Below are 70,554 nucleotides of genomic sequence, written 5' to 3' on the forward strand. Positions count from 1 at the left end.
TGGGAAAATGATTTCTTGGTCTACTCCTTGGGACTCCTCTTCCAAGCTTTAGTTTTTACTTTCTAGTATAGAATTTGACTCTTCTAGCAGCTTGTATGTTACTTATTCAACCAAATTTTAGTGGTCTTCCCATGATTTAAGTTACACTATAAATCTCTTCTCCAAAAAAAAAAAAAAAAAAACTTGCTATTGGATTTATTTTCTTAATAAACGTGACAAATTTTGTATTAATTGAATATTTATCCTTTGAGTCATAGATTCATGTTTTTTGTATAATTTAAAAATATAAAAAATTTATATTTAAATAATAATTGATCTCGGAACATTTTTGATATGATGCAAATATAACAAAGTACCAATGTAATCTAATGACAAATTTGTCAAAAAATTTAGTCAGGGGAAAGTTATTAAAAACGTGCAATATTAACAAAGTACCCAAATATAAATTAAACCTAACCCAATATAATATAATAATAAATGGTTCTAGCTTATGCTCCTTTGACCTAAATTGTAGGATACCTCTAGACGTTATTGTTGCTTGCACCATTCAAACAATGACCAGCTAAACAGAGTAGTTAGTTGGTTTTATCCAAATCTAACACAATTGTTAGGATTTGCCTATGCTCCTCCCCTTTCTTCAGGGGTTGACAAATGGGTGAATTTTGGTGGATTTCAATAGGTAGTTCATAAAGTTGAAAAAAAAAATTTGAAAGTGAGGATTTGAATTTTGGATTTCTTCGATTGGAAACATCAAGAAATAATAGTTAAACAACACAACTCTTAACAATAGATTGAGTTTTTCATTAACCCATTTACAAAATAATTAATATCCATATCCAATCCAACTCATGTATGTTGAAAAGGACTTAACCAATTTATTTAACCAATTATGTATTTAAACATGTGATTTCCCACATATATACACACCCAAAAAATCCATAAAACTGAAAACAAACTTTTAACAATTGAGTTTAATACAATTTTATTAAGGATAATTTAATATATATACTCATCCAATCCAAAAGGAGAGCTTAATATATAAAATAACTAAATTAAAAAAAAATTACAAAGTTAGATCGAATACAAATTAAACTTCTTATTTTTTCCAAATTAACCAATTTGGCAATCACTCTCACTAATAGACTGGTGTGAGAAACGAAACTCTGGAGTTAGAGCATCTCCAACATATGATATGAGGCTTATTTATCCACTTTTTCATCTAGTCTATCTACTTTTTCTTAAATACACTTTCCAACAAATTTTATATCCTTTCTCTATCCAATTTAAGTATCACCTATTTATTCTTTTTTTAATTTTCCTTTTTATTATTTTTAATCATTATGTGCGAAAAAGAGAGAGAAAGAGTAAAGAGAAACTATATTTTAACTCTTTTGTTCATCTATGATGGCTCTCTTGACCAATAGGGTCGCTATTCATTAACAAAAAAAGTTTTTCATTTTTAGAAAGATCATTGGAGGTGCATTTTATGGTTTTTTTTTTTTTCTTCTAAATTATAAATGACTTTGTGGATAGAGCATTGGTTGGAGATGCACTAATAGGGAGAAAAATTACTATTGAGAGATTTTTTTTTTTTTTTTTTTTTTGAGTTTGTTTGTGGTGGTCTATAAATTAACATTCTGAAATTTGTTTTTTAACTCTTAAAAAAAAGAAAAAAAAAAAAAACTAACTGACTGAACTAACTAACTAACTAACTAAATGCTATATTAAACTTGTCTTCAATTAACATGCATTCTCATCACGCTAAATATAAAAAAAAAAACATGTGGAAAAACAAATGGAGAGCATTCACATTGGTTTTCTATTCTTTTGGTTCATATTCTAAATTGGTCTAGACACATTCGTCTCTCTAAAATAGGGGAATACGCCAATTTTAGGAAATGAACCAAAAAAATAGAAAACCCAAATTGGCTTTCCAAACACATAGCCTAAATTAGGGAAATTATTGTGTACTATTAGAGTACTATAAATGTGTATTCTCTCATCTCACATAAATGATGGGTTCTACTAATTAAATTTATTGTGAAACCTACCATTTATGTGAGAAAAATGACTACACATTTATGATACGTCAAAAGTAGCTAATAATTTTCCCCTAAAATAACATCTTGCTATTCATTGCCCTAAACACCCATTTTTATTCCCTTTTTTTTTCTTGGTAACCAAAATAATTTTTTTTTAAATTAATGTTTTGAAAAGTAGAAAAATTAACAATAAAAAAATAACCAAAGAAATAATGTTTTAATGAAACAAAGTATAGGATAAAGAAACAAATATTTATGTTTTGGAAAGTGATTAATTAAAATAGAAATTAATAAAAAAAAAAAAAATCAAAAGGGACCTGAAGCACCGGATGCCCTTTTTCACAAAGTACAATTAATTTATTTTGTCGTGTATCAAGTAAAAAATTACCCCCTGGCAGTTGGCAAAACGTCGTCACTTTACAGCAGTGCAAAGTGTGCAACTATGGGCGCCGCCTGGTTAAGCTTCACTCGCCTTCAGTGACACGCGCCAATGATACGAAGCGATTTCGCAACAAAACAATCAGGAAGGCGCGTGGGCTTTGTTTTTCATAATTTTTTTTCCCCATTTTTTTAGTGTAATAAAGTGCAAATGATTGCGTTACTCGTGAGTGTGTGTAAGCCAGAATTGCGGCTAAGACTCCGTTTGGCCAAAATTTCTCGTGAGGGGAAAAAAAAAGTGGGTTTGTTTTTGTTTGTTTTTAAAATTAGGGTTCCAAAACGCGTTTTTTAAAAAAGTGGGTCTTCATTTTTCAAATTTTTAAATCATGGGAATTTATGTCATTTTAGTTTTACTACTTACTAAAAGATCTAAGTCCAAATCTTCTGTATTACTTTTTATGTTCTATCAATATGTTTTCATTTTACTTTCTCTATAAAATAATTGAAATTTAAAATGGAAAATAATCATACACATGGTAAGTAGTAATTGGTGAAATATAGAGTGGTACACAAAAAATGGTATAGAAGATTTGAACTCGAGAGATCTCCTCCTTCTAGAAATAGTAGAAAAGTTCGTTTCCTTAAAAAATAAAGGTGTTTCAATCATTATTTTTAGAGAGTTGTATCGAATTTTTTTGGAGATATGCACTTTAGTGTCTGAAAATTTGTGATCTACTTACCAAACATAATCTTAGCACATTAAAGTTCTTAATTCTCATCATGCCATGCCCATAGGAAGGTTTGGAACAACATGATCAAGTGGCTTAACCCTTTTAAAAAAAAAAAAAATGGCTTAACCTTTTTTAGACAATAGGTTTTAAATCATTTCTATTAATTTTGTGTTATTGTATTGCCAAAATGATTGCAAGAAAAAAGATTCTTGACAATTTATACCCTACCAAGTCACTTTTTTTTTTTTTTTGGGTATAACTGTCATGAATTTTTCATAAAGAGAAAACTATAATACCAAGTCACTCTCTTTTTTAACAAAGAAAGAGAATTTTAAATCCTAATTTTCTTCATAAAAGAGAACAAATAATGTCATTGAATTATATGATTTTTTCTTAAAAAATAGAATTATACTATTTAAAAATAAATAAATAACTCAATTACAAGGCTCTTTAAACTACCAAGCCACTCTTTTTTTTCTTTTATAAATAAAATAATAGACCATTAAGTCAGTCTTACATTAACTGTTATTATGAGAAAAAGGCTTGTATCTTGCACTTTAAAGTTCTATGGTAGTATTTCCCTATTCAAAAAAAAGTTCTGTGGTAGTATGAAAATCTCAATAGAAAAAAAAAAATATATATATATATATATATATATTTAAAACAATCATTAATAAGAGATATTAAGAATATTTCTCTAGATTCATATAAAAAATCATACAGTGAAATAATTATACCTCACTAACTACTAATTCTTCTTTACCTTATTTTGGCCCATACTTAAAATGAATGATTAAGATCATGAATTCCCCCTTTTTTTTCCTGTACTTTTAATTAACCACATGAGAGCCATATTTGTGGTGAATATATATATATATATTTTTTAATAATGTGGGAGGTAGCGACAAAATTAGCTCAAAAAAACATAAAAACTTACCCGTTTTTTAAGCCACTTACTAAAAGCACACCTCACATGATTCAATGGATACACACCCACATGATTACCCTGAACATTAGTACACCTGATTGCCACACCCCCCAACACATACACAGAGACCCCAACTGGAGCCAATCAGTGAACAAGCTGTCAAACCCATATGACTCTACTGTGTACAGTACTAATCCCCATAGTTTTTTTTTTTTTTTTTTTTTAATTTATTTATTTTTATTTCAAACCCAAAGCTGGCCCCTTTGTTCTTCTTCTACTTCTCTAGACTGTAACCACCACTCCTCTTCACACCCCCCTGTCCCACCTCTCCTTCTCTACACTCTTCCCCACAAAAGTCTTCTGAAAAATTATTAAATTCCTAAATCCTAACCATAAATTAGTACAATAATCTATCATATCTTTCTTAAGAAATTATCTCTAATTCCTTATTCATCATTATTATGTGTATTTTATTAATATCCATATATTGCTAAATTATAGGGTCGGAATTTCTTATTAGTATCTTAAAGTAACTTTTAAAAGATTTTTTTTCATAATAATTCAATGTACGTGAAATGAGAGACTAAATACCTTGTTTGTTAAAAAATATATATATGAGTTAATTATTTTTTAAAATATTTTTATTATGAATAAGTTACTTTTTTTTAATATTTGGAAAAAATTATTTAAAAATTAGTACTAAAAAAAAAAAAAAAAAAAAAAACACAGCTGGAGAAGACCAGGTGTGGAGTAACTATAAGAGCATAAACTCCTACTTCCACCCTCCCTCTCTTTTCCTCCTTTTGCTTCTCTCTCCTCTCTCTCTCTTTCTCTCTATACCCAACAACTCTCCAAATGGACCCACCACCACCCCCAATATCGGTAGCTCCGCCGCTCTCCACCACGCCAACACCCAGTACAACCACCGTACAATCCCACCTAGGCTACGCAGACTCCGTAGACTCGTCCCCTCGCTCACGCAACACCGACTCATGGGACGAGCCTATTCCGCCAAACACAAACACAGCCCCCATGAGCACTAAGCTTCGTCTCATGTGCAGCTACGGCGGCCACATAGTCCCGCGCCCGCACGACAAGTCGCTCTGCTACGTCGGCGGCGACACCCGAATCGTCGTCGTGGACCGCCAATCCTCACTTTCCGACCTCCACTCGCGGCTGTCCAAAACTCTCCTGAACGACCGGCCGTTCACCCTCAAGTACCAGCTTCCGAACGAGGACCTCGATTCTCTTATCTCCGTCACCACCGACGAAGACCTTGACAACATGATCGACGAGTACGACAGGACTTCGTCGAACTCCGTTAAGCCCTCGAGGCTCCGAATCTTTCTGTTCCCTCTGAAACCCGATTCATCTCAATCAATCGGGCCGATTCTTGACAACTCGGCCAAGTCCGAGGACTGGTTTTTGAACGCGCTGAACGGGTCGGGTTTGATGAACAACAGAGGGTATTCGGTCCCAACCTCGGTGGATTGCTTGCTGGGTTTGGACGATGATGGTGTCGTAGGCGGCGTGAACAACTTGGATTCTTCGAATAGTGGCGGAGGAGCGAGAGAGCTGGAGGCGGGTCAACCCGGAAAGAATGCGAAGTCGGGTCAGGATGTTCACTCGGTGCCCGATTCGCCGATGCTGGAAACGACGTCGTCGTTTGGGTCCACTTCTTCTTCGCCTTCGCTTGCGAATTTGCGGCCGATTCGGGTTCATGTAGAGGAGGGAGGCGGTGTTGGCGTTGGTGTTGGTGTTGGTAGCGGTGGCGGTAGCGGTGGCGGTGGGGCTAGAGTGGCGGATCAGAAACTTGGGATTGAGGAGCAATTCGCTCAGATGGGTCTTGGTTCTGCCGGGCACAACAACAACAAGCAAGACGAGGGCTTTGTTGTGATTTCTTCGCCGCCTCCGTTGCCGGTCACTTTACCGGTTGTACAGCCCGTTCCGGTGAGTTCTGCGGCGGCCGGGGAGTACCAGAATAGGGTCTTTTCCGATGACGAAAGATCAGATCACGGCATGCCTGTTGGCTATCGGAGAGTACAACCGGTTGCTCAGCCACAGCCACAGCCACAGCCACAGCTACTGCCACAGCCACTGCCACAGTCACAGAATCAACAAAAGACTAGTGGCGGGCATGATTTGCATTCACCAGATTCAGTTTCAAGGTACCCATTTTCTGATTTGTTTCAGTTTTATTGTGAATAGTTTAATTAGATTGTTGGAATTATCAAATTCTGAATTGGGTTTTTTGTTTTTGTTTTGTGTGTGTTTGTTTTAATTCCGCAGTGAAAGTAGTCTTACAAATCCATTGTCTCGCACAAAACCTGCATATCAAGACCCAGTTGTTCAAAACCCAATCCCATCTGTAAGGGTTGCTAGTAACCCTGTTGATCAAAAACTTAATAATATCTCTGATCCAAACACCCGGGTCCAGTTGCAACAACAGTTTCAGGATTCTAGTTATGTATTACAATCCCAATTCGAACAACAGCAGCAACAGCAACAATTACAACAACAATTACAACAACAACATCATCAGCAGCAACAATTGCAGCAACAACATCAGCAGCAACAACATCAGCAGCAACAATTACACCAACACCAACAACATCAGCAACAATTACAACAACAACAACAACAACCACAACCACAACAGCAACAACAACAACCGCAATTCGTACATGGCACACATTATCTCCAGCATACCCCCTCTGGGCCAGTGCCAATCTCGGCCTACTACCCTGTGCAACAGCAGTACCATCCACAACATCAACTTGACCAGCAGTACCCAGTGTACTATATGCCCACGAGGCAGGCCCAAGCTTACAACTTGTCTGTGCAGCAATCTAATATCAGTGAAACTGCAACTGGTATTCCTCCTAGCCGCACCCAAACGCCTCCCGGTCCTACAATGGTCCCTTCTCCTGCAGCTTATAACCCCATAAGGAATGCTACCAAGCCCGAAATGGCTGCAGGTGTGTACAGAACAGCAACCACAGGTGCTCCACAACTAGTTCAAGTCTCTTCTGGTCAACATCAGCAACAATATGTTGGTTACTCTCAGATGCCTCACCCATCTCAGTCAATGGCACCTAATTCAGCTGCTCCTGCTAATTATGCTTATGACTTTTCTGATCCTGCTCATGCCCCCCAGATATACTACACTCAGCCTCTGGCACCCTCAATGACTTCTCAATACCAGACCATGACAACAGCTGCTGCTGTAGGGTTGCCGGAAGCTTCTGCTCAGCTTCCCACTGACAACATGAAGCAGCAGATCAGAAGTTCACAGCCAATATAAATCAGTTACAGAGAAAAGAAACAATTTTGAAGGAATTGGGTTTGGTTTGTCTCTCAAGTTTATGTTTTAGAGTCTGTCTTGTTATTGGTTTGTGTGATATGTATTTTGTGATAGATAATAAGGAACTAAGACTTGTCTTATATCTTTCTCATATGTCATATTGTTGTTTATTGTCATAGGAAATGAAAGTGGTCTGAGACAATACTGTAAAAGCTCAAACTCATATATGGTGTTGTGTGCAGTTCATATATCGGTTACAGAAATAAATGGTATATAAGTCAGAAGAACTTTAATTTTATGCCGTTTCATGTTTGTCATTCAGGTCTTAAGAGTTATGATATGCAGGGCCAACGTTTTTGCTTGGATAAAAAACAGAAATAGAACCAAAAGAGGGGATTTTTGTTAGTGAATGACCTTTGTTTATTTTAAGGTTTGTTAGGCCGCAGTAGTTCCGTTTGCAATATGATTTTATGAAGGACCACAGTTTGACTCTCAGTTATTTCCGCACATGATTCACATTTTTCAACTCTAACAACTGAAATTTGGAGAGTTGTAATTGTTAGTGCAACTCTTAATTGTTGCCGATTCACCCTTGAGAGAGGAAAGTATTGAAGCAACAACTTGGAGAGAAAATAACATCCCCTTTTTCTCAAGTCTCAATCATGTCAGGAAATAGAGAACTCTTCCCATGAAAAATGTGGTAAATCAAGGAAGAAACAATTTTTAGGAGTTCAAATAATACTCATCAAGCAGTCATTTTCGACCTTGTGCTTGTTGCTACGGTAGAAATTAAATGTCATTGATAATTGATGTGGCTTTCAATGCATTACCAGACAAAGATGTGTCCACCAGCTCCCACTCATATTGTCCTTGATGCGTGCTGCATCTAAATTCTTATGAATAGATGAAGAACTTACTCCATTCTTTTTTTCAAATTTTTTTTTTTTTTTTTTGGGTTAATGACTTCTTACTCCATTGATTGTTGTTTTCCTACGTAATCATATCTGACTCCAGATTCTTGCATTTCTTTTAAGCTTTGAACGGTATTGCATTTCTTAAAATTTTGTTTTCTTCATAGGTTGCATTATAAGATGTGATTCATGAACTTACTTGGCGTCCTTAGTTTCATAGCATAGTTTCTGTTAAGTACTTATTATTTTTATAATATGTGACATCATTACTTGCACAATTTTGTGTATAGGCAACATGATTCTTTCTTTCTGGTCATGGTGGTACAAACTTCATGATCTTGTGAAACACACTTTTTTTAAAAATCTTTTTTATTTGTTTATTATGTATTGTGAAACACACTTTGACAACAAGAATAATGCTGATTCTAAACGTGTACTGCATCATCATCTACAGTTTTATGATTTCATCTCTTACATCAACTCTCGTATATATCTTCACAATAATCCTTTTAAGATAACCTTGAACCATATGATACTCTTCCACTTGTATTTTTCTCTAAGCCTAAAATGCTGTTTTCTCTGTGATTCTCACTTTCATTTTGTCCAACTACCATCATCCTTTTTCCTGTCCTGATTTTCCAATTTGTCTTTGTCGCTGAATCACGCCTTTTATGGCCATCCTCATCAGCCACTTTATGAGAAATTATGAAGCAGTGGTCCAAAATCTAATACATCTGCATAGTCAAGACTTGAGAGCCTCTTTAGTCTCTACATGGTACGATGAATGAGAATTTTTTCTTTCTTTCTGAAAGAGAATCAATGGATGAGGAATTGATTCGTGCATATAGGATTAATCAGAAAAAGAAACATATTATTACAATATTTGAAAGCACCGTTAAGGTAATCAGATCAAATATTGGCCGATAGCTAGAGAAATTCCATACTGACCAATGACCATGAATAAATTAAACAGCATACTACAAATGGGTTCACTCAATTTCATGTGACTCTTTATTGACTGACAGTACTCTTAGATTCTCTGATTTAAAATCTAAGAATTCATTAATTACTTGTTAAATAATGCATAAACAAATGTACGAGGTTTGTGTTTGGTTTTGGGGATGTGAGAGAGTGAGAACTGTTTGTGAATTTGTGTGTGATTCGGCAGCACGTGTTTTAGCATTTTGGCAGTAGCAACTTCTTTCATTTTTTTAGCTGCTGCGCACTAAAAGCTGCTGCCTCTAATCCAAGGAATCGTCTTTGTCTTATAAATTTGGAGTAGCTCGAGGTAGAGAATAGAGATGTTGATGCTGACTCTGATCCACGCGAGTCCTTGTGAGGACAGACATGTCATGATTTGTGACTAGCAACCCCACGCTTGACTAAATAATTGACATTTAGTTACGTGTTTCACAGGTCAGAAAATTTAGTGGTAAAATCTGCTCTGTGACAACGTGTGGGGCTCGAACTCATACACAAAAGTTGGTATTCCCCCTTCGATACATGTAATGCTATCAAACACTTTTGATGATGCGCACGATCGTAAATAAATTAATCATTTCAAACTTGTCACTATGTCAATCATTCCAAATTCACATGTGAGAAGATGTGAAAAATAAAATACTTATGATGTGCAGGATTGTTAATAAATTAATCATTCCAAACTTGTCAGTAAGTCAATCATTCTAAACTCGCATGTTAGAAGATGTGAAGAATAAAATACTTATGGAGTGCACTGGTGTGGTACTAGTCAAAGGCCCTCTGATAGTTGAATCAAAAACTCACAATGATCTCTAAGAACTCTAAAAGTATGAAGATTAAGAAATTGTGTACACATACCCTTGAATGAAGGTGCCTTGGTGCTTATATAGTGGTCTAGGATGATCACGTTTCGTGGAATTTAGGCACTAGCATAATGGAGGTAATAAGGTCAGTGGCACCAAAATATTCGAGTTTAACTTCCCATACTTAATGGATACGGAATTTTAGAAGGACCCTCTGGCAAGGTGCATAAGAGTTTCCATATGTAGAAAGTATAGAATGGAGCACTTCCATTACTTCGGGGAGCTAAGTATCTTCATTCGTGTGGGTGTCGAACAAATAACTTTAGCAAGATGACTCATATCCACAATTTAAGCTTGTGGTGGTTTAATCAGCTACTCAATCAAAGGTGTCAAACGAGTGATGACTGTCAAACAAAATATCCATGTCGGACACAGCTCTAATAGAAATATTCCTCATCACACTTCATATAAAAAGAAAATGCTATCAACACAATCATTTTTCACAAATTATTGTGATTGGAATAATGTCATTTAATTAATGTAATTAAGTCTACTAGCATCCCACTTATATGTCAGAAAAATATTGTTTGAGCAGCTATGACTGTCAAAATTGCATGGCGTGGCAGGTGCCCGCTACCGATTCTAGAAATTGACCTTTCATGATTTGTCATACTGATTCTCTTGCAATAATGCATTTGTTTAAACAAACAACGAAAAGAAAAACCAAAAAGATTAAACACCAATATTCAAGTATGGAAGACGAGCTTTTGTTGGCGCCGTAGCTTTAGTCTACTTCAGCCATGATTTCTCAAAGCGGTGGGCTGTCCCATATGCTCTGGTATTAATTAGGGAGTGGTGCTTGAACATGGTCAATGTATTGAACTTTGAATTTTCAAGCCGTGCTAAATCTCAATCATGAGTCAAAATCTAGATGATAGCCGGTGTCAGAGGTTTGAACTTTGAAGAAGGAAGGCTGCTCTTCTTATATAGAATTATAGATCAATGAGAAGTGAAAAAGAATTTTAGTAAGAAGTTGAAGTTGAAGTTGAAAAAAGTCTAGGCCGTAAGATAGAGCTTGTTTACAACGCAAGTAACAATTGACGATTAATGGGGTCCATCATGGAAATCTAACAAGCGGTCTCACAGTCCCATAATTTAAACAAGGTCTAGAACAAGCATATTTCCATTAGAAAGAATTTAAGTAATTATAATCAGCCATCAAAATAGGGATTAGCAAAATTATGTATATAGATACAAATACTAATTTTCCGCGTAATCAACATTTACCTCAAACACCCTAACACAATTATCAGCACCACAAGAAGCAAGCTGTATGTTCTTGCAATTTTCACTCTTCTTGGGGCCTTTCCATGCTAAACGGTTTACTGCAGAGACATGGCACATGAAGGGATCAAGTTTTACTGCAACAGCAACAGCTACACCTGCTGCTGAACCGCTGCCATCATCGGCTCTGTTGACAGACAGACTCCAAAGTTCAATGAGTCCACTTTCCATTCCAACTGCTAGGAAGCCATCGTTTTTCTGGTGACCAAGACCAACCCAAGATAATGCTGTGACGCTGCTATTGAATTGTGGCAAAGTCAGAAGCAGCTTAACAGAAGATCCCTTATCAACAGCCCAGATCTTCACTGTTTTGTCCCGTGAACCCGTTGCAAATTCATGACCATATGGATTCCAAGAGCATGACCAGATAATTCTTTTGTGTGCCTCCTGCCTTGCTAGGAGCTGGTAACTGATTTCATCTGTGCCTAAACAGACATATCACAGAAACTATGTAATTACAATTTACTGTAAAATTCCACAAAAATTCCAAATTGGAAAGGGCAGCCCTGACTGATTCAAAATCAACAACGCCATTTTAATTCCACTCCCATTGAATGTTCCATCTGTCCCCTTATTGTTTAATGATGAGTCAAAGAAAAAAAATGTGACTAAATATTTATGGGTGCTAGGAAAATAAGAGATGATGTAAGGGTATTACACAAACAACAGAAGAAATGGTGGTGTTTACTGAAAAGTTTTCATTCTTTTTTTTACGCATTTCTGTAGATCTTTGTGTTAAACAAAGGAATATGAAACGAAACCTAAAAGTTTTCTCTAACTGAATCTAATCCACAAGAAGAGAGAACGTGCTATCCAAGCCTTCCTGTTTTATCTTATCTTGCTATGCTGAAATTTTTCAGCAATTAAAAGAGAGAATTTCATTGTTTACCTCGCAAAGTCCTTCAAATGAGAAAATGCAAACCCCCAATGTGCTAAATGTAAAGAGATGACCAAATAGAAAGCAACCAAATAGAAAGCAACAAACATACTTTTTTTTTTGGTAAGTAGAAAGCCGCAAACATACTATAAGGGATGTTGAAATAATCTCACTTGAAATGGTGAGGGGCTTCGAGTACCTGTTCTTTTGATTGTGAAAACGGAGAATTGGCGATCCCTTGAAACAGCCAAAAGCATGCTGTCATCATGAGAGAACTCAATCTGTGTCACGGTTAAGCTATGAGACTGCAACTGACCAACTGCCTTCCATGAACCCACTTGCCATAGCCAAATTTCGGCTGCTGTTGCTGATTGGGCCTGCAAACGCAAGTATATTAGCAATAATGTACAACCCACCTATAGCACTCACACAGCCTAGCTCTGTGTTGAAATTCACTCTCAAAAGTATGTAATTATAACAGCAGAACAGCTAAATGACACCATATACCTTGCATGATGAAGCGACAAGCTTCCCCTCATGGTCACAGCATAAAGAAAACAATTCATTCCCATGACCATAAAGTTTGTGTGATTCTGGCCACAGTGTATGCCATGCCAGTTGATCTTCAATTGGAGGTTCAGTCAACACAGTTGGAACAGCATCAGGAATAGTTTCAAGGGTGTCAAGGCCCTCATTCCCATTTCGGTCCAGGGTATCATGCGTGGCTGCATATAAATGGCCCATTAAATCAGTTCTACCTTACCAACTTATCTGCACTGATTCATTAAAAAAAAAAAAAAAAAAAAACCTTTATCTGCACCGACTAATAATAAATTGAAAACTTAGATTTTCACATTGACAAGGAAGCTTGAGAGCTTTTTTTTTTTTGGATACGTAATAAAAATCCATTAAAGAAAAAGCTCAAAGGGGCACAACCAGGAAGCTTGAGAGCTTCACCACTAAAAAGAACATACTTATAAAAATGATACGGTTAATTTATCTTTTTACAATATAAAAGGTAGAAAAAGAAAAAGATAATGTCCTTGAATTTATTTAAGATTCTTTTATTGTTACCTTTAGGATGGTCTTAAAGGTGTTTTGACCACTAAGCCATGCATCATAACAAAACAGGGTTAAAGAGTCTATAAATCATAATGATAAACAGAAGGTCAATATATATCTAGATAATATAAGTGAGAGAAATGCCAAGAGCTTTATATATATATATATAAGGTGATTTACAGTAACAGCCATCAAGCTCTTAAAATTGGGTGGAAAGAGCCAAAATTATAACAACTACAAAAATGGTGTCGATGGATATATTAGTATCTTCATAATCCATATATCATGCATGAGATTTTGATTGAGAGAAGAAAGAGAGAAACTCACCCTGAACATAGATGGGTTTCTGTGATAGCCCAAGAGCAGACATATTTGCACCCAAAACCTGAACATCTGCTTGGAGATCTTCAGGTAAACTAATATTCTGTGAGGTGGCATGGTTCAATGTCTTCAAAAAAGACAAAGTAGCTTCAAAAACTCTGGCCACTTTCTCATCAGCTCCACTGACAAATCGATGGTTCCCCTTTCCTTGGACAATGGTCACACAATTAATATCATGACCATGAACCTGGGGACGTGCAATTTCATGCCAAGAGTCCCCATCACTAAGAGAAGCTTCATTTTGCCATGAAGCATATATTCGAGTTGTCTGCATATTTTAAAAATCATGAAATCAATAGCATCTTTAATAAAAGAATAATACAAACGAATGCATGCAAAATAATGTTAACATCTACCTCTTAAATTATAGAGAAATAAATAAATAAATAAAATACTAGCTAAGCAATCTGCCTACTTAACTAAAATTTGTAGGATTTTCAGTAACTTTTTTCATCTATCAGCCATATTGAAGATCTCATATCAATATGAAAAATTAATCAGAGAAAAAAGTAACAATTTACTTCCAGAAATATCATTTTAAGAAAATAAAATTGTCCTTTCATTTCAAAGAAAAAAACTAGAAATTTCACCATTTCTCTGACTTATCAATTTTGCAGTAAAAGAACATCTCCTATGTTCAAAGATTGTTTGAGTAGTAATCTCACTAACTTAGAATGTGAATTTCATTACCAAGTGCTAAGATGGCTTGTGTTCTGATGCAGGAAGGGCTACACTGGTATCATTTTCCTAAATCTTTTTTCAGAGGTCAAAACGGGCTTATTGAGCGGTACACAAGAAGAAACTTCTTTGGGATGTGAATCTACAATAAAATTTATATCAGAGCATACTTATCCGTGCCTTCAATGTCTCGATCATCAAACTTCCATGATAGTTCCATGTCATTTTCCCAAAATTAAAAACATTCTAGAAGTTCAATCCAAACTCTTGCTTACATAAGCACAAATCCCAGTTGTTGAGATAAAAACTGTGTCAATAAGAGAAGCATCATTTGATTGATTTTCAGTTGATTTACTCAGAATTAAATCCAATCCCAAGACTTTACTATTTACAACATAAATCTTTGGTAAGTTACCCATATCACGTACCAGGTCGGACATCAACATATTTCTTAAAAAATAAAAGATAAAAGGTCATTACTTAGGCTGGTCACACTAAAGTGGGGTCCTGGAAGGGATAACTTGGATATGGTACTCCCTTTCAGCATTTTGTTTGTGTTAAGCACTGGCTATCAAAACTTAAGCCTATGCACTTGCACTTGACAACCCAAGACTTTTATCATTGCTAAAAACATACAAATGTACTGTTTAAATCACTTGTGGTGTCCACTTGCTGTTTATGATTTGCATTGTTAGTCACAGACCACTTGAAGACAATTTCAGTACAATGCAATGCAATACTTACTAGACTATTAAATGCCATACAGTCCACTTTTCTAAGTTGAAACTGTATCAGTTTCTTAAATCATATTTTACTCACTTGTCATCAGCATGGTATAACTTTCCAAACACTCGCCACATCTACAACAAATTTACAAGTTTCATGCAAGAAATATAGGAAAACTAATTGAAACACCAAGTCATAAATTCTCTAAAAAAGCCAACCCATAACTGCAATCAGAACATTTTTAAGAAATAACAAATTCAATAAAGTTCTTTAGTACGATGGCTAATATATTACCTGGTCATGGCTAACTGACAGTATGTATTCACCAGATCTTGCCCACACAATATCTGTCACTCCTGCAAAGTGCCCAGAGGGAACTTTTTGAGGTTGCCAATTATCCAGGTCCACACCAACATTTTTCCAGACATGGAAAGATCCACCATATCCATGTGCTAAAATTGAATCCCCACTTGGGCTCCAATGGCCACCGTAAAACCCCAAAGCACAATGACTTAATTCTCCAACAGTGACAACATTCATCCAGATACCAGAATTCTTTTCAGGTTGCCAGATCATCATTGTCTTGTCCATAGATGCAGATAAGATGCTTTGAGGTTGATAGTAACCAATCCCTTCTACAGATTCAGTTGAAGGGGGTTGCCACTCGACTGAATATACCCAATCTTCATGTCCAATTAGAAGAGATTCCAAAGATATTTGATAAGAGGATGAACCAGCTACAAGCACAGGGCCTTCAATATAAGATGCAAGACTCATTTCTTCTTTCCTGTATGCACTCTGAGTGCTGCAAAGAGAACTCCTTAGAGCCATCTTCCATATGCGTATGCCTTTGTCCTGAGACGAACTTACAAGTAGAATACTATTTGGTTCACCATTGGTGCATATAGGTAATGAGAAGTCCAGACTTCGGATCCAATCCGTATGCCCTTTTAATTCACAAGCACGAAGAAACTGAGGGCATATGCCAAAAAACCAAAAATAAGAAGGAAAGGAGCCAAAATAAGTTACTGCCACAATGAAGACAAGGAACTTCAATGGAGCCAATCCAAAAAAAAAAGGAACTTCAATGTAAGATTGACAAGTAGGATGCAAGATACCTTTCCTGTCCTCTCCCCACAGTAAAGATGAATCTTGTTATCCAATCCTCCCATTGCTAGAACTAAATGACCGGTATTTCCAGGCAATTCTGCTAATGAAAGTGCCACCATAGGTTTCGAACCAACAAAGAGAGTTTCCAGACATTGCAATTTACAATCACCTAAAACAACCAAGAAAAGGTTTTTATTAAAGTTTTAAAACAAAATGTCTGCAAATAAGCTTATTAGAATAAACTTAGTACTCAAACTAGATCAATTCAGATGCAAATTAACATCAAACAACAAGACATTTTGAAAACCATCTTGAATATAACCACATTTAAACAATTCTTCAGAATGGCGACTATGACTTTTTAGGCTCAAAACCATGACATAAAGTAAAGAGATATGAGAGTTATAAGGAATTTGATGTAAGATAAATATTTTTAACTAAGAGACAAACCATATATGTGAATCAAATTAAGAAAAAGAGGCAAAATAAGACCCGTCACTTTTTAAACAAGGCAGGCGTTATTATTCCAGTAGCTAACCACATCCTAAAATAAGCCTGGATAGACATCAATTCTTTAATTCTGAACAATATGGATAAGAAAAAATAAATTCAAAACATGTCTTTTTGAATCACATTTTTTAAAATAAGGTTATTCGGCAAATAAAAATCTGCATTTACAAAAAACGTTAAATAAAAGTCTGCCCCAATTAATCTAGTCAGAAGGAAGCTCTGAGTGGTTGCCATGCCTCTCATCCTCACACAAAGTCTCTTTTGCCATATTCTCACTCTGCAACATAACACTAGCCCTAACTTTGAAATCATGCAATCATAGAAACCATTTTTTTAACTATTGTGCTAAACCTAGTGAGCAGCAATCGTTTAGAAAACGAATAGACATGCTCCCAAACAACCCTATAGGCTTTGGACTTTGATGACTGCTTGAAGGATGTGAGAGGGCTTAGTTGTTACTTCATTCATATGGCCTTTCTTTCCCTTTTCATTTGTTGGCTAGAGAGCATGGCTATTCTTCTTCCAGGGAGGCAAGGTTGACCATCTACTAATCAAACCCTTTTTCTTTAGCATCAATCTAGTAGAGCTTCTATTTGTTTGCAGATATATATGTTTATGAAGTCCCATTTAACTATGTGCTACTCAACAATATATAAAGAAATAAAATATGATTACTTCTTTAATATCAAACACGTGTTATTAGGGTATGAAGCCTCATCATGGGGATTACTGCAGACATTAAAAAGCATGCTGTCATAGTGTCATACAAATCAAGTATCTTGTTGAGACTACCAAGATTATTAGTGTCAAATAATTAATATGTCACTTAGCTTCCAGGCCCACCAGAGCTCTTAAGTTTATTACACAAGCAATCTTTGTGCTAGCAAACACATCTGCACTCATATTAAAAAATCTTGATATGGTACTATTGAACTATCAATAAATTTTTCACACCAGATGGATCAAGTCTAAGAGAAATTTAACAAGTTGGAACAATCACTCTAAATCACAGAACAACTTTCAAAGTCAGAGAATCCAAACATGGTCCATTTATTTGAGTTTCATTGTTCTGCAAACCAACAAGTGTCCAGCAATGGCCATTCTATACATAACATGAACCTAAAGCCAATGCTTTGCACTTTTAGCTCATGCCCTATGAAGTTAATAGCATAACATTCCTGAAGTATTGTTAACCTGATGGATATTCACTTGACTTTTGCCACAGAAATCCTATTTATATACAATCGATTTCAACAAGAAGCAAAAAATTGTCTGCATAGTCTGGGATTCCTTCAATTCCCATAAAGTATAGAACTACATGAGAAGCTCAACAAACTTTAGCACCTAAAAAAACTACTACTAAAGAACTAAAATAAGTGTTTGATAGAGAGACTACCATCATAACAAATAAAGCATACAAAGCACAATCATGTTCTTATATTTTTTCTAGCAAATGGAAGTGACATACATACTACGTACAAGTGCACCATCAGCATGCATGACAGTTTGACAGTTTTAATTTATTTCAGGAATATATGACTAACCTCCAGTAGTAGATGGGAACAACACTTCCCATACATGGACTTTACCATCTGAAGAAGTTGAGGCAACAATTGCCTCAGTTTCAGTAACCATAATTCCAGTAATGCATGTGACACCCTTCTTGTGTGATTGTGGTGCTTGTAACACATACCTCCACTGTTAAAAAAATAATTTAAATAACTAGTTGGTTTTAATTTTTTTTTTTTAATGGTAATAATGTTTAAATTAGAAATCAATCATCTAAAGCATATTAGGAAAAAAACATTGCACTTGAGGATTCGCAAAGTGCTCATTAGGAATATGTTCAATTAGCTAGTAAATGAAAGAGTGATATTGCCAAGAAACTAAAAATGAAAGGAATTGACTAATTGGTCAGGTACACAAGCAGTTACCTTTCTTTCAAGAAGAGAAAATTCCCACAGAATAATGGCACCATCAGCATCTCCAGAGAGAAGGTAGTGCTTCTCTAACTCTTTAGCTGAAAACAATTAATAAAGCTCAATTAACAAACCCAGAAAGAGATCAACTATGATTATACTTCTAAAATCCATAACTTTTTAAAAGGAAAAAAAAGAAGTCACCTATTCTAGTTCAGAAATTTAAAATGCGGTAGCTTTGAGAAGTCAGCTAGTCTAGTACACAAGCAATTACCTTTCGTAAGTTTGTCTGAAAACAACACAAACTTAAAATATGGTAGCTTTGAGAAGTCCTTTTGGTTTCCCAGAAAATTTATAAACGGTTATAACTCACATTAGGAAAACAAAGAAGTTTATTGAGTATAACACTGAAGTAAAGGGCATTCTTTTCTCCCCAAAATTTCAAACTTGTACTTTCTTTTGTTTTCCTATCAATTCATAAAACCACCCAAAAGACCCGTTAACTAGTCTAGTTCAGAAATTCAATTATACCAAACCAAAACTAAAGCAAGGACTTTTAATAAAAACCCAATTAAAAAATATACCTTTAAATGCAAATTTGTTACTTGGAAGCCATTGGGTGCAATTCACAGAGGCTTTGTGACCCGGTAGAGTTGTCAGAATCTGTGCAGTCTGCAAAAAAAAAAATTTGAAAAACAACCCAAAAAACAAAAGAAAGAAAGAAGTCAGTTTGATGATATATAAGAAGATGGGTATATATAGAATGAAAACTAGAAGACAGAGAGAAGAACCTTGGGGGAGAATATAGCAACGGCGTTTTGGGCACCAAAGGCTACCAAATCACAAGCTCCCCATGAAACATTGTTCACAACCCTGTTGCACCCTGCTCCTATAAACACTTTCTTCACCTCCATTCCTCCATTTATTGACATGGTCATATATAAATATATTACAACAGAGAGAGAGACAACCAAGAAGAGAACACAGAGAGGTTGTAACTTGTATCAGATTCAGAGGGCGGCCAAGCCTAACCGAGAAAGCTTCAGGCTTCAGCCAACAGCGAACAAAGAAAAGAGTGAAGGTGTGTGCTGGTTGGGCCGCTCGGCCCAGCTAATGGGTGCTCCACCAAATGTAATATTTTACACATATTTAGTTATTAAATATAAAATTCTAAGATTAACATTTAAAATAAATAAATAAATGTTGAACTATATTTTCTGTATTATGTTTCATAAAAATAATTCAATTTTTTTTTTTTTTTAAAGATAGATTTCAACTTTACTAAACTATAATACTTTTATTATAGGTGATATGATTGTTTATTTTGCCAATGTGTGTTATGATACATGACAATAAGATTATTATTAAAATCAATATTTTTAGTTTTATGTTTTACTATAATTTAGATAATTGGATATTAATGTCACATGAAACTGGCTTGAGTTCAGTATATCTATGTATTGGACACGTTAAAATGTGGACACATAACAAGTATTTGACACATATCCGCATCTCAAAAAATTCAATGCACAAGAACAGTTGATTTGGTCATTGCTCAATATCACATAATAAGTAAGTATTTATGTTTGATTTTAAACAATATATTATTTTGGTATTGAAAATCTATCAAATTTTTGTTTTTCATCCCTAAATTTTAAAAAATTCATTTTTTATTTCCTAAACTATTGAAAACTTTTATTTTGTCCATAAACTATTAAAAATGCTTCATTTTCTATCCTTCAATTAAAAAAAAAAAATGTTCCTTCTCAAAAACAAAATATATATATATATATATATATATATATTATCTCTAAACTATTGAAAAATGTTCTTTTCTCATCACATGTGATCCATAAAAATTCAGGAATGAGGCTTGTGAATCGCCATTTCAAGAAGAAGACGTGCTGATAAGGGTTCCTACTCGCAGGTGGTCTTTAATGGTGATTCGCCGTCAAACTTCTTGATGAACTCTGTTGCGCATGCATGGCCATGTTGTGATCATAACAACATGGCCATGCATTATCTAGAGAAAATAAATGTTGTGTTGTTAAATTTGGAATCAAACACATAAAGTGGCATCATGCACATTAGATATCAGGTTAGATTCTCATACATAATTAGAACAATTGCTAGAGAAGCTAGAATCAAACGTGGAATCATAAGTAATTATAGTTTACAGGATTTTTTATTTTTATTTTAAATTTATGCATTTGATTCGAGAGAGTCAATTTCATACCGGAGGCCAGTGGCGGAGCTAGGATTTTAGTTTAGGAGGGGCAAGATCAAAAGACAATAAATAAATAAATAAACCTAAAATTATTAATTGATATTAATAATAAAATTTTAAACAAACAATAATTGTCATACAAAGCCTATTAAAATTAAACAATTGTAGAATAAGTAAACAATTGTAAAACATCTAATCCATAGTTATTAATTGACAATCAATCATCAAAGTAAGAGATTAATTTATATACATAAAGTTTAGTGATCTAATTTGATTCCTCAAAATAAATTGAGAAAATAAATTTTAACTTTTCTCAATTTTTTTAAATATTTAAAATTTTGAATTTATCGTAGAGACTCAAATTTTGAAACTATGAAAATGGAAGAGATGAAGGATAAAAAAGTAATGGGCATATTTTAATGCTTTAGTACCATACAACTATACAATACATTATTATGTGTAATTAGAGCTCCACGGGCTGAACTTCAAATGAAAAGAAGGAAATTTAGATAAGTGAAAAAAGAAAAAGATAGAAAGAGTTAATATGGTCAAAAGTGTAAACAGTTTTAACAAGTTTAGTTTGATGGCATTTATTTTGTGACAGATTGTTTAAAGTGGGAGGAATTGTTTTAGTAACACCATAAAATTTCACAATATTTTTTCAATAAATTGAAGTGTTAGTACATCATTGGTCAGAATAAAATAAAATAAATTATTCTGAGATTCATTTCAACTAAAAACAAGAGTATTGTGAAAATATTGTGAGATTTTATAGTATCTCTAGACTTTCTCAATTGGAAGATTTGTTATTTTATTATTTATTTCATGTAATGTACAGTTTGTTTAGTGAAAGTCTTTCTTTGTTTTTCTATTCTATGTCAGGGGCTAAATCAACTTTACATAAGCATGTATGGTAGACTTTTTAGGGGGGGGGGGGGGGGGGGGTGGCGCTCACCCCCCCTTAGCTCCACCCCTGTCGGATGTTGTATCGGTTTGGTTAGCGGAACGATATATTTCAGTATCAGTGTACCATTTCAGGTTTACCACTATTTTATATATATAATAAAAATAAAAGTTTAGCATAAAACATTACCTTAATTCAGAAAAAATTATTCACGATTTTAGTCTTTAGCATCAACTAAAAGAAAAAGAAAGAAAGAAAAAAAACACAATATAAAAAACAGAAAACTTAATTGTTCATTGCATACTAAGAAAAAAAAATACAAATAAGTTACCATTCTGCCTTTACAAACATTCGAAAAATAACAAAACTAGAAGAAAAAAAAGGTTTTTTCTGTACCGACCGGTACAGCCAGCATTTAAACCGGTACGAAATAGTTGCATTTTGATACTAGTGCAAGTATCGGAATGGTAAATACCGATTGTATTGGCTGGTACGGTACGATATTGATCACCTTGATTTGATTATATGCATGTGTTTAAGCTTAAAAGCTTGATATTAAACTTGAGCTCAAAATCCAAACTTAGGTTTTTGGAACTAACATTGCTTGTTGACTTACTTAGAGTTTTGGCCAAGTTTGAACATTTTATTTTTATTATTATTAAGTTGACCATTCACTACTTAACTCAACTTGGATGTACTTGATTACAACATGAATAGAGAGGAATTAGGCAATTTCACAAAATTACAAAAATTTTGAAATACCCAAACAAAACACAAAATTAAACTAAAAACTCAAACTCTATTCAAAACACCACATTGTTCTTCGCACCACTGCAAACTATTCGCTAATAAAATTTTACAAAACCGTTAAAAGAACTTATTGTACAAAGACGAGATTAGTCAACCAAAAAAAAAAAAAAAATCCAATTCAATATCGGTGGTGCATCAAAAGGCATGTCAGTCGTTCTTCACACCACTGCAACCAATTTCGTATTATTGTCATTCTGTCACTTCCTTGCTCCCTTGATCTCTCGCTCTTAGTTATATAGGGTTTTGGTGGGTTAGGAGTTTAAATTTTATATATATAGGTACTACGACATCGTTTCACAATTTCTAGTGTAAGGACAGGGTTTTTTGCACCAAAGCCCAAAAAGTAGACGAACAAGGGCTCAAAGAGTCCAATACAATGAATTTATAAAGGGTGGGCTTGAAACTAGACTTCAATGAGTGGGACAACAATCACAGCAGGTTAAATATGGCTAGAAAATAAAAATGAACAAGTTTTATGCAAAGGAAATCCTCCTCGGCGAAGTCCAAGGAAAGTAGTTCTTATATATTTCTGTTGAACTTAAACACAATTACAATTCTTGAGGCTACCATGTTTTTTTCCTAGATTCTTTGATCTCCCCCTCATAATGAGGTCTTTTTTCTTTATATTCCCCTACTTTACTTCATCTCAGCCTTCCATGTGTAGGTCAACCTATTGGCTCTAATTCTTATCCCATCCGCACCCTTTTGAAGTTTTTGGGGGTAGCTGTAAGGCTTAATATTACTATTCTATCACCTCCACATTAATGCGGTCAGGAAATTAGCTGCAAAGCATTTAATGCAGTGATAGCAGCTTTCTCCTAGATAATTTTTAACTTCCCCTTATCCAATTCTCTCTTGATGCTTATCCTTACTAATAAAATTGTCTGGTGTGTTGTTCTTAATGGTAGGTCAAACTTTTGACCTCTACTCTGCTTAATCGAGGAGGCATTTCTCCTCAGACTACTTTCCCAAACATTTATGACCAGAATCATTTCATAATTTACTGATTTGTTCGTCTTCGTTAATGTCTAACTATCCTCGGATAGCTAAATGTCATCGGACAAGACCTACGACTCAATATACATTCCTAAGCCTTTCACCCCTACATCTAGGTTTTTCATTTTTAATTTTGAAATAATAATTTTATTTATTAAATATTCTAAAATTATCAAAACAACGCTGTGCTAGTTGACATTTAAATAAGTTTAATAGAGGTTAAGAGAAGGCTTTGATTGAATAATTTTGAAACATAGAAAACTCAATTGAATTAAAAAAAAAAAAAAAATTAGGCCTTATGTGGTTGTGTGGTTCAAACACACATTTTCATATTTTAAACAACTTTACACATATTTCAACACATTTTTTTACTCACACATATATCAAAAACACTAGAAAACATTATTCAAACTCCTCTACTACGGGCCCTTAGAATCTTAAAATGAATTTTAATGAAATTTTGTATTTTTGCCAAAAAAAAAAAAATTTAACTCATAATAAATAAATGACAACCACTTATTGATATTCTACACGTAAAGAGTAAAGACATTACAGTTTTCAGTTTACACAACCGAACCGACCATCAGAAATTAGGCAAAATTATTAAGGTGTGAAAAATGTTGGGTTAATGAGATTCATTCACACACGTTTCACAATTGGATTTATCGTTAGATTTGGAACATCATTGCTGTCCCAATTCCACGTTGGCACCAACGCAATCAATCCAGAGACCAAAGCAAAAGCAAAAGCAAAAGCACCGAAACGAAGCGAAGAAGAAAGTAACAACAACAAAAAATGGCAACGACGATTCAATCCGATATTCGCTCGGCTCTGCACGTAGCCACGTCGACCATCCTCTCACGCGGCGGCGGCGGCGGCGGCGGCGGTGGAACCCGTCGAGCAGTGGCTGTTTGTTCGTTTCCCATTAGGAGAACTAAGTCGTCGTTGAGGCTGAGAGCTTTCTTCTCCTCCTCCTCCTCCTCGAACGACGCCGTTTTGAAGAGTCAGGAAAAACCGCCGATATGTACGGCGGACGAGCTCCACTATGTCCCCGTGTCAAACTCCGATTGGAAGCTCGCCCTCTGGCGCTACCGTCCTTCCCCTCAGGTCTCTTAAAAACTTTTTAACTTTTTAAAATTATCAAAAATATTTACTTTTATTTAATTAACGCTGTTTATTAGGAGTACTAAATAGTAAATAGTAAATACTAATAAATATGAAAAAAATTTATGTAGGCTCCTCCGAGGAATCATCCGCTGTTACTGTTGTCTGGAGTGGGAACTAATGCTATTGGATACGATCTCTCTCCTGAGGTAATTTTTTTTTTTTTTTTTTTTTTTTAAGCTTATGATGTTTTATATATATAATGTGTGTTTAAAGACAATGATGTCTTAATCTTATAATGGTTTCAAGTTAAATTTGACAATTTGAGAGAGAGAGAGAGAGAGAGAGCAATATGAAGGATATTACAAAAAATTGTGTGGGGCCCCAGAATTATCTTGTTTTGGATTCTATTTTTGTTTTGTTTGTTTGATACTATGTCTATGACTATTTCTTTTTTGGCAAATAAGTATGTTCAGTGCGGAAATGACAAAGTGGGTGACAAAGAATATATGTGTGTATTAGTTCATGAGAATCCATAATGCTCACCTTAGTTTCATTAGGATTAAGGTTGAGTTGAATTGAGAGTGTGCTTGTAAATTTGTGGAGTAAACAAGGAAAAGTATGCTTTACAATTTTCTAGAATGTTTTTGAGGTATGTAGGACACTACAGCTTTAAAAATATATGAATATTTATTGTAGTAAATCTGAAGTCAGGCTAGGGAATGGTAAAGCTTGACTGCCTGGAAAGTGGGGATACATAAATCGATTATTTGTGATGTATTTTGATCATTTGTGAGGAAGGAGCGAATAAGAACGTCACTGCATATCAAGTCGTGGTGGAATATGAAGTATGGAACTGCAATTGGATTATTGTATCTTTGTTGGAAATGTAAGAAAAAAGCTGTATAAAAATGACAGTATAATGTTAGTAGTGGATCACCCAACTCACTAAAGCTGCAATTCTAGTTGTAGTCAGAATATGCATCCTTTAGCATTTAGCTCCATTGAGAACCTCCTGTCCTCTGTGTTATGTCAAAGGAAATCAAGAATATTCTCACCACCCATATTGAAAAACTTTTAGGCTTTGTTTTTCTGGTAACATGATTATGAAGTTAATCCTCTGCATGGTGCATCTATACTATGAACTTGGTTGAATCATTTTGGGAATTTTCACTAATTTTATCATCAACCTGTCTGACCTGAATGTACTTATCAATGCATTTACTTGTATTTTTACTCATCCAAACTTCTTTTTTATGTTATATGTTTCTCAATTTTTGGTCTCTAGAGTATAGTTCACCCTGCACATCATTTGTTTGGTTCCCTTAAGTATCTTTTGTTATGCCATTTGTTGCTCAATCCTGTGAGTTTGCCTGATAATGGTATTAAATGTGACTCTGATATCATGTAATTATTAAAAACTTATGCAGGTTAAGAAGAATTTAATGATTCTTTACACTTGGGTGTTTTTTTTTTTTTTTTTCTTTTTGGTCTCCTACATTTCCCACATTTCTATACCACACTATAGTGGCCTACTAACGTATGTGGTATCTTTTTCAGTCTTCATTTGCTCGGTACATGTCTGGCCAAGGGTTTGACACATGGATCCTTGAAGTTCGAGGCGCTGGGTTGAGTGTGCAGGGATCGAACACCAAAGAAATTAAGCAGTCTGCCAATGAAAGATCGAGGCAGATGGAAGCTGCTTCCAAGAGTATGACCAATAGTGCTTTTCCCGTGAAACCACAGTCAACTAATAGCACTATAGTTTTTGCAGAATCTGAGACTTTTGCTGTCAAAGAAAAAGAATCTGAGAGCATGGCTGTCAAAGGAGACACAACGGGAATGGCAACAGTGTGGGATGAATCAAGACTGGTAATGAAATTGACAGAAACCTTTATGCGTTTGTCCGAAAGACTCTCTGGCTTTCTCAGTGAAGGTCAATCCAAGATCATGTCTGCTAAATTATTTGATCAGATTTCAAGACTTTTGGTGGATTCTCAGTTATCCGGTCGATTTAATGATATAAGAGACAAGCTATTAGGTTTGTTGGAAACAAGGCAAAATTCCAGTATTGCTAGCCAAATCAGGGATCTGAGCCAAAGGATTGTAAATATCATTGATGAGGGCCAAATATCTGTTTCCCCTCCATTGTTTGACTTGCAAGAGCGTTTTGTTTCAACAATAGAAGATTTCCAGAAGCAACTTGACTTGATAGTGAAATATGACTGGGACTTTGATCATTACTTGGAAGAGGATGTTCCAGCTGCGGTGAGGTGACTTTTGTCCGGCTGGAAAGCTATAATATATAAACTAAGCATGCCTACCCTTTACATGATGAACTAACATTGTTCAATTTTGTTAATATAGATTGAATATGTAACAGCAGAAAGCAAACCAAAGGATGGTAAATTGCTTGCCATTGGACACTCCATGGGTGGTATCTTGCTTTATTCAACCCTTTCACGATGTGGTACAATTCCATCCTTTGTAGTGTGTCATGTTACAATTACATTTACCCACTGATAGCATTGATTTTTGTAAATGCATTCTGTAAGCTTTTTGTTGTATCTCATGGCTTGACCTTATACTGTGTTGGATCGAAGGCTTGGTGCTATCTACAATATTTCTTTTAGTTCTAGTTTGTCATAATCATAACCAATTATGTCATATAGGCTAACTGACCTTTTCTCCTGTACTATAGAAAATGATAACTGACTTATTAATGTAATATGGCCCTTCACTAATGTTGTGTGGTCTGAATATTAATTTTATGGGTATAATAGAAAATGGTCAGCCGTTATTATGATAGTTTCAGGTTTTATACTATTTTAATCTAAGTTTTCATGTCATTTAGAATGTGTTTTTTTGTTTTTTTTTATAAAAAAAATCAGTTTTTAAAATGTTATGTTAGTTTGTTTCAGGTTTTATACTATGTTTGTTTTTCTTCTTTCCATTTATTCTGTGAAGAAAGAAGAATCCTATTGATGCATTCATTAATTTTATCTTATAAGCTTTTGAAGGAAGAGACTCGAGATTTGCAGCTATTGTTACTTTGGCATCATCCCTTGACTACACATCTTCAAAATCATCACTCAAATTGCTCTTACCACTTGTAAGTGGATGTAAAATTTCATCATTTTATCATCTCCATGTTAGATTCAATGACTATCTTCTCAAAACGTTTGGAAGAATACGCTTTGTTGAGAAACTAATATCAAGGCACTTGTCATACAGGCGGATCCTGCGCAGGCTCTCAGTGTACCTGTCGTTCCTTTGGGAACATTATTGGCAGCAGCTTATCCTCTCTCATCTCGACCTCCTTATGTCTTGTCTTGGCTTAATAATCTTATTTCAGCAGAGGACATGATGCACCCTGAGTTGTTAAAAAAGCTTGTCTTAAACAACTTCTGTAAGTTTCTGGTCAATCTACATTGCATTATTAATTGAATGGTTCCACTATATGCATGATATCATACCTTGAATCACCACTAACTACTAATAAATGTAACCTCCAATTACAACTGGCAGGTACTATACCTGCTAAACTTCTCTTGCAGCTTACAACGGCTTTTCGAGAGGGTGGGTTATGTGACAGGAGTGGTACCCTTTCTTACAAGGATCATGTACATAAAGGCAATGTCCCTATCTTAGCACTAGCTGGTGACCAGGATCTCATATGCCCACCTGAAGCTGTAGAGGGTATGCTTAAATTCCAGATGATTTATATATCTACCTTGTTTGAGATTAATAGCCTATGCTTATTTCTTATGATGATTTGGATGGACCAGCAACTGTTAAACTCATACCTGAGCAACTGGTTACCTATAAAGTATTTGGAGAGCCTGGAGGTCCACATTATGCCCACTATGATTTGGTGGGAGGACGATTGGTACGGATTTTTTTTTTTGGGGGGGGGGGGGTGGTGGTGTGGGGCGGGGATGATGGCATAATATTACACCTCATTTAATTTATTTATCTGCACAGCTATTTGTCTAAAGCTTTAAAATGCAGGCTGTGGAGCAGGTGTATCCATGTATAACCCAATTCCTTACTCAGCATGACTCAGCGTGATTACCTAGGCAATGAAACTTCATGCTACGGATTGAATTTGGTTTCCAAGCAGGCATGAAATATCTCTCTTATGATTTTGATTATTACACATCCCTATAGGATCTTTGGTTTCTTGGAACATGCTTGGTACTTTATGCCACTTGCACTTAATGTAATTATTTGCCTTATTCATTGATGATGTAGGGAGGATGTACAGATAAAGCATTCCATTCCTGGAGGACCTTAAAGATTTTTAGCAGAATTTACATTGATTTTACTATCTTGTAAATTATCAATATAATTGGTGTTAGGAGAATCAAAGTCAAGCAAGAAGGAGCAAGGAAAGCATTCTTTCCATCATACAGTGCCTGGATCTCTGGTCAATTGTGTAATAAGAATTTTGTTCAAAATATATTATTTCTTGCTTGTCTAACGCTATAACCTGCCCATGCCAACACCTTTAAAAGTGTCCTGTGATATCTGATTCTGAGGTATAATTTGCTCTAATACACCTTTTGTTTATTTATCATTTTAGATTATAAGATTGCTGGCAAAAATCTTGGGTCAAAACAAAGTGTTGTAAAGGGTTGTAATTTAGTCAAATTTGAGCTGTGTTAATAGGATTGTGTTAGGGTTGAGTGTGGATCATAATTTCTTCAAAGATGAGGTTTTGGTCTGTTCAAAGGAGATGAGTTGCCAATCTTTTGGTCATATCTTTTACACATTAGGGTGTTTGTTGAGGTTATAAAAAAGAGGATTTTACTAATGTGTGCCCTAAGGGCACACATTAATTTCCATTTTTGGAAAAAATTTTCTTGAGAATTGAAAAAGTAATGATAGCTTTTTCAATTTCGAGAAAATGTTTCCAAAAACAGAAAGCTTAATGTGTGCCCTAAGGGCACACATTAACCGGACCCTAAAAAAGAATCCATCTCTATTTCTCAATCTTTGTGTGCGCGCTCTTTGATGAGTTGTGGTTTAAAATCAATACGATTTCATTGTCTACATCTTATCTTATCCAAATAATGCTATTATTATTTGATGAGATGGGACTATAATTTCCATCATTTTATAATGTATATGCAAATATGAAATTCAAAGGAATAAAAAGAATAATATTATAATATTCTTTCATTTTTTTGTTTGGGAGTTTTAATGGAAAAAATGAAAATCTATTCTCTTATTTGAGTGGATAGATACTCATTTCTCTTTATTTCTTCAAAACCTTAAATTTTCATTCCCTAAAAATTGGGAGAAATTGAAGGAAATAGAATTAGATTTAATGAATTTTTTTACTAAAACTTCTAAAATACCCTTATATATTTTGCCATTTATTTTAAAGCAAGGGTCTAATATTAATATTGTTATAAAATGATTCTATTAATTTCCCTCTATTGTTATAATTCATTCATTTCCATTCCTTTATTTTAAAACATCTATATTAGAATACTTAATTTCATTTTATTTTATTTTTTTTTTTCCATTCATTTCTGTTACTTAAATATTTTTCATTCTTTTATGGTCATTCATACTCATTCCCTTATGAACTCTTAAACAAAACCTAAGGTTATAACAAAAATAAAGGCACGTTATTGGAAGAAAGAATATTAAAAAGAGAAATGTTAATAGGTGTTTTAAGAACATTAGTTTAGAAGTTATCTTAAAAAAAAAAATTTATAAGAAAGAAATAATTATTTTAACAATTTTTTTTGTATTTCTCATGAAATATAAAAAATTTTAAAAAATAATTTATTCACATTTGTCCTACGAGTCAGTTAATAAGACCCTATTTAAAATTAGTGTTTTGGCAGATAAAATGATTTTCTCATCAATTTCAAGATCATCCCTTGATTCAGGAAGTGAAAGCTGAATAAAGGTAAAAGTCGTTGCGCATGAAATTCTGTAGCTATGATTCAGAGCCGTTTTTATGCATTAAGGTCTAGGAAGTAGGACTGCCGTAGTTTGACAAACATTTACTGCACACAGTGTGAACTCTGCTCAGTAAGGTCTAGGTGTAGGAAGTTAAAAGTGAGAAACATTTACTGTAACCTAGTGAACCGAGTAGCATGAACTTCACTGGACTCATCTCAGACTTGTCTCAATTAGAAATCTGTGCCTTATATAAAAATATATTGAAACTCAAGCCCATTTACATTTAGGTCTGATCTTGCAGCCCCATTCTGGGGCCGAGCCTCTTTTTGGGATTGGACTGCTGTCTTCCCATTAATCATGTTTGTTGACCCAAAAGTTAACAAGTCATTCATTTTTAAGGCAGGATTGCTTTGACACTTCTGGCATGGTGAATCATGCTGGCTGGTTTTATATTGTTACTATCACTTGGGTTATAGTAAATACATATGCAAGGAATATGAGTATTTCTATGTTAATCGAATAAAATAAGTATGTGTTATGCGGGTATGTACTAATTCTTACATTTGAATTGTACTACGTAAATAATTAGAGGGTATTCAATTATAATTTTACTAATTTTTTTGAGATATGACGCATATGTGACTAGTAATGCCTGTCAACATAACTTGGGGAAACTTAAGTGGAAGAGATGACGATACTAGTTAAGAAGTTAGAGAGATCACAATAGTAACACAATGACATTGTAGAAAACCAAAATGCCAACTAGGCCACACTAAGAAAGAAGTAATAGTATAAACTAAACTGGAGTCCAATTATAGTTTGAATAAACCAACTTTGATGAGCATTAAATTCAGGCCACCAGTGGTACCATTGTCCATATTGTACACTCACAGCACACATGAAGCAACATGTAGCAAAATTAGTGGCAATTTTAGGTTTCAATTCTTTAACATGTACTGCACTTGTCACAATACATGCATTACTTATTGTTTATTAACATGTTGGTCCAAGAAGTACAAACTCGTTATCAGTCATTGGAAATTGCTCCTAGTCACCCTGGGATACCATACCAACCTGAGAAGTCTGAAACTTTTGTAGCAATGTTAGGTAGCAGAATCCGAAACTACTTTTTTTAAGATAACTTTGGCCATCCCTTGTTCTTGTGGTGTTTTCAACTATTTTGTGTACTAGGCTACTTGCATGTTGATAGTAGCAGAAAAAGATAAGCATCATTCAATAATAGATAATGGAGTACGCTTTCTTGTCTTCAATTTGTACTTTAACTGGCCCCCACAATCTGTTTGCTTTTCTGCTTCACATGTTGAGTTGTTTTTGGCTCCAACATGCTATAAATTGGTACCTCCATTGGATGCAAATCGGCATAACATAGTAGCTACCGACAACTTACTGCGTAAAACTAAAAGTTGTTTTGTGCAATATTCCAATGGATTCAAACACATCCGGCTTTTTTCACTCAGTTTATTACCAAGCCAAGGAAGATGATGGCTTCATTGATCTGGGTCTTAGCCTGAGAACTCTGCAACCTGAGGCTTATCATCCTTCAGGAAATCGTATGCTCTTTCTTCCTTTACTTTTGTTGTTTATGTAAGAGTCACTAGCTTTAATCAACCCCATGTAGTAGAGAGAATAAGGCTTTATTGCCTTGAATTGATTACTTATGTTACTCATTTGGGTTTATGTTAGTAATTTGTACCAGGAAACGATAGGATTTCATGGGAGGATGTGATGACAATTTCCTATTATGTATATCATTTATCATATTCATGGTATTGGTTGGTTATGTTAATAACTTGTACACAATGCTCAAGAGGCAAATTGTCTCTGAGTCTTTCCATTTAGTAACTGTAACTGTTGCTAGTAGTCTAGTAACTCAGTGGTATTGTCTGGTCTTCTTTATAAGGAGAACCAAGGTTCAACAATAAACAGATAAATAAAAATAATTTTAACAGTAACTGCAATGTACTAACTAGAATTTGGATTTGGACCAGTGGAAAGCCTTGAGGGATATGATGAACTCCTAGGTTGGCCCCCAGCTAACCTGAACTTGAAAAGTTCTGACACTTTGAATCCAAGAAGTATAACTGAAGATTGTGATGAAGAGGCCGATGGAGTCCAAAGCAAAGAAAGGTGGGCTTTTGTGAAAGTTAACATGGATGGGATTGTAGTTGGCCGGAAAATTTGCATACTTGATCATGGTGGTTACGCTAGCCTAGCACTTCAGCTAGAAGAAATGTTTGGTAGGTACCAATAATCTTATTCTGAAGATTGAGAATTATACATGTTGGAATGGAAGTAAATAACCAATTGAATATTTCAGGTAGGCAATCGGCATCTGGGTTAAGGTTGTTCCAGGCCGGCTCAGAATTCTCACTGTTCTATAAGGATAGACAGGAGAACTGGAGAGCTGTTGGTGATGTGCCATGGAAGTAGGTTCTGTTTTGTCATCATCGTTTTTTCTTTTTTAGAGTCTGCATTTTTCACTTTCTTTGTTAGATGGAACACTATAGTGTCATAGTGTTGGAACCATTGTGTTAATATCCTTTTTTGCTTAACCCCCCTCCAATTGGTGACAGGGAATTTGTGGAATGTGTGAAGCGGCTGAGGATTGCACAAAAGAATGTAGCTCTTCTTCCAGGTTCATCAAAATTTACCTAAGTATTCCTCATCAGCTCATCGCCTCTTCCCACTCTCTGGTTTTGAAGCGTCTCTGAGTTAGAAGTAGATTAAGTTAACAACTTTTCAAGAAAAAGTATTTCAAAATAATTTTGGCCCTCACAACTTCTGAGTAAATTGCATATGGAATCCTAATGAGTGTTTGTTTTGCTGGGCCTCTTGAGTACTAAATTGTAAATGCTAGTAAGGCTATTTGGGATCAACTTTCAACTATCTTAAGACATGTTCTGCTCAAGCTCTTTGGTACATGGAATTGTTGGAAAAGCAGTCTGTGCACTCGTTTGTTTGTGGCCTGAAAATAGTTCTTGTAACTTAGGAATAGCAAAACAATCCTGATAGAGAATCACAAGATAACTTATTTAAGAATAAAGATAATCACAACTATAGATCGCATGTAATGAATTATTTTCAATACACCAAACGCATTAAGGAAAATTGAAAAAAGAATTAGCTTTAAAGAAGTGCTACATCATCTTACAGTCCAGTTTGTTACATGTTTTTCTTCTCTCAAGAGTGTGTAAAACTGCAGATAATGCCACTATATGTATTTCTCTAAGTACATACTGATCAGTGAATACCATTCACTGAATAGTGACAATTCAATCACTGAGGGCTTGCCCTCTTAACACATTGGTGATACTATTCTAACCTTCCTGAATGACTGTGAGAGCATAATACTTAAGTTGCATATAGCGGGTGATTATATTGGCAATTTGGCATATAGAAGACCACATCAACAACATAGATACTATGTAGTGCAGAGTGGATGATGGATGTAAGCTTTTCTCATGTGTCAAGCATAAAGGTAGCTTCTGCCTGAAGCCAAAAACTAGAAATATCCATCTCACTCGTTCTCCCACTTTCCTGTCTTTCTAGAGAGAGCAAAACTGGAATCAAAACTCCTACTGTTTCTCGTTTAGAATACCGTCCTCTGATGCCTCAACATTTGATACTACCTATGAAGTCATAACAGTATCTCAAACCATTAATGTGATTATCTTAAGCCACCAAATATTTTCTTCCTCTCTTAGCCAACCTGCTTGACAATTTCTGCTCAATTGCTACCACCACATTGTAGTAGGTGTGGTAGATACAATACCATTCAATCACACTGCAGTTATAAACATAGCACAGTAATAGTATGGATACATATCTAAGCTAACCAGAGTGCATCAACATGGCAGTTGATTAGGGGGGCAGAATAAACTCAAAAGGAGAAACATGCATTTGCAAGTTTTATTTCATTACTCTTCTGTAAATCTCTTCCTCTCATTTTAATAGTAAACAAAATTAGTACTGAAACCACGCTCCATGAACTAAGCCTCAGAAAATCTCCCATTAAAAACCACGCAACATTATTTTGGGTCTAGTTGGGTCGTCAACCGGATCAAACATAACTAGGCTCCACAAAGCCCAACACTATAAAGATCTACAAAACTGAATTTCCTGTCTCAATCTCCTCATACAGTAAGCTGAGTTCGTTAAACCAATTGAATTTGGATGTCCATGCATCACTCATTTCAAACTGATAAATTGTTGTTCAATTCCATGTTATCAGTCATTTGCAATTAAGCCTCCACTTGAAACGGCAATGTAGCAGTGTGTACATGAACTTCTGCAAAAACGTATGCCTTCTAGTTACAGAATCAGTCATGATCCTTTCAGAAAGGCACCAAATTAATTGTTGAAAAACACTTACTTTCTAATCTGTCTGCATGCATGTGTGAGAACACCAAGCAAGAATGTTCATCTTTTCAAATAATTAAATCTTGCCATTGCTTAAGGTATATATACCAAAAAATTAATTATTTAAAATGAAACTCTCGCACCATCATGAAGTACTGTGAGGAAGTAAGCTTTTAATTTTTCTAACACTAGAATACAAAATGTTAAGAAAGCTTTTTTATTTATTTATAAGCAATGTTAAGAAAGCTTAGATGGACAAAATTGACCAAATACATTCCGACAAGAAGCCACTGTAAAAGTAAAATAACAGGCATATAGACCACAAATAAATCTAAGGACAGCTAAGAATGTTCTTGCAGATTGGTGGTGTCTACTCCCTACAATCTCGCCTCATGGTTGGTACTAGAAAATCAACTATTTGTTGAACAATAAGTCATAGGAACACAAAATTTTCATTTTTTCACAACTATAGACATGGTTTATCGTGATTGGTGCATAATAAAAATATGAGAAATTACAGTAAATCTACTTGTGGTTTGGTCTATTTTCACTTTACCTACCTATGGTTTAAAACTAAACACTTTACCCATTTGTGTTTAGTTCTGTTTGGTCTCTGTTACCCACCTCCGTTAAAATTATGGGTAAATAAGTCTTTTTTCTTCTATCTTATATATCTCTCCTCCAAAAACATAAGAACAACAAAAATTAAGAAAGAAACAAGAACAAATAGGAAATTTGTAAAAAAACTAAATAGATAGAGCTGGGTATCAATGAACTTAGCAATAAGCCAATAACACCACCGTGAAATTGTCAATGCTAATAAACCTTTTCTACTTTATTTCCACCTTTTCTGTCTTAGTGTCAAGCAATAAGCCAATAACACCACCAGATCTACTTTTTTATGGTGTCGTTCGGGTTCTCATTGACTAGAAGACAGAAATAATTGAGGTTGAATGCTAAGACTAATATCCATAACTTATGCATAATATATAGGTACTGAAAGAAAGAAAACAACCTGTGCATAATATAAAGGTTAAATCTCAATCGGCCTTTTTGTTTTTTGTTTTTGTTTTTTTTTTCACATAAAAATTCTAAGTCTTTTTTCCCTTTTCTCACTCTCTTTTGGGTAAATAAAGAGTTGTTGTGATTGTTATTAAATAAAGGAAAAAAAAAAGGAAAAAAAACTTATATCCAATTCCTAGCTATTCAAACCCAGATTAGTTCTTCTTCATGTTCATAAATTGTAGCCGCTGCACTCTAAGAAAAAATCCATGTTGTTCGAAGGTTTGAGATTCACCAACACTAGCCACTTTTCATCAGTTGAAATCCACTGCAACCAAGCTAAAATCTCAGATTGACCACAACCAAAACCCAAAACTCAAATCACAACCCACACGTCACGCTCCACCTCAAATCTCAAACCCAAAGTAGTTGTGCTCCTCTACAAACCAAAGCCCAAACCCATACGTGCTCCTCCGCTGTCACCACCGTAACCCAAAGCTATTGCTGATCTGAATTTTAGTGTGGGTAACAGAGACCAAACGGAGTTAAACACAAGTGGGTAAAGTGTTAAAACTTTAAACCACGGGTAGGTAAAGTGAAAACAGACCAAATCACATGTGGGTTTATTATAATAGACTCATATGAAAGTAATATTGCTCCAATCATAACAAATTATGTTTGTAATTATGAAAAATATTGTGTCAGCTTGCCTTGCTTGCATACACTTTTGTTGGTTTGTATTATATTTGATTTGGGATAGTTGGAGGGGAAAGTTTGAAATTGATATCTGAAAAAGTAAAAATAAGATTGAGAATAATTCGGATTAGAAAAGATGTGTGAATATCACACAAAGTTGACGTCGTCAACCTCACAAATAGAAAGATATGTCAATTCAGTCTATTCAGATGTGCACTATTAATATAGGTATTAGGTGGAATCACTGAATCAGTACTAACTAGAAAGACTAAAGCAATATGCACCACATTATCTAAATTCAAGACGTCTATAATTTCCAGAATGATTTTAGTATGTTCAAAATATGCACCACATAATCTAGTAAGGTAAGCATTCTAGGGGAAATAAAGCAAAGGAGTTCAGCTGAATGCGGCCAAACAAGTAACAGAGTTACCACAATCTTGGTTTTGAGTTCACGTGACTGGAATAAATTAATTGTCCTCCATTGTTTAATGATTAATTTAAGAGTGATGAGAAAGAAACAACAAACAAATAATTAACTTCATTTGACCAAGAAACAAGAAGATACAAAATGGTCTGCAATAAGAGCAAGAAGAAAAAGACATTCTTTCAGAAAAATATTAACAGCCAGCTTGTGCAAGATACGTTGAGACCTCTCATAGCATGCTCTCCCAGCAGACCCTACCTTCACCTAGCGACAACTAACAAAGAGAATCTTACAGAGAACAAAGTCACTAACACAAAATAATCATTTTCTTTTCCATGACTTTCAATTCTGATGCAAGTTTCCTTCTTCTTTTTCATCCTTTTCAATTTAGGAAAATTCAGCTAGTCATGCATCTGTCAGCAAACTAAATGTCAAGCTTCACGAATGACCAGATTCACAGTTTTGTTGGATTGCTCAATCAGTGGCTATGGCAAGCCTGTCCAGAGCATCATAGACGTGTCTCATTGCAGGTCTCCTGTCGGGGCTACTATGAACACAAGCGATTGCAATCTTCAGAACTGCAATAATCTCCTCTTCCTGATCTGCATCTTCAGCCAAATATGGGTCCAAAACATCTGAAAGTGGCTTCTTTTCTTCAATACAGAGCTGAATCCATTGAACAAGATCCATTTCTGAGGTACCCACTTGAACTATAGGCAATCTTCCAGTAATCATTTCTAGTAAGATCACCCCATATGAGTAAATATCCCACTTCTGTGACGGTTTCACCACTTTGAGTGCCTCAGGAGCTTGATAACAAAATCCCAAATTTGTAGATGAACTAACTGTATTAACTTCTGAGGGTGCACTCTTTTGTTGTCTTTCTTGTGATTTCTCGGTGGCCATTCGACTAGATTGCAGGGTTGGGGAACCTCCAGCAATATTAGCAAGGCGCCCAAGTCCAAAATCAGAAATGTGGGGTTCCATGTTCTGTCCAAGCAGTATATTATTGGGCTTCAAGTCTCCATGGACATATTTTTTGGGGCTAAACTCATGTAGATAGACCATGCCTTTTGCAATTCCTTTCATAATTTTTAACCGAACAGACCATGATAGTGGTGTAAATGATACCATTCCAGGTTTCCCTGATGACATTACACCGAAGCAATCAATTATAAAGATATATCAGAACATTAATCAAAGTATTTATAAGAAATCAAAATAAGTTAAATAACTACCATAAATAGAAGGGAAAAGAAAAAAATCCTTTACGCTGAGAAATAGGGACTGGTGAAACTTACCATGAATTGCAGTGGCAAGATTTCCGTTAGGGATGTAATCATAGATGAGCAGCTTCTCATCAACAGACCAGTAATAGGCTCTGAGGGTTACAACATTAGGATGTCTTAGCTTTCCAATTGCTTCTACTTCTGTCTGAAATTCCTTAAACCTTTGAGAACCCCCTTCACCCAATCTTCTCACAGCTAAGGTAAGCCCATCTTCAAGCACAACTTTGTACACAATCCCAATTCCACTCTTTCCTAGAACAAAAGCTGATGCCTTAAGAAGCTCATCCAAATCAAAAGCTACTTGTGTATCCAATGGCACAAGGTCATACTGCTCAATATTTTCTGATAAAGTCTCTGATTCATCCTTCCTAAAGCACAGGCACTCCCTCCTTCCCTTACCTCCCTTCTCAAAACCATAACCATTTTCATCCTTACCCTTGCTACAAGGACAAACCCTAGTATAACAATATGAGAACAGCAATCCTACGAGGCAAATGCCAATAACATCACTCACTACAATCGCAATTAAAGAACTCTTACTTAACCCTCTTGCTTTCCCACTTTTTCCAGGATTATCATCAGGATTCCCAGGCGGGTTGTTATCCGGCAAAAATGGAATTGAGGAAGGTGAAGTTGCACCAAAGGTATCTGAAGAACATAGGTTCTTCAATGGAGGGCCACAAAGCCCAGGATTCCCAATAAAAGCTGTCGGTCCTCTGTTCATCAGAGCACCATTTTGTGGTATAGGCCCACTCAAATCGTTATAAGTGAGATCAATATAAACCTTCTCAGGGAGGTTTCCAAGGCTAGCTGGGATGGAACCAGAGAAAAGATTATGAGACAAATCAACAGTGCCTTGCAAGCTAGACAAGTTTCCCATGTCACTAGGAATTGAACCTTTGAATTTGTTGAATGAAAGATCAAGTTTTTCCAGGGAAACCAAACTAGTCCCAAACCCATCTGGCAGAGAACCAGTGAGATTATTTTGACTAAGATCAAGGGCTTTGAGTCTCTTGCATTGAATAATTGAACTGGGTAAAGACCCATTAAAGAAGTTCTGGGATAAATCTAAGGTTTGGAGGTATTTGAGCTTCCCAATCTCAGTTGGCACAGACCCAGATAAGGAATTCCCATAAAGGACCAAACTTTGTAGCCCCTGAGCTTGAAAGAGCTCAACAGGCAAGGTCCCGAACAATTTATTGTTCCTCAAATTCAAATGGCGGAGCTGAGAGAGAGCTCCAAGACCATGAGTAGAAGAAAGAAACCCATAAAGTTTCTTTTTTGGAATGCTAACAGAAATAACTATTAGTTCTTTGCATGTAATCCCATTCCATGAACAAGGACTCTCATCAGAAGAGTTCCAGTTACTCATAGACCCTTCTGGGTCTTCCTTAATGCTCTGTTTGAATGACAAAAGGGCATACCCTTCATCATTCAAAGAACCCACTAGACCATAAGAGTTGCAGAGAAGAAGAAGAACAAACAAGACAAAGGGAAACATATCATCTAGGATGAAAGAGAAAAAAAAAAATGACCGTTGGAGAAAAATGAAAAAAAATCCAAGTACAGAATATGAGGAGGGGGGGGTGGGGGGGGGTTTACAGAGCTTACCTTTCAGTAGCAGAAAACCAAGTGATGAGAAAGCTCTAGTTACACAATGGTGAGAGAGAGAGATAGAGAGAGTATGAAAGCAAGCTTTGACAGTGATGGAAAAGAGATAGTGTTGAAGAATGGTAAGGTTCAGTAAGCAAGACCTTGGGAAGATGGACAAATATTAGAAAAAAGAAGAAAAAAAGAAAAATGGGAAAAGAAAAAGTTGGCCAAAGAATCTTACTGTAATTTCTCCAATACTTTATTCAGGCCAAGCAATTTCTCGCGATATTTTGTTGGAAGTTTTGCCTGCCCTAACCTAACGAGGACTCGTTTTTATAAGAAGAACGAGAGTAAGGGCAGATTGGTATATGTATTTAAAAACTGAAAATTGTTATTTGAAAATATTTGTAGAAATATGTGTAGATAAAAAAGTGTGTAAAAATACATGTAAATAAGGGGTGTTCACGGTGTAGTTTTGGGTCATTTTTAGTACCGCACTTTGTGGTGCGGTTTAGCTAAAACCATAACGATACTATATCTTATTTTTACGGTCACATGTGCAATGTGGGGTGGTGTGGTACGGTTTAAAATTTAGCCAAAACCATAACCGCATTGTACCTCATTTTTGCGGTCACATATGCGGTGCGGTGTATAAGATGCGGTTTGAATGATTTGAAATCTGTATATATTTCAAATTTCGGGCTTTTTCTACCCAGTCCAAAACTAATTTTCCCTTTTTTTGGTCCAAGTTTTAAACTATTGAGCAAATTTTTCTTTATTTTGGGCTAGCTTTCTTAATCAACACTTGCTAGGGTTATCAAACTTTTTTTTTTGAAAACTAGGGTTATTAAACTATTAATAATATATTTAATATTTAAAATAATTAAATATATTAATATATCGAGAGGGTGTGGTTTTCTTATTATAAAACTGCAAACCGCACTGCACCATGCGGTGTGGTGCGGTGCGATGCAGTTATGCTATTTTGCTGGCGGTTTTGGTGTGGTTTTTGCGATTTGTGCGGTTTGGTGAACACCTCTACGTGTAATGTTGTTTAAAAATTGAAAATGGTTGTTTGAAAACACAAACCAAACAAACCCCTAAGAGTTTTTTTTTTTTGAAGAAACAAACACACACACATAACGGAGAGGGAAAGGGGTTCTAACACAAAGGGAGAGCGAGACTAAGAGTTAGATACAGTATTTATATGTTGTTTCTTAAATTTTTTTTATTAAAATTTTGCCATATAAATTTTTTCTTATGAGATGAAAGTGTATTTTTTAGTTAAGTAGTCACATGGCTGAATCTTAAGAGGAAAACCTAAAGAACAGCACCTAAGGTATTATACCTAAGTTTTATCCTTTTTACAATATGTGAACTTATTTTATTTTATTTTATTTTATTTTATTTTATTTATTCCCTCCTTTTGTTCATTTATTTTCCAACATGAATATTGAGTACAGCTTAGCAGAAAAAAAAAATTGAGTACAAAAAAAATTTATAAATAAATCTCTTTAGGAGGTACCTTATATATCCGATAAATGCATCATCTTTTTTTTTTGTGTGACTCCTATAATTATATGTGATTCATATATATATATAAGATAATTATTGATTTGGAAGAAGGGTCTTAAGAAAAAAAAAACAAAAAAAAGTATATATATGATTTTTAATTTCACATGGAATTATTTAGTTATTAGAATAAGTAATTTTGATAAGATGGAATGAAATATCTAAATTTTCAATAATAAATACTTTTATAGGAATGTAAGAATATTCAATGAATTTTTAGGGTTGCTTATTGCTATTGGTTGCACTAAATTTTTTTTTATATATAAAAACAAATATTTTGCTTATTGATTAAAAAATTATTTACTCATTGAGTATTAGTACAAAAATTACCTTCGCATGCTCCCAAATAATCATGTCTAGAGGTTCTAAAAGTAGAAAGCAAAGAGTTTCTTGTCAAGAAAACTTGGATGAGTTTATAGTACATTGTTCTAAAAAAATTAACATTTCAAAAAACCATATCTAATCTAACCAAATAAATAAACAAAAACAAAAGTGTTCAAAAATAGTGGATGCATTGGACAATTAGAAAACATCGATCTTACTTATTTTTGTTTGGAAAGAGGGACATTTCTATTTACAAGAAGAACACTCTTTAACAAAAACTAATGACTTTGTATATGCAAACTAATGAATTGTTGGTAAGTGTATAATTTTATTTTTGAAGATTGTGCATTGCAACTCATAGTTAAATATTTATTATTCCTTAATCTATACTCTTAAGGGACTCTTTAACAGTCAAATTATGCACAAATAACCACACAAAGTTAGTATGTAAATTAATAAGTTATTTATAGGTGTATTCTTATTTTAGAAAATTATGCAATATTGCAACTTATAAGTATCACTCATAATATTAATATATATATATATATATATATTTATTTATATTGTTGAGAATCTTATTAGACATTATTCGTTAATACTTTCTCACATAAAATTTCATGACTAATAGAACTCATATATTCTTCTCAAAAAAAAAAAAAGTGCTCGTACTATAAAAAATATTAGATTCAATCATAACCTTACCATATTTAACAACCACAAAAAAAAAAAAAAAAAATAGTGTGAGAGCCTATAGGAAACGATCAGACTGCTTGAACAAGAAGATTAGCCAGAGAGTCAATGAGTTGGACAGTCATGATTAACCTCTTATGCTTACAAACCGTTAAGAGGAGACATTGCTATGATTGTGGTCACTTTGTGCCCCAAACAATACCAATGATCAAAACTATTTCTCTTTCATTAAAAAATTTCCATAGTGTACTGTTGAATGTCCACCATAGTACCAACTTTGCCAGAGTTTGACCGCAAAGATTGAAGTTTCATGATATTTTAATGGTCCTGATCTTTTGCTGTAAGTCTAGGGGGACCCAATATGGTACAGAGCAGCCTGTGAATGTGCATGTGATTGTGAAAGTGAAACCATATTTCAGCAAAGTCTGTGTAGCTGTCGAAGCCAAGCCCCAAAGTCATGAACTCAAAGATACAGAACTGAGATTTTGAGAGAGAGATAATTGAAACGTATCGTGATATGGAAAAGAGAGAGTGATAAATTGACATGTGAACCCATGCATCGAAGACTTGAAGTAGCCGTTTGTCAGTGGCAACCCCACATAGCCTTTATAGGCTCTTACAATATATGGGTGATAAAAAACAAAGGAAAAGGGTTTTATGTTCGAGGTCCATATTTTAGTGTAAAATTACGGATGTCTTTACAACTTTGGTTCTGTGACGGGACGTACAACTATTATTTTGCTTGCTACGCTCTAGAGTCTATGGTCAATAGCCAAACCCGGATATAAGAGCATTCACATCAGACCATCTAAAGTCTTCTAAAATAGATCTACAGTGCAAATTTTACACATTTTGGCCCAAAAACATCCCACATCAGCTCATGTAAACCTGTGTATAATCATCTAAAAATTTCCATGAGCTACAGTAACCGTGCATATATACATGGTTACTGTAGCTCGTGTATACATTATTATAATAATTTATAATTTCGCTCGTTTTTTTCTCTCTCTTCTCCATCTGCACAACCTCATCATCATCATCATCAACTGCTTCTTCCTCTTATACACACTCCCACAGTCAAAATCAAAAATCAACAACATAAATAAAAAATCAACCACAAAATCAACAACAAAATCACCCAGAAACACCACAAAACCAAACACACCCACACACGGACACACCAACGGAGACAGAGAGAGTGGATCGGAACTTGTGGCAGATCGGCGTGCTTGGATCGGAGTGCTTGGATCGGCGTTCTTCTCGCCGTGCTTGGATCGGAGACAGAGAGAGTGTATCGGCGCTTGTGGCGGATCGGCGTTCTTCTCGCCGTGCTTGGATCGGAGTTCTTCTCACCATGCTTGGATCGGAGACAGAGAGAGCGGATCGGCGCTTGTGGCGGATTGGCGTGCTTGGATCGGCGATCTTCTCGCCGTGCTTGGATCGGAGACAGAGAGAGTGGATCGGCGTTCTTCTCGGCGCCGTGCTCCCTGCTCGGATCGGAGACAGAGAGTGGATCGGATGGAGAGATAGAAGAGGAAATCAGAAATATGATAGACCGGGTATAGAGAGAGAGAAAGAAATCAGATGGAGAGAGGAGGAAGTCAGAAATAGGATAGACCGGGTATGGAGAAAGAAAAAGAAATCAGATGGAGAGAGAAGAGGAATCAGAAATATGATAGAGAGAGAGAGAAAGCGGGTATAAAAACGGTAATGGGTTAGGTGAGGAATAATAAAATAATTAAGGAAATTGATTATTTAAATAAGAGTGGTGGTAGAATAGATGAACTGATGTGGGTGTTTTGTAAAAATGATGGTGTAAAATAGAAAAAGTAGGTTTTTGATGTAAAATAGACGGAATCTTTTAAACGAGCTGATGTGAATGCTCTAAGTATGAACACAGGTACAGTACGATGACACCATCCATTTAAAAAAAAAATTTATAACAATAACTTATTTTTTAAGATTTAATATAAAAATATTGTGAAAATATTATAAACGTATTATTTTTTTAACATAAAATAACAGTACAACACGGCTACGAATAACTCCCTAAATAAAATATCCGTACTTCTGTAGATTAATAGACATAACTTTATTGACAAGAGTTTTGTACTTCAACTCATTTTCATATTTTCGGTATTTTTGATAAAAATCTTGTAGTTTAACTCGTTTATACTTTTTTGAATGTTTATCAAAAATATCAAAATTATTGAGAAAAAAAGTTATCCCTTTTTTTGGGGGTGGTCTATTACTAATTTACTATTTTCCAAATATTTGCTAGTGAATAAATTACTACTCATGGTCATCATGGGCAATAATTATAGATTATGACGGAATTATAATCGAATTCCCTCTTTGTTTTTGTTAATACAATTTAGGACATGCTTAAAACTATTATTCTATTGTTTTTGTTTATGTTTTTGTTATAGGAAATAATTATTTCTTATCTAAAAATCTGTGAAAATAGTTCCTTAACACACACACACACACACATATATATATATATATGTGTGTGTGTGTGTGTGGAGGTACTATTTTTGAACAAAGGTCAAAGGAACATATTATTAATTATAAATATTTTTCTTTTTTTGGTTAAAGTTATAAATAATTTCACTTTATAGGTATTAAGTTCTAAGCTAGATCCACAATAAAATATAATTTTATAAATAAGGATATATTATAAAATTTGGATGAAATGTGATTCCAGTCCACCAACATAAATGTCATACAAAATGGTGGATTACATATTTATGGGTTTATTCCTATGTTATCACCAAATAGATAATCATTCCATTACTATTTCTTATACTTTTGTAATAATTATTTTTATTTTTATGTAATCACCTTTGTACTGTACCAAACGTGGCCTTGCTCATTAAGCTTGGATTTAATAATTTCCTCTAAGATACCATTATGAAGAAGGATATAATATATTTTTGTATTCCTTCTCTCTATTTGGTTGAAGTTTGAAGGAATTCAAAAGTATCACTAGGCAAAATGAACACTGACATTATGGTGTTCCATGTGATTATATAAGATTTTAATGACATAATTTCTTGACTTTTGATCTACATAATTAGGAATGAAAGTCATTTATGCAGTAGGGATGAATTATAAGTTGATCCAAAATCATAGAAAATGTAAAATTATTACTAACTAATTTGAAAATTTCAGGTTCAATTATTAAATGGCCCTCTTTTTGTTTCCTTAGGTGGTGGTTCCTCTCCTCTTTTCCCTTTTCCTAAGCAGGTGAAAAAAAAAAGGGTTAGATGGCCCAATTTGATTACTTGAATCTCATATTGTAACAAAATCCATATTAGCTACATCTAATGGCCCCATTAAACTTTATTCCATTTGTGACTAATTCTGTAACTGGTGGAAGATACATTGAACTGAGATGGGGGAATATGTTTAAAAATTTGATGAAAGAAACGGATAGACCTAATTGTTCTTATTCTTGACAATTGACATGCTAAACTAATGGCATTGCTATAATCTCAAGGCAATAAGCTTTGTTTGAATAAAAATCATCGGTCCCATTTTGCATATTTCACTCTATACTTTACTAATAACAATTTCTCATATAATTTTGTTTGTTTGTTTTTATTTTATTTTTGATATTAGGAAAAAATATTTTTGCAAGTCACATTACTATTGTATCTCAAGTGGTACCTCAAAGTGTCTCCAATAAATAAGTGCAGGTTCAAATTCTCGTTTCCTCATAATTGTAACTATAGAACTATTAAAAAAGTTTTACAATCATGTCTCTACATGCATGATAATGAATTTTAGAGTTTTTCCTTAAAAGTTTCAAATTCTAGTTTCAAGTTCCAAGTTCCAACTATAAAGAGTCTTTTAAAGCTCTTTAGCTATGGAAATTATCAAACATTTAACAATTTCAATTAAAAGAATTTTTAGTAGCTGTTTGGTATCTCATTTTGAAACTGCACTTTTTTTAAAGCACATAGTTTTTGAAATCTCATTTCTGTTTTTAGGTACGTTTGTTTTAAACATCTCATTTAAAAAAAGAAAAAAAGAAGAAAAAAAAAAGAAAAGAAAGAAAGAAAGGAAAAAGGACAAACCACAACTTGAACCAAATGGGCACTTAATCCCTTTAAATCACTTTGAGACCCCTTCAAAAGAAAAAAACCAAACATGCTCTTAGTCTTCATTATCAAATAATCAGGACTCACAAAGGCACACTGATTCAGAAGAATCAGAACGAATGGATGCATGCATGGTTTTAAGGTTGTGGGCTTATTTACCAAAAAAAAGAGAAGAGGTTGTGGGACTCACAAAGGCACATTGAATCAAAACGAATGGATGCATGGTTTTTAAGGTTGTGGGGCTATTTACCCAAAAAAAAAAAAAAAAAAAAGAGGTTGTGGGGTTGGCCATACAACTAACTTGCCCTCTGGTTTTGATTTTGGGAAAGGGACTAGGGTTAGGTAGAGACCAATTGTGTCTTTGCATTATTAATTATTCTATTACAACAGTAGGATCTTTTTTTTTTTTCCTAAATTAAAAAGGGGTTTTCAATATAAATTCATTAACTCCACATCACGTAACGGTAATAAGTAATATTATAATATCATATGTATTACCGGAGTTTTGTTGAGATTATTACCCAAACTGCTCACCAAGTAAGGTAATTTAAAAACTTCTACTGTCAAGTCACACTATAATGTATCTTCCGTTTAGCAACTGTGACTCCGTGGGACAGTGAGAGTGCCCTTCATAGAAAGCAATAGCATGACTTTTCTGCATGAACAGAAACCAGGTCGAGCGTGACAATTACATATAATACAAAGTAAGGGCTACCCCCATGCTTTACAGCTAAAAAAAATAAGAGTTAAAAACTTAAAATACAAACGTGCATTGCTTTTCCTTTAACAAAAGAAAAGTACCTTTTTGCTGTACCATCTGTCAGTGTTTACAGAATTACGGTGATTAGTACCAATCACTCATAAGTGCATCAATTGATACCTGTCTCAAAGGAATATGTGTTGGCCTCACTGACAAATTTTTTATTACTCTGTAATTTCCCGCAGAATGTTTAACTCTGTTTCTCTTGTGTCCATTTTTCTCTATTTCTGGGTACGTATAATCCTCCTCTTATCTTTTATACTCTCTGCATTATTATTATTCTGGTTTCTGGATAGTGGATGCATTGTGTCTATTTTGGACTTATGCACAAGTTGGTCATTGCATTTGCAGATTAAAGAGAAGGAAATAGATGCAATGACCGCAAACTTGTGCATCTGTAGGTTTTTTATATGCAAATTAAGAAAAGGAAATAGATGTCAGAGTTCCTATTAATTCAATTATTATAAAGTTTTATAATATATCTAATATTCCCCTAACATGATTCTAAGTAAGAAAAAACAAAAGAACAAATAGTCTAGACGAGTCAAAACATTACAAAATCCAAATCCTAAGGTTTTAAACTTTTTATTTTGAATTCTAAATATATATAGGTAAAGTGCAAAACACGATAATTTATATTTAAAAATAAATATAACTTGAATAGCTTAAAAAAGAGTCAAATAATACATTTACCATTTTTTTTTTGAGAGACTATCCACCACAACAACAAACAAAACCTTAATTCCAAAAGTTTCGGATCAATTATGAATACTCGCACAGATTAGTTAGATTCAACTATATATTTTTTTTCTTTTATTCTACTCAATCTAAAGTCACATTCTCTATTACTCTTTTAGTCCTATGTCATTTTTTATCACTTCTATTAATATGACTTTTGGTCTTCCTTTATCTCTTTTCGTTCCCTTAATTTGGATAAATTCGCTCTTTCTTACTTGTACATTATTTGCTCTACTTTAAATATGACCAGATTATCTTAAGTGATTTTTTTTTTCATCCTTTCATCAATAAAGGCCATCTGCCAAAAGAAAATACCGGTAATTATTTTTTTTGGATAATCAAAATACGGATAATGTTGTATATATGGTCTTTGTCTTTTTTAAGGGCCATATGAAAAAAAAAATGGTGAATAAAAGAATAATAGAAAAAATCTAACTACCTCGTTGATAGGAAAAATTATTTTATGCGCTCATCCTATAGAATGTGTCTCATTCTTGTAAGAGGTGCGCTTTATAAGATAGGCGCATAAGATACCATCTCCATTGATAGTGCCGTGGAGGGCTGCGCCTTTTTACTAGACAAAATAAAAAGTGACCAAATACCACCGTCCATAATCATTCAAAAAGCAATGTCAAGGGGACCAGTCCTTTTGTATTTCACTATTGTTTGCAGGAAGTAAACTCACATTATGCCCGTGGTTTTGTTCCCCCTGCAAAATAACGAAAAATGTTAACCCCAAAAAAAGGAAAGGACAAAATTCTACAGCCAGAGCTTCAGCAAAGACATCACGAATACTGTAGATTCATTCAAGCTTAGCTACCTACATGATTGATTTCTCAAAGCTCATTTTATGTAAGTCATGAGCTGCTACGTTAAAATTCTCTATTCAGTATTCACCCACTAAAATTTACAGCTAACAAAATCTCTCTGGATGTACTTAAAAGTACTGATGATGCAAAAAAAATCAGCAGTTGAGCTCCTCATCGTAATGGATGGACGAAACTGTGATTGGAGTCATCTTTGTTGGAGGAAAACCTGCAAAAATGAATTGGGTGGAAGAGTAATACGCCGGTGTGGCGTTAGCCAAACCGCATCCGATGCTTAAGTCAGTAAGGGAGAAAGATTTTAGAGAGAATTCACTAGAGGGAGATTTTCGTAGAGTATTTGTATGTATGTTTAACTTTTGTTGCCTTCTCCTTTTATGCTTAACGGCTAGTGTGTTACAAAATCTTTGTTTGAAGTTCACAGCTCACTTTGTGACCATTGATCCGTCCGTTACACTTTGTCCTCAATGAGTGTAATAAATACGTAACATCTTCTCTTGGTTAATGACGATCTCAGATTAATGACGATCATAAATTTCTGACTCATCAGTTGCCCCCTAGTTTGAATTTTTGTCGATTAGACGAGATGAAAACATATCCGTCTGACGCTTTGTATTTCGTGTATGGCACATTTATGACGAGTTGATGTTTGATTTGCTGAGTGCCACGTGTACGGTTAAAATGCGTCTGATGCGCAGACTTTCCTCAGTTTTTTCGAGCATGTTTTGGCCATTTATCTCGTATTTTTCCCTCCTTTTTCCATTTCTTCATTTTTTTCCTTGTTCAGTTGGCATTCTAGGGTTTTTCTCTTCTTCAAGCTTTCTTTTCCAGTTCTGTGTTCCCTGGTAAGTTCTTCGCTCCCCTCTCTTTTCCTGCTCTTCCATGATAGATTACTCTTTTGTTAGAGTCGATTGTCCCTCAATATCTTTTCTTTTTGCTCGCTTAGGTCGTTTGCTTAAGATTGTGGAGGGAGAGTGTCTCAAGGGGGTTAGTTTTTTCGTGGGGGAGGACTATCCATATAGGTTTGTCCGTTCCTCTTTATTTCCTTTGGTTTCTTGTTCTGCTAGAGTTGCTAGGTCTTTGAAAATGTCTGGGGAGGTTAGGTCTAGTGAGCTGGAAATGGGGTTATCTTCGTCTGATAATCGTGAGATTCCCGAAGTTTCTTCCCCTTCTCCTCCCTATAAAGCTTGGAACATCCAATGTGCCCTCTTAGAGAAAGATGAGAAGTGAATCAAGGATAGGTTTCAATTTCCTGATTCAGTTCGAATTAGGATTTTGAGTGACGAGGATAGGGCTTGTCATTCATTTGCCGATGAGGTCTGTTTCTACCAAGTGGATTTCGCTAGTGGTCTTCGTCTTCTTGTCCATCCCTTTGTTAGGGAACTTTTCGCGTATCTGCACCTTGCCTCGACACAATTAGTATCTAATTCTTGGTGGATCATCATTTGTTGTATGGTGGTGTGGATGTCTGCCAATGATAGGAATGTTAGCAAAAAAGCGTAAATGCACTTTTAGTCCCTACATTTTAGCTTTTTTTCCATTTTAATCCCTACATTTTAATTTTACCACTTTTAGTCCTTAAATCAATTAACGTGTTCCATTTTGGTCCTTTCTGTTAGCCCACCAACGGAAATTGCTTAGGTGGCAAACTGATGCTAATGTGACCAATTAAAAAATAATAAAAAATTTTAATTAGCATTAAAAAAATGCCATGTCAGCTTTTAAATAAAAAAAATTATTAAAATTTTAACGAAATTAAAAATGAAAAAAAAAAGTTAAAAACAATAAAATACATCAATTCAAATCTAATTCATTTTGAACAAGAACACAATCACATATTTAAACATCAACACAAGAACATAAAGCACAAACCCAGAACCAAACAAAAAAAACACAAACTCAAATTTAAACATTAACACATGATCACAAACACAAAGAACACAATAACATACATAAATCTCCCAGCCAACCCATAGCAAATAAACCCAAATACTCCAATAGAACCCAAATCTAAAAACTCCAAAAAACTCAATAGAAAACCCACCACCTTATCGATTGAACCCAGATCTAAAGCCACCACGAAAGTAGCTTTTCAATCTCTCTACCTGTCATCACACTCTGAAACTGTGACCAAAGCCCAGCTCTCTTCTAAACTCGAGCCATGTCTCACCAAGTCTCTCTACTCTCAAACCACAAAAACCACTCTCCGATCAACAAGCTAAAAGTGCCTTGAACGGCGCGTGAACCACAAAAGGTGGATATAGAGGTGAAAGGTCTCACAGATCTGCCAAGAACCGAGACAATGGTGGCGCGTGGACCTACACACGGTGGCGCGTGAACAAGTGTGTGCATAACTGAGGGTAAGAGCTTGGTTTATGTGTTTGTGTGCTCAGTGTTGTGAGGCTTTGTAAAACATGTAAGTATGTGTGTGTGAAGTAGAGAATCACAGAATGTATGTGTGTATGTGAGACAAAGAGATGCTATCAGAGGAAAGAAACAGAGAAAAGGGAGAGGGTTTCAGGTTACAAGTTGAACCCAGATCTCAAGCCTTCGAACCTAGATCTGCCTAGATCTGCTTCGAGTTGGCTTCAATTCGAACTTAGATCTAACGATTTTGAACCTAGATTTGGTTTGTGTTGGCTTCGATTTGGTTCATAATGCTAAGATCTTCGTTTGTTCCAATTTTTGCATCTAGTTTTCTCTTTTTCCTATCGAAGATCGGAGCACTGACAAAAATTTTGACAAAAACGGCCACTGTATATGCTGGAAAACCGACCTTAGGTGCTCTTGATCAACACCGGTCAAAGCAAAACTGTCCACAATAGTTTAGTGATGAAAGTGCCCAAATATCTTCCTGATTTGTGTTTGTTATTGTGTTTTATTGAGTTTTTTTGGAGTTTTTAGATTTGGGTTCTATTGGAGTATTTAGGTTTATTTACTATAGGTTGGCTGGGAGATTTATGTATATTATTGTGTTCTTTGTGTTTGTGATCATGTGCTAATGTTTAAATTTGAGTTTGTGTTTTTTGTGTTTGGTTCTAGGTTTGTGCTTTATGTTCTTGTGTTGATGTTTAAATATGTGATTGTGTTCTTGTGTGTTCTTGTTCAAAATGAATTAGATCTGAATTGATGTATTTTATTGTTTTTAATTTTGTTTTTTCATTTTAAATTTTGTTAAAATTGATTAATAAATTTTTTTATATTTAGAAGTTGACATGGCATTTTTTTAATGCTAATTAAATTTTTTTATTATTTTTTAATTGGCCACATTAGCATCAGTTTGCTACCTAAGCAATTTTCGTTGGTGGGTTAACGGAAAGAACCAAAATGGAATGCGTTAATTGATTTAGGGACTAAAAGTGGTAAAATTAAAATGTAGGGACTAAAATGGAAAAAAGTCAAAATGTAGGGACTAAAAATGCATTTACACATAGCAAAAAAGACGAATTTCTCCATTTTTATCGTTTGAGAAAGTCCAAAGACCCTAGCTATTGGGAATTTAAGCCATGAGATAGGGCCTCTAGGTTAATACTTGACTCTCTATCGTCCCTCTGCAATTGGAAACCAAACTTCTTCTTTATTTTGGGTAGTGGTTTGGAGTTTGTCCTTGGTGAGAGCCTGGACGAAGCCTTCAAGTTTTTCCATAGTTGGGGAACTCTTGTGTCTGGTGCGTCCTTCTTGATTGTTCTTTTTGTTCTTTATCTATTCTTTGTGAGTGACGATGATATATGATATACTTGCTTTTTGCAGTTCCTTAACTCCCTTGTCTGAAGAAGAAATATCACGATCGTGTTGAGAAGGTCAAAGAATATCTCGGGACTGTTAGAGATTTCGACGACCTTATCTCTCCTCAATCGCTGTTCCTCCATTTTTTGGGCCCAGAGCCCTTAAGCAAGGTTCAGAAGAATTTAGAGGTTGTGAAAAAAAGTAAGTGTGTTCTTCGTCTTTTTTTTTTTTTTTTTCTTTTTTAATCTATATCTCTCATTCTCTTCTCCAAGAATGACAACCAGGTTTAGCAGACAAAAACTGGCCGAGGCCTAAGAGAAGAAGGCCAAGAGTGGCATTGTTGGTGGCCTTCTGTCTAGGAAGCGTTAGAAAGTGGGCAACACTCCCTTCGAAGTGCCCATGGTGATTCCTTCTTCTGCTCACTCTCCTTCCAAGCGTCCTCCCTCTCCCACATCGTCTCTGGAGGTGATGGTCTCTTCAGAGGAGGGTGCCAGAGGAAAATCCGTTTGCAAGCCTTTTCCCCCAACCTTTTAGGATGATGTTGACGTCGCTGTGTTGAAGGCACATGAGGCGCTTTCAGTGGACGACCTAAATCCTCTAATGTCGAAATTGTCTGGTGATGTGATGTCGTCTCACATTCAAAAATTGGTGCAAGTGTGTTCTGATGACGTAGGTTGCTTTTTCTTTTTTGTTTTGCTTTTGCCAAGAGAGATTTTTTTTCATATGTAGGCTTTGGGGGATTCCTTGTTCGTCTTTGGGAAGCTTCCGGATTTGGAGAAGAAGGTGGCCACAATTAAGCCTATGATCAAATCCCTCTCTGTTGAGAATGAGACACTTAAGAACAAGGTTGCCATCCTTACTGTTGAAGTTGAGAATGACAAAGAATGTGTGATAGCTTTGGAGTAGAGTCTTCAAGTGGAGAAGGATATTTCTAAGCTGAAGGACAAGCAGATAGGCGATCTTTAGTTTAAACTGAAAAAAGCTGGTCTTGATGTTGTACAGGAGTTCAAGGAATCTGACTTTTACTCGAACGACCTGTGTGAGTACTATGTGGAGGGCTTTGAACTATTCAGAAGATGGATGGCTAAGCACCACTTAGAACTAGATCTCTTTGGTCTAGTAATGGGTGAAGTGGAGAAGGAGTTTGTAGTAGATCGTCCTTCTGAGGTCATGGAGGAGAATGTAGTAGAAGAATCTACGACTGCCGCTTCTATAGATCTGTCCCTTTATGATCTAGCTAGACAGTAATTTTCTTTATTTTCTTTCGTTTTATCTCTTTTTGGTAAGACGAAAACAATGTCTTTATGGAGCTCGTTGTTTTGAGCATATATTTATTGAGCAATTTACTTAGGCCCGTGTGTTTTGGGCATGCAATTCTCTTCTGACAACTGATTGGCTGACGAAGTGTGTTTGTAACCTTTTATTTCGTTAGGTTTTTTGCCGTGTTGAGCAGATCTCATTAAGTTATGACGGTGATGGGAGTTGTGGTTGAACAACTTCTTGTGTAGTTGTATTTGAACAACTTTTACTAAGCCATGTTTAGAAGTTATGCTTAAATAACTCCTCGTTTAGTTGCATTTGAATAACTTTCATTAAGTCATGTTTGAATGACGATGATAGAAGTTGCGTTTGAACAAATTTCATTAAGTCATGTTTGAATGACGATGATAGAAGTTTGTGTTTGAACAACTTCCTCCTTTTTATTTATTTATTTTTTATTTTTAATATGCCATGACTTTATTAGTAATGACAATGTTGCGCTGTACGCATGACTTGGAGTCACGCTATTGGAGCGTCTTTAGGTTAACCATTTTTTTTTTTTTGGGTCATGTTTGAATAATGATGACAAAAGTTGTGTTTGAACAACTCTTGGTTTAGTCAACTTTGGTGGTTGTGTATTAACAACCTTGATGGTTATGATGGTGTCGGCTATGTATGAACAACCTTTGATTAGAAATTTTAACGTCGGAGATTCTTGGGATGTCTCCTAAGAATAGCTCCTGAGTGCTGCACATGTTTTTGTTGATAAATAACTCATGGATAATTATTGATAAATATGCATGGATAATGCTTTCGTGTATTATTGATCTATGAATGACGAAAGTAATAACTGACGTACATACTGAGATGAAGATTGGGTAACTTGAAATGTAAAAGATTCCTTACTGGTAGTACTTTTTCAAATGTTCTATGTTCCATGGTTGAGGCAGTTCCTGGCCGTCTAAAGACTTTAGGTAGTAGGAATTATGTGGGTAAAAGGCCTAGTTGTTTTTTTAGAAATAGTTTCAACTTATAATGTCTATGAATACTCTTTATAATTAAACTAAAAAATCAATTGGTTTAGACGTAGGCGGAAATTGAACCTTAAATATCTTATTTGACGACAAAAGATTTTATCAATTAAACTAATTGAAACCCACAAAGCCTAGTTCTTAAGTTACAATCATTGCCCACAAGAGGCATGCCCACTTCAATTGACAAGTGCATCAAAAAAATTAAATTTAATTACTTTTAACCCATCAAGTTAGAGGCTTGACCTAGCTTCCCCGTGTCTCTTTCTTGGCTTCATCTAGTTTATTAAATCTTTCCAACTGATCAACACATTTTATCATCTGCTTTAGTATGAAATGTATGCTCTCCCATTCCACATGCCTATTTTCGTAGTACACCTGATTACTTAGCTTCCATCCACACATGAAGCTTAACTATACTGCTTCGAGATAAACTCCTTTTCAACTCCTCCATTTAGTTGATGATGAGGTTCTAAAGGTGGAGTTGGAGGCAATGATGGGTTTTGGTTGAGCAATTGTGGCTGCTGGTGATTGAGTTTTAGTTGTGTGGCTTGGATTCTGCCAATGAATGAAGAAGAAGGATTGAGAAAATACCTTTGAAAATCTCTATTCACCCACTAAAATTTACCATTAACAAAATCTCTATGGATAGTCAAAGTACATTTATTTGTTATTTAATTACATATCTTTTTTAATTCAAAAGAAAATTTAGTATTAAAAGAGAATTTTTAATGTTTTAACAAAAGCTTTTGAAACGAAAATAGACAGAACGATCACCTTGATAATAATAAATATCAATGTTAGGGATGAAAATGATAGAAATTATATTTTAGAAACAAAAATGATAATTAACAAAAACTTAAGTGGTGCAAAAAACAAAATCAAAATTTACAGTGGGGGAAAAGAAAAATCAAAATCCGTGCGTTCAAATTACGCTCGTAAGATTAATCTCTAAAAGTCTCCAAGTCCAAGTGAAAAAAAAAATCCAAGGTCCAAAGAAATCAAATAATCCTAACGAGTGTAGAATTGATTGATCAATCAATGAATCGTAGTTCGTAGTGATAGAAAGATTAGAGAGAGAGAGAGAGAGAGAAATGAGTGACGCAGGTATCCGAGCAGTGGTAGAAGGCATCCACTCAAGTCCCACTCAGGCCGTCCTCTTTCTCTCCGGCGGAGCCTCTCAGATTATAGGGTGGTTGCTTTCGGTGCCCGGAGCTTCAAATACTGTTCTTGAAACTCTCGTCCCTTATTCCAGAATGTCTATGATCCAATTACTCTCCAAGGCAAACCCCACCCACCCTTCTTAGATTCTTTCTTGTTCATTGCCTCATTTTTGTTTTTGTTTTGTAGTAGATTCCGAGCAAGTTTTGTAGCCAAGACACCGCTGAAGACATGGCTTTATTGGCTTATAATCGCGCCCTCAAGCTCTCTACTCCAGGTTCTTTTCCATTCCACTTTCCTCTAAAACAATTCCATAGTTTTACTAATTGTGGGTTTTCAGCTTATAGTATATTTGTTGCTAGTTTTTGTGCTCTTAAGTACTAATTGTTTCGAGAACATGATGATGGCTTTGATTAACCTTTTTGAGAAAAGTGCTATGTATTTTGACAGTGCATTGTCACGCCGACCTTATTTTAATGCAATTGTTATGATTTGCCAATAGTAATTGTAGACTTTCTTTTTTTGTGTGCTAATAATCAAGAATTTGAGATTGTTTTGACCCTGAAAATTTGTGGTTTTGCTTAAATGGGAAATCTTAGAAGCAATGCAGCTAGTGAAAGCGTAATTGTCATTTGTTTGATCTAGTGTACATGATGCTGAAATTATAAACATGTCAATTATTATTGCATGGTAGTGCTGTGATTTTGATTGAGGGTATGTTTGGATACCACTTATTTTGTTGAAATTGAAAAATTATTGTTGAAAGTTATGTAAATAAAGATAAAAGTTAGTTGAAATAGTACAGTGTGATTCATAAATAGTGCCAAAAAGTGCAGTGAGGCCCATGAATAGTAGCAAAAATAAGCTGAGTAGTGAAATAATTAAAATTTTTCATTCTTACCCAAACGCACACTGATTATCCTTTTTTTTTTTTGGCTAGGTAAATAGGGGGATGGGGGGCGGGGGGGGTTGGCAGGGTTCGAACTCCAGTGCCCTGGAAACACTGGGGTATTCCTTGAAACCTGATTTTGATTGATTATCCTAGTTTTGGAAAAACTTTGAAAATATTGGAATTCTGTTTTTGTTTCAACCTATCATGGTTTTATAATTAAGATGTTTCAACAATAGCTGTGGCTGAAGCATTTTGATTGACTTCTGTGCAATTTTTATACTGGACTATCATTATGACTGAACTTCTCAAATTTCACTATGTATGGTTCCCTGCAACTTCCACATAGTTTGGTATCTTCATTCCTTTCCCCCTCTTTTAAAATGTGCTCGACTGCAATTATAAATAATGCTAGAGTCGATTGAGAGCTATACAATGATATTGTCAGCTTGACTTATTAAAAAAAGAAGAAGATATTGTTAGCTTGATATTTGATTGTTTAATAACCTCACTAATAATGAGCAGGCCTTTTTTGGATGTTCATGTCAAAACGACAAATTTGATGGGTATAATAGTTATATGTTTGAAATCCAGCCTTACTAATGTGATTTTGTATGTTGTCTATTTGTCCCTTCAATAGGTTCTCCAGTTCTTGGTGTGGGTTTTACTGGGTCTTTGGCTAGCTCAAGGCCGAAACTTGGGGACCACAGGTATCTTTGATCAAAATTTCAGTATTAACAAGAATGTTGATGAACACACACAATTCATCTTATGAATAAGTGTTTCTTTATAGTAAGGGAATTGCATATCTTGTTCTTGATACAAACTGGTAACCTAATGCATTCACAGATTTTAGTAGCATAATAGAACTCTGGCCACCCAGGGAATAGTCTTACAATTCTGCCTTTGCCTTGTCATGACAACTTCAAACCTAGTCTCAGTCAATTGGGTAAGGGGAGGCGGAATTGAAGGGCACTGAGCAAACCCAGAACATGAAGTCAAAGCTTAAGATCCTTTATCAATTTCTCATCAAAGGATCCAGACTAGGGATTGATCATGAATTTTAATTGGATCCAACTGATTGATATAACTATATCATTCTACCATTGTTTTCTGGATCTAGCTATATGATACACATAATGACTTTCAAAAAACCTTTCCCCACTTCCTATTTATAAAGTAGTCAACATTCTGTGTTTCTCTTTTTTGTCAATTTTTTCTGCATCAGCCCAGTTTTAGGAACTGACAAGGATACTCTTGACTATAGATTGCAATTTGAGCTCAAAGTTTGTGAAAGACTAATGGGCTTTCAAGTTTTTTTCTGAAATTACTTTCTATCATTTAAGCTGGATCCTGTAGTCTGCACATGTTGTTTTGCAAGATTCCTCCTTACATAATGTTTTTCCCCCGATTTGGCTTTGCTTACCTTTTGGTTTCATAATCATTTGCAGGTTTCACTTGTCAACAAGGACAGCTGACCGGCTTTGGGTATCTACAGTTACACTGTCAAAGGTAGTTATGGGATTGTTTTGGCTTTTATTTAATTGAATGTGTTGTAATGTTTATTTATATTCTTTACTTGATTAATGTAGGGTTTGCGGACTAGAGAGCAGGAAGACAAAGTTTCAAGTCATATTTTACTTAAGGTATGTGTTAAAATATTAATGATTATCAAGTCTAAGCATTCAAATATATAGTTTTCAAGAATGGCTAATTGCATGTATTTCCTTTGCCAGAAAAAGGTCTAACCATTCAAATATATAATTTTTGACAAGAGCTAATTGCTTCTATCTCCTTTGTAAAAAAATGTTGTTGTCTATTACTTTTTAAGAATTCCTGAGATTTCAAAATAAGTAGAGAAAAGGATTATTTGGCAATACAGTGTGTTCGCTTTGTTACATTGCATGTTTTTTTATGCTAATTTGACTTGTTATATCTAGAACTTCAAGTTTGTTTCTTAGGTTGTCACTTACTTTCTCTTGCATTTTAATTTTCCTTTTATATTTTGGTTACAGGCAATTGCAAATGCATGCAGAGTTCCGGCAACATTTGATTCGGGGTTGACAGAATCTGAAGTATCTGATGAATGTAAAAAGCAATTTGATGAAGATCAAGAATTAGAGCAACTTATAAATGGGCAAATATACTTTAAAATTTATCCATTTGCAAGTGGTATTGACCTTTTGCTCATATCAACCTCAATTAACAGAGTGAATTTTATTCTTTTCAGTCAATCATGTAGCAACTTTTGCAGGCACAGATATGTCTACTGCTGAAAGGAAGATTATTTTATCGGGTTCTTTTAATCCCTTACATGATGGTCACCTCAAGCTCTTGGAAGTTGCTGCTAGGTACATTAATAATTATCTGGTAGCTTTGTGAAATGTTTGTTCACTTTGGAATTGTCTCATAGACCTGTCACCTTTTGGACATTTAGTTTCCAATTCTTGCTTCAGGAAAGTAAATCTGTCCACATCAATTGTGCTATACTGCCCTTTTCTCCCTCTCTATGTGGATGTAGCACTGTGTTTGTCACCAATTCCAATTGAGAATTTATATGAAATGCTTCTCATCATTTTTACTTATTTTTATGCAGCATTTGTGGTGATGCGTATCCATGCTTTGAAATATCTGCAGTCAACGCAGACAAACCACCACTAACGGTATCACAAATCAAAGACCGTGTCAAGCAATTCGAAAAAGTTGGTGAGGTTGATTCTCTGTATTATTTTCCAAGATTTATAAAATGTATAAATTTTTCCAAGATTTATCTTTTTTAAATCCTCTGTGGGTGAAGGTTGTGTTTGCATATTTTTTTAACTAGCAAAATATTTATTACTTTAAGCTGACTTGTAGTGTGGGATAGCAGCTTGTTATATGATATATAACTTGTACTTGTTAATGATTTTCTCTTTGAATGACAGGGAAGACAGTAATTATATCCAGTCAACCTTATTTTTATAAGAAAGCTGAAATTTTTCCAGGCAGTGCTTTTGTAATTGGTGCTGACACAGCAGTGAGACTAATTAATGTACGTAATTTTAATCTGAAATACTATTATTAATATCAACACCATCATCATTATATTTTAATTTCAACGAAAGTATAGTGTAGGTTGTTGAAGCGTGCTCTCTAATATATCCATGTAGCTGTAATTTTCTAGAAAAGTGCATATTCTGAATTTCATTACCATGAAATCAATTCCTGGTGTTTGATTTATGAATTAATGTTAATCTTGCAATTAGTCATGTATTATTTGGTGCCTATGGATACTGAATCTTTTGTTCTCCAAGCTTGGCTGTGTGATATATATTCTGCTGGGCATTATACTTTTGGTCTGCTATGTTTTTCCCAATATGTTCCTCTCATTTAGAGGTAGACTGGAGTTTTGAGTATAGGAAGGTCATGAAAACAACCTTTCCAGAATCTAAGGGGCATTCAACTTTTACTAGACTTGTTGTGTGTAAACAGGCCAGGCCATATAAATATTGCAGAAAATTGTTAAAATTAAAGTTCATACAAGAAACTTCTTTAAACTTTCCAGAACAGTTACTGCTTTATGATTTTGAAGGCAAAAGGTTTTCTATTACATAATGTAATGACAAAACCTGAAGATTTTCCCTTATAAGAAGGAAGAAACATTTTAAGCCCTATAAATTTAAGAACTGAACTGACCATAGGCCCATAGCATGATAAAATTTGAGTAGCATACTTGAGAGATTGTCATCTCAAAATAACCAGGGAAAGAATATTAACCTGATCAGGTTGATAGTTTCTGCTGTTTTGTAGTTTTTTTAAGCAGGGAAATTAATGAATTTGTGAGGAAAATTACACCTTCTTTTAAGGGATTTGCTACACCCAGAAATGGACAGATTTGGGTGAAAACCAAAATTTTTAGTGAAAATTTTGTTCAATCACAAAAATTCTTACAAGACAACTTCCTAATCAAATATATAGGCATAATGGTCAAATGAAAATACATTTTTTCCCTTTCCGTTCATCTCACTAACCAAGCAATAGATGATCTATTTCCTAAATTTTCATCATGGAAGTCCAAATAAAAGAGTGACATTACCCAGGTTTTTCCTTTCCCCATGAATAGGTCTTATCCCATCCAGTCCTTTTGATGATCTTTCCTTAAAAACTCAAACATTGTGTAAGCAAATTGTTTGAAACAAAAGGAGAGAAAGAAAAAGAAAAAAATTAAAATTAAATTGGGGCAGTGGTATTGTAATTGTATGCACTGATTTCTTTGTGTTTGTTCAAGCACTGCTTGTCTTATATGGAGCTCAGTATGTGTATGTTTCATACAATTCTTTTGTTGGTTGGTGTAAAACATAATGATTTATGATCAAAATTGCAAATAGAAATGCTACTGTGTAGCCAAATCCCTTATTTACTATAGTTTATTTATTTTGTATTGTGCATTTGGATATAATGTGGACAGTATGCCACAAAGCCTAAAATGGACAGGCCTCTGTTTTTCGAAAACAAGATCCTTAGGCACACAGCTGCACTCTCTTTAGGGATCCTGGCTTTACCATTACAACAAAACAGGGTAGGTTGCTTTGGCCACACTCACACCTAAATCACCAATGCTTACAGACACTTATAGTGACGGTGGTTTAGAAGAAATAGTAAAACATTGAACTTTTGATATTTAGATTTTTAAGATGTCTATGTTTTGGTGTAGTTTCATAGTATATGATGCAGTATGGCAAGTGTGGAGCATCACATTGTATGATAATTTAGCTGGTATTTATGAAATATATCTATTGCCTTTTCAGCCCAAATACTATGATGGGGACTATAAGAAAATGCTGGAGATACTCATTGGATGTAAGAAAACAGGATGCATTTTCCTTGTGGGCGGTCGTAATGTAGATGGTGCTTTCAAGGTAGGCTTGCATACTAAAGCTCATTAAGGCTCTGATTGTTTCTTGTTGATCTTATTTCCTTTGGCGAAGTTTTGAATTCCATTGTGTAACACATGCAGGTTCTTGAAGATATTGACATTCCAGAGGAGTTAAGAGACATGTTTATATCAATACCAGCAGACAAGTTCCGCGTGGATATATCTTCCACTGATTTAAGGAAAAGTTATGGAATGTGAATTTCTTACTCTTGACTACACATTCTAAGCACGAATGATCGTGTCAATGCTAAAGAAAATAATCACATTCCCTTGTACGTTGAACTTATAATAATCTATGTATGTACATAAATAGATGAATCAAATCAGAACCCGAGTTTTATATAAAGAGCAAATGTACAAACCCAATGCATTCTCCACTAGCGAACAAACGAACATATCAGCACGAGGCGAGCAGAATAAACATTGAATTTTCTTTCGACACATGAATGATTGAACGAGTGATCTGAATAATATGTTAGGATTTCCCCCTCTTTTTTTAGCACATCAAACAATAATATATTCGATTTGTAAATTTGTATGTAATTTCAGTTGTAATCCAACCCAAGGTAATTGACATCTCCACAGTATCTGGAAATAAGCCGCCTACTTTTAGGAATTCTGGGATGGTTCACAACTCAGAAATCACATTGCTGTGTTTCTTTTTATCCTTGGACTCAGTTTGGTATCAAGTATGAAAGCCACATGGGTCACTTTAGATGTACCAAGTCCCCAACAATATTTGAGGTTTGGGCCCCGCAATGGAATATTAAAGATTGTATCTTTGATTGGGCAATTTTAGCAACGATTGTGTACGTGAATATATATGATGCCTTGCTTATCTTGAAAAAGAATATATACACCTTTACGTTGTTAAAGTCTTAAAGAAGCCCATGTTGTCACGGAAAAGTGCTAAAAGACATTTCAGGGATGGGGATGGCAAACAGTGAGGTGTGTGGTTTAAATGTCTACAAAGAAATATGGGAAACATTTTGCTAACAACATGTGGCAAACTATTAACCACTTAAATTCTAGAATGCAGATAAGGATCACACTGTAATCTCCTTTATGATATATGGAAGTTAGTATAGCTCTACTGCAACATAATCTAATTCAATATTTTGCTAAGAAAGTGAAAAAAGATATAAGAAAAAAGAGAAGACAATCCATTGAATCAAGGAACTGAAAAAACTGTAACTGTTTCATTAATATCATCATTATTTTTGTCTTTAAATTCTTCTAGGTTGCTATCTAGCAGAATGGTTTGAACAAACAGTAGCTTCAACATTACTTTAAAACTGCAAGGAAGCATAACTTGACACTGAATTATTACATTATGAAGTTCATTCTTGTGACTTTTATGATGAAGAGAGTGGTGAGAATGAATGAATTCAACATAATCTAATTCAATATTTTGCTAAGAAAGTGAAAAAAGATATAAGAAAAAAGAGAAGACAATCCATTGAATCAAGGAACTGAAAAAACTGTAACTGTTTCATTAATATCATCATTATTTTTGTCTTTAAATTCTTCTAGGTTGCTATCTAGCAGAATGGTTTGAACAAACAGTAGCTTCAACATTACTTTAAAACTGAAAGGAAGCATAACTTGACACTGAATTATTACATTATGAAGTTCATTCTTGTGACTTTTATGATGAACAGAGTGGTGAGAATGAATGAATTCAACCACCGCAAGCTCCACCACAGCCGGCGGCACAAGCAGCACCATAAGCATCATTGTGGGTTGCTGAGGTTTTGTCTTTGGATGCACCATCTGCACAGGAAAAGATGGCTGCTGTGATAAGAGAAAGCATGACCAAGGCACCCCAGATGATAAAAACTACTTCACTGCTCAAGCTTTCGCCATTGCCGCTTGCATGCCTTGGTACCACTTCCCTCCAATATTCCCTCACCATCTATGTTCAATCAAGCTTTTTTTCACACCCTCTCTTTAGTCTGTAGAAATGGTGGCAATTGTATTGAGTTCTAGAGGGTCAAGTATAGACTAATATATCCTATCTATTTTTCAAAAAAAAGAAAAGAAAAGTATAGACTAATATAAAGTTATAAACGATGCTGAGGCTTTTGCTCTTTATACTAACTACTTGTCAAACAAGGCGGCGTTTTTTTTAATAGTAACGATGGTTCCAACTGAACAATCAAATTGCGCCACTTGGCAATACCGAGAATTAACTATGAATTGGCCTACATTTTTTCAGTGGATTCACAAATGAAACACATCTTAGTTCGAACACAATGACTAGGAAAGTCATAATAGTTGGCTAGGGAGGAATTAAACAAAAATCTCATCCATATCAAATTCAGCTTTGTTGACGAAAAGTGACAAAGAAAAATGAGAGACAGTGAGGGGAGAGAGAGGGAGGGAGAGAGAGAGAGAGATTTCTATTTATCACTAAGGGATTCGGAATTATTGCAAGTTGTCATGAATGATAATTGATAAGGCAATTTATCCACCAAAAAAAGAAAAGAAAAAGGATAATTGATAAGGCAGGTTATCAGTGGGTAGGCTAAGGCTCTCATTTCATTTCCCTCATTTGGGCTCCTTATCTTCTTTGGCCTTTTTATATTGTTTGGGTGTTTATGTGTGGATTCCGCAAATATTTGTTTAAAAGCATTTAGTGGAGGATAAAATTTCCAAACTAGCAGCCAAATGCCAAACAAGAAAGAAAGAAGCAAAGCCAAGAGTTCTATCTTTTATCTCAAAAAAAAAGTCAAAAGTCTATTAGCTTAATTGGAACCTTTCCATAGATAAAGTATTTGTGGAATTTAGGGGGGAAATTGTTGTAATTATATATATATATATATATATATAAAAAAAACTGACGTGGCAAGGTTTAATGTCACATTAAATTACAAGAAGCTTAAGGCAACAATGATATAAATAATTATTTAGATTGAAGCATAGTAGGCACACAGATTAGTATGACAAGTCAAAAAAAAAGAAAAAGAAAAAAGAGCACATGCATGCAGTCAAAAGTCTATTAGCTTAATTGGAACCTTTCCATAGATAAAGTATTTGTGGAATTTAGGGGGGAAATTGTTGTAATTATATATATATATAAAAAAAAAAAAAAAAAAAAACTGACGTGGCAAGGTTTAATGTCACATTAAATTACAAGAAGCTTAAGGCAACAATGATATAAATAATTATTTAGATTGAAGCATAGTAGGCACACAGATTAGTATGACAAGTCAAAAAAAAAAGAAAAAGAAAAAAGAGCACATGCATGCATTCATCAAAGTTGACTTCTGTTTTTTAATTTTGCTACTATCAACTTTGATTAAGTAATGTGCTTTTGAATTTGTTCGAAAGATTGACCCAAGTTTTCAAAGTTGAAGACGCTGTATTCAATGACACGAAACACGCATGCAATTATATATCCTTTAAACTCTCCATAGTAAGCGGGGCAGCTTATTCACAAGCACAAATGAGTGACAGTTTTTGAGTTTGATGCTAATAGCTTCATTGCTTGAAAACATAAGCTTATATAAGTAGGCGTGGCACTCGCATAGACAGTTTAAAGTTTAAAAGAGTCAATAATTGTACCCTAGTGCAACTTTGAGCCCTTGTCAACATACGACATTGAATCTTTTTATGGTTAAAAAGAAATAGCATCAAGCATTGTCATCAATTTTTGCTAAGACCAGTTATTTCCTCTTTGCAGGACATTGCTTGATAAATTGTTTAGATCATATCCCTTACTTCAATGAGCTCCGACTCAAATGATTCTTACTCTCTTTTTAAGAAGATGAAATGAGGGTAGCGGTAGAGTTGTGGATTTACTAGCTAAGGCGTCATAATTGATTAACAAAAATGAAAAAGGAAGAAAAGATATAGAACTAAATATATTCTTCTTGAGAGAGGGGAGGGGGGGGGGGGGCTTCAGGCTTTTAAATTTCCTCATACCTCCTATTATTTATTATAAATAATAGGTGTAGACACGTGTGTAAAATTTAGCTAATGCCCCCCCCCCCCCCAATACGAGATATATATATATATATGACTATGCATGATTTTTTTATTCTTATTACTCTTATAATATTAATTAATACCTAGTTAAACCAAAGCATATTCAAAAAATATATTCCTAAAATAGATAATAATTTTTAAAAAAAAATTTGAGTTTGGAGAATAAGAACTATGGATACTATGGTTTTTATTATTTTATGAAAGGACAATTGTGGATTTTATGGTTAGGAGTTAAAGATCCTTATTGCATTTGTCATAAATGGAAAATAAACATTTTATTTAGTTTATATTTTTGTTATATTGACTTGTATATGTTCAGGTATACAAAATACTGTTTATTATTTAAATGATTTAAAATTTGATTAATTTTTCTACATGTTTCATGTTTTTTAAAACTATTAATATACTCTAACTGCTTAATTTTTAATTTATTTAACAAAAAAAATATTGATATGAAATGTTTAAAATTTTTTAATCATTATGATTGAAAGGATGGTTCATAGTTTACAAATTTATTGGATAAAAAATTGATAATACTATATTGTAATATGCAAATTTAATGCAGCAATTAAATAAATATCAGGTAAAAATGTAAAATTGACCCTTTAACTTTCATTTTTTTTTATTTTTTATTTTAGTCTTTTAACTTTCAGTTTTGCCAATTCAAATCTCTAACTTTCAATTTTTGTCAATGTAGGATTCTGTTAACGCTGCTGTTAACTTTCAGTTTTTTTTTTTTTTTTTTTTTTTTTTTTTTTTTTTTAATTTTGAAATTAAAAGAAAAAAATTTATAAAAAAAAAAAAAAAATTTAAGGTCGTTTCCCTTACCTGAAACCAAAACCGAGGAATCACAACATATTGCAAGTAAATGGCATCACCACGTGATCCTAAAAGCTTTCAATCTCTCTGTTGCTAAAATCTGGTGGGATCTAAAATTTGATGAACCCACCTCCCCAATAGCAAAAGTAACAAAGATGCTAAAAAAAAAAAAAAAAAAAAAAAAAAAAAAAAAAAAATTCAAAAACGTGTTTATTCCAACTACAAAGTCAAATTCATGTGCAGCTATAATGGTAAGATTCAACCTAGGCCTCACGATAACCAGTTCGCTTATGTCGGCGGCGAAACCAAAATCCTAGCCGTCGATCGCAGCATCAAGTTCAACGCTATCAAGTCTAAGCTTTCTACGATTTGCAACGACGCTGATCTTTGCTTCAAGTACCAACTCCCTGGCGAAGATCTCGACGCTTTGATTTCTGTGACGAATGATGAGGATCTCGAGCACATGATGTTGGAGTACGATCGGCTGCTTCGCGGTTCGGCTAAGCCTACTAGGCTCAAGTTGTTTCTGTTTACGGTGAATTCTGCGCAACGATCGGCTGCTCAGGTTGTTCCAACGATCGGCTGTTTCTGTTTTCGATCGGTGATCCGAAATTGGAGCGGCGGTGATTTTGATTCCTCGTCTTAAATGTGTTCCCTTTCTGAAAACCGAATCGTTCCCCTTATTATTATTATTTTTTTCTTTTAATTCCGAAATTTATTAAAAAAAAAAAACTGAAAGTTAACGGCAGCTTAACGGAATCATGCATTGGCAAAAATTGAAAGTTAGAGGATTAAATTAACAAAATTGAAAGTTAGAAGACTGAAATGAAAAATAGTGAAAGTTAGAGGGTCAGTTTTGCATTTTTATTTAAATATTATTAAAAAGAAACATTAGTGTAAAAAATGGTAAAAACAATGAAAAAAACCCACCAAATGAGAAACAAAATAGAAGAAATAGAAAGAGTATTGACATTTTTTTTTTCTCATTTGTTTGTTATGGGCAGAACGTGGAATGGACTGAGGGGAGGGGGGGCAAAGAGAGTGGCAAGAAATTTATGTAGAAAATAAGATGAAAGAGAAATAGTTGCAAGAAGGATAAGGTTAGAGCAAGAAATTATGAAGTAAAAAGAAGAGTTAATGGTAAGGAGAGAAAGTTTAAACAAAATCTATGTAGTATAGATATATAATAGGCTATATTCTTTCTGTTAAATTTTTGTTTTATACATTTAACTTGACCCACAAAAATTTCTGATTCTGCCAATAACAATATGTATTTGATTATATTTCATTTTTCAGCCAAAAAGAAAGAAAACATGCACTTGATCATGGTTCTTTTTTTGAAAAAATGGCAAGCAGATCATGGTTTTTAAGCAATTACATTCTTACTCATTTGACCATTATACTCTGCAATGTATGCTAACATTGACCTTTCTTTAGGAAAAGGTTTTGCTACAAGCAGCAAAAAGAAAGAGAAAAGTGAACGTGACCCTTGAATACTTATCCCTTTCTTTTTGCTGTCACATATCCAAATATGCAGTACACTGCATACTTGCCTTTCCCCCTCTTTTTTTGTAGCACACTGCTTTACTCTGCAAACGCATGATTGCATGATCAGGACAATTTTTTTAGCTGCAGCATAATCAAGATTTGATCATGGCTGTTGGACATTGAGGCAGCAAGCTCGAGGCTTTTCTATACTTCCAAAATTCGAAGAGGTAAACGAGGTAGACACGGAGTCACATATGTCCAGGTGGCTTAACAATTGCTCTACATGCACTACATAAAAACACAGGTACAAGTGGACAGGTTCCCACTGATTAAAATGACAAAGTATAGCACAAAGTCACAAAAAACATGGAACAAATACAAAATAACTGAGATAGTACACATGCACAAAAGGGCAACCCGCCAAAATCTTCCAGTGTTTCCATACAAAGTGGCTGTTTTCTTCATTTCCAACGGTCCAAAAGTCGTTATTCTGTTGGTTCCCGCTAGTTCAATTGGATTTAAAGTACAGGTCTAGTACTGGGGTGGTCTTGGATTATATAAATAATAAATATAACCACAAACACCACCACCTACAAACTGCACCGCTTACTAGTTAGCTAGTTCCAACTTCCAAGTCCCATTGTGTGTGAATTTTAATTGTGTGAGTACCCACTTAGATTGACAATTTGACATGAGGCAACAAGTCCCAGAGTGGGAGTTCACCACTTCCAACGAGGTGGATGTTCTTCACGAGTCCTTTCTAAATGATGGAGATTTTCTGTGGATTCTGGTCAACCTGGTGTCATTGAGACCAATCCTGATTGGCTTAATGCTTCTTCTTGTTCTTTGAGCATTGGTGCCACAGAAGCAGAGGATTTTCAAGATATTTTTGAGATTCTACCTGATCTTCAGCTTCATTCAACAATAGCATCAAGCTGTTTAATAGAGAGGGAGATTTTGGATGAAGGAAGATCAAGTAGGGAAAAAGGAAAGCTGATGACTTGACTTATGGAGGAAGTAGAAGCGAAGTAATTTGAACTAATAAATGCCAAGTTTGAACTAACATAATAACATGGATTTATATTTGTCATTTTCTTACATGGGTGTGTTTTGTTTTGTCATGTTAATTCCTGTTTTAGGAGATTGTTATGGTCTCTGTAGATATGAAGACAAATGAAGATAAACGGCCAAAAAGAACTCGTTCTGCTGAAATACACAATCTTTCTGAGAGGGTGATATTTCAGATCAACTTTGATCTTAAATTTCCTTGGAAGGGTTATCTTATACGTCACCCTTCTCTTACTTCTTATGATCAACTAGATTACATTTGTTTTGAACAGAGGCGTAGGGACTGGATCAAGGGGAAGATCAGAGCTTTGCAGGAACTGGTTCCTAACTGTAACAAGGTCACGACTCACAATTACTTTTCCTTGCTTAATGATGATTAGTTATTGTCTTGGTACAAAAATATAGAATAGGTGAAAGTGAATGTGGTCTCAATCTTGGTAACACTATTTGGAAAATTGCAGTGATGAAGAATTCAGAAAATGAAGATAGCTGGGAATTGGATGCACAAACTAATGTACTTCACCATGGGGTGGTGCTATGTGTATTTATACTAAAGAAACACTCACTCTAAGGGAAAATATCATAGTCTATTGGGTAGACAAGAAAAGTTACTTTCCTGCTGAATTATTTTTTATAAATTAGTTCAGAGGACATAGACCGGACTTTCCTTATTGATGGACTAGTAGTTCTAATGACCGGAATATCATATATTTGCTACAAGCTTTTACCTTTTTTAGTGCACTATTCTATTCGCATAAGAGGACTAAACAAGTTTTTAGTGACTGCTATTCATCAAAAGGAATGTTGGAATAAGTGTCATTGATACATGTCTTATAAAATAATTTGCAGATGAGAGATACTTAACATGTCATTGAGATTGTTCTGTAAATATTTGCACTTTTGTTTTCCCTCTATCTATGTAATCACTTAACCAAGAGTGCTTATCTGATTTCAGTCCAGCAGAGCTTCAACGCTGGACGATACCATTGAATATCTTAAAGCCTTAAAGCATCATTGTCAAGTATCTCTCTTTCAGTTGCTCTTAACTTTATCATTTCTCTCTCTCTCTCTCTCTCTCTCTCTATATATATACACATGGTGATAGACATTTCTTTTGGATGTGCTGCTTTTGTTTGTGTTTCATGAAAATTAGATGAC

At 34.7% G+C, this 70,554-nt stretch overlaps 7 protein-coding genes across 11 annotated transcripts in view; 5 read left to right on the plus strand and 2 right to left on the minus strand.

Moving 5' to 3' along the window:
- Positions 1-4,853: 4,853 nt before the first annotated feature.
- Positions 4,854-7,685, plus strand: LOC126720758 (uncharacterized). The gene is made up of 2 exons (XM_050423560.1): positions 4,854-6,247; positions 6,369-7,685. Exons 1-2 carry the CDS (start codon positions 4,935-4,937, stop codon positions 7,381-7,383), a joined length of 2,328 nt encoding a protein of 775 aa, XP_050279517.1. The 5' UTR covers positions 4,854-4,934; the 3' UTR covers positions 7,384-7,685.
- A 3,560-nt stretch (positions 7,686-11,245) lies between these two features.
- Positions 11,246-19,799, minus strand: LOC126720767 (elongator complex protein 2). Its single transcript, XM_050423569.1, has 10 exons — positions 19,477-19,799; positions 19,270-19,357; positions 18,701-18,786; positions 18,311-18,464; positions 16,265-16,425; positions 15,441-16,118; positions 13,689-14,010; positions 12,807-13,024; positions 12,499-12,676; positions 11,246-11,847 (listed from the first exon to the last, which is right to left on the minus strand). Exons 1-10 carry the CDS (start codon positions 19,621-19,623, stop codon positions 11,339-11,341), a joined length of 2,541 nt encoding a protein of 846 aa, XP_050279526.1. The 5' UTR covers positions 19,624-19,799; the 3' UTR covers positions 11,246-11,338.
- A 4,370-nt stretch (positions 19,800-24,169) lies between these two features.
- On the plus strand, positions 24,170-29,283 carry LOC126720770 (uncharacterized). 5 transcript variants are annotated; one of them, XR_007653657.1, is made up of 10 exons: positions 24,170-24,729; positions 24,858-24,935; positions 26,287-26,994; positions 27,094-27,196; positions 27,738-27,838; positions 27,961-28,135; positions 28,255-28,425; positions 28,515-28,615; positions 28,738-28,849; positions 28,981-29,283. XR_007653657.1 is itself a non-coding variant. In XM_050423592.1 (10 exons), the coding sequence occupies exons 1-10, from the start codon at positions 24,418-24,420 to the stop codon at positions 28,795-28,797; spliced, it is 1,755 nt and encodes a 584-aa protein (XP_050279549.1). In that variant the 5' UTR covers positions 24,170-24,417; the 3' UTR covers positions 28,798-28,902. The 5 variants fall into 5 exon arrangements, 4 of the variants coding, with proteins under 4 accessions (XP_050279549.1, XP_050279551.1, XP_050279536.1 ...); XM_050423592.1 differs by lacking the exon at positions 28,981-29,283 and having other exon boundaries at positions 26,287-26,437; positions 26,492-26,994; positions 28,738-28,902; XM_050423594.1 differs by lacking the exon at positions 28,981-29,283 and having other exon boundaries at positions 26,287-26,437; positions 26,501-26,994; positions 28,738-28,902.
- Positions 29,284-31,964: 2,681 nt separating this feature from the next.
- On the plus strand, positions 31,965-33,609 carry LOC126720786 (auxin-responsive protein IAA32-like). Its single transcript, XM_050423607.1, has 4 exons — positions 31,965-32,219; positions 32,658-32,906; positions 32,987-33,095; positions 33,243-33,609. The coding sequence occupies exons 1-4, from the start codon at positions 32,093-32,095 to the stop codon at positions 33,322-33,324; spliced, it is 567 nt and encodes a 188-aa protein (XP_050279564.1). The 5' UTR covers positions 31,965-32,092; the 3' UTR covers positions 33,325-33,609.
- Positions 33,610-37,243: 3,634 nt separating this feature from the next.
- Positions 37,244-40,226, minus strand: LOC126720793 (receptor protein kinase-like protein ZAR1). Its single transcript, XM_050423620.1, has 2 exons — positions 38,455-40,226; positions 37,244-38,298 (listed from the first exon to the last, which is right to left on the minus strand). Exons 1-2 carry the CDS (start codon positions 39,941-39,943, stop codon positions 37,628-37,630), a joined length of 2,160 nt encoding a protein of 719 aa, XP_050279577.1. The 5' UTR covers positions 39,944-40,226; the 3' UTR covers positions 37,244-37,627.
- A 15,790-nt stretch (positions 40,227-56,016) lies between these two features.
- LOC126720803 (uncharacterized) lies at positions 56,017-62,377 on the plus strand. Its single transcript, XM_050423628.1, has 11 exons — positions 56,017-56,349; positions 56,420-56,504; positions 57,757-57,826; positions 58,568-58,628; positions 58,709-58,762; positions 59,132-59,288; positions 59,371-59,467; positions 59,713-59,822; positions 60,041-60,147; positions 61,904-62,014; positions 62,113-62,377. The coding sequence occupies exons 1-11, from the start codon at positions 56,161-56,163 to the stop codon at positions 62,227-62,229; spliced, it is 1,158 nt and encodes a 385-aa protein (XP_050279585.1). The 5' UTR covers positions 56,017-56,160; the 3' UTR covers positions 62,230-62,377.
- A 4,698-nt stretch (positions 62,378-67,075) lies between these two features.
- LOC126716918 (transcription factor PHYTOCHROME INTERACTING FACTOR-LIKE 15-like) overlaps positions 67,076-70,554 on the plus strand; it is a 3,897-nt gene continuing 418 nt past the window's right edge. Inside the window, exons 1-5 of the mRNA XM_050418003.1 lie at positions 67,076-67,405; positions 69,468-69,560; positions 69,669-69,726; positions 69,858-69,910; positions 70,550-70,554. The exon at positions 70,550-70,554 is cut by the window's right edge and continues 418 nt beyond it. Coding sequence (XP_050273960.1) covers positions 67,076-67,405; positions 69,468-69,560; positions 69,669-69,726; positions 69,858-69,910; positions 70,550-70,554 — 539 coding nt within the window. The remainder of the gene's footprint in view (positions 67,406-69,467; positions 69,561-69,668; positions 69,727-69,857; positions 69,911-70,549) is intronic.

Source organism: Quercus robur, chromosome 1, assembly GCF_932294415.1.
Source record: "Quercus robur chromosome 1, dhQueRobu3.1, whole genome shotgun sequence".
Classification (NCBI taxonomy): Eukaryota; Viridiplantae; Streptophyta; class Magnoliopsida; order Fagales; family Fagaceae; genus Quercus; species Quercus robur.

What these genes read in the sequence shown, in the direction of transcription:
- LOC126720786 (XM_050423607.1), top strand. Translation starts at nt 32,093, where the DNA reads ATGGATTCAAACACATCCGGCTTTTTTCACTCAGTTTATTACCAAGCC. An exon ending in TTATCATCCTTCAGGAAATC is followed by an intron (nt 32,220 to 32,657) that starts GTATGCTCTTTC and finishes GATTTGGACCAG; the next exon opens with TGGAAAGCCTTGAGGGATAT. An exon ending in GTTGGTGATGTGCCATGGAA is followed by an intron (nt 33,096 to 33,242) that starts GTAGGTTCTGTT and finishes AATTGGTGACAG; the next exon opens with GGAATTTGTGGAATGTGTGA.
- LOC126720758 (XM_050423560.1), top strand. Translation starts at nt 4,935, where the DNA reads ATGGACCCACCACCACCCCCAATATCGGTAGCTCCGCCGCTCTCCACC. An exon ending in TCACCAGATTCAGTTTCAAG is followed by an intron (nt 6,248 to 6,368) that starts GTACCCATTTTC and finishes TTAATTCCGCAG; the next exon opens with TGAAAGTAGTCTTACAAATC.
- LOC126720767 (XM_050423569.1), bottom strand. Translation starts at nt 19,623, where the DNA reads ATGACCATGTCAATAAATGGAGGAATGGAGGTGAAGAAAGTGTTTATA. An exon ending in TAACAAATTTGCATTTAAAG is followed by an intron (nt 18,787 to 19,269) that starts GTATATTTTTTA and finishes AATTGTTTTCAG; the next exon opens with CTAAAGAGTTAGAGAAGCAC. An exon ending in GTTCCCATCTACTACTGGAG is followed by an intron (nt 16,426 to 18,310) that starts GTTAGTCATATA and finishes TGGTTGTTTTAG; the next exon opens with GTGATTGTAAATTGCAATGT.
- LOC126720803 (XM_050423628.1), top strand. Translation starts at nt 56,161, where the DNA reads ATGAGTGACGCAGGTATCCGAGCAGTGGTAGAAGGCATCCACTCAAGT. An exon ending in CCGAAACTTGGGGACCACAG is followed by an intron (nt 57,827 to 58,567) that starts GTATCTTTGATC and finishes AATCATTTGCAG; the next exon opens with GTTTCACTTGTCAACAAGGA. An exon ending in ATGTAGATGGTGCTTTCAAG is followed by an intron (nt 62,015 to 62,112) that starts GTAGGCTTGCAT and finishes TAACACATGCAG; the next exon opens with GTTCTTGAAGATATTGACAT.
- LOC126720793 (XM_050423620.1), bottom strand. Translation starts at nt 39,943, where the DNA reads ATGTTTCCCTTTGTCTTGTTTGTTCTTCTTCTTCTCTGCAACTCTTAT. An exon ending in TCTTGCCACTGCAATTCATG is followed by an intron (nt 38,299 to 38,454) that starts GTAAGTTTCACC and finishes TAATGTCATCAG; the next exon opens with GGAAACCTGGAATGGTATCA.
- LOC126720770 (XM_050423579.1), top strand. Translation starts at nt 24,418, where the DNA reads ATGGCAACGACGATTCAATCCGATATTCGCTCGGCTCTGCACGTAGCC. An exon ending in GCTTGTCTTAAACAACTTCT is followed by an intron (nt 28,136 to 28,254) that starts GTAAGTTTCTGG and finishes TACAACTGGCAG; the next exon opens with GTACTATACCTGCTAAACTT. An exon ending in ATTTGGTGGGAGGACGATTG is followed by an intron (nt 28,616 to 28,737) that starts GTACGGATTTTT and finishes TTTAAAATGCAG; the next exon opens with GCTGTGGAGCAGGTGTATCC.